We start from the raw sequence: 70,724 nt of genomic DNA on the forward strand, positions 1-70,724 counted from the left end.
TTGGTGTTGTCAGCAGATTTCTCGACAATCTAGGAAAACATCATTGGGAAGTTGTAAAGTGGATACTCAGATATCTGAGAGGAAGTTCAGATAAATATTTGTGTTTTGAAGGATCAAATCCAATCTTGAAGGGCTATACAGATGCTGATATGGCAGGTGACCTTGATAAAAGAAAATCCACTACTGGATATTTGTTTACTTTTTCAGGAGGAGCTATATTATGACAGTCGAAGTTACACAAGTGTGTTGCACTTTCTACAACTGAAGCTAAGTATATTGAAGCTACTGAAGCTGGCAAGGAGATGATATGGCTCAAACAATTTCTTCAAGAGCTTGGCTTGCATCAGAAGGAGTATGTCGTCTATTGTGACAGTCAAAGTGTAATAGAATTGAGCAAGAACTCTATGTACCATGCAAGGACAAAACACATAGACGTGAGATATCACTGAATTTGAGAAAAGATAGAAGACGAATCTATGCAGGTTGAAAAGATTTCTACAAATGATAATCTTGTAGATATGCCGACCAAAGTGGTAATAAGGGACAAGTTCGAATTGTGCAAAGAACTTGTTGGCATGAGCTCTCTCTGAGAATGAAGATACCTCATTCTAGTGAATGATATTGGAGGGGGAGATTTGTGAGGTCCATCCCATAGTTAACATTAGCTGCTAACAAATTTGTCAAAGCAGCAATTGTTGAATTGAGAACACCGCAGCCACTATTGACGGTGCAATTTACAAATTGCAAACTAACCAATCCTTTGATTGGTTCAACTTGCTGAAAATTTCTCTATAAGTAGAGAACATTTTCTTCATCAGATATACAACCAAGACAGAGAGAAAAATATTTGAGCTGTTAGGTTTTCATAGATTATATATAAGAAAATAGTTTGTGAAGAAAAATAGAGTGTAAGCGATATTTTTGTAAGGTGGTAAATCAAAAGAGTGTTATTCCTTTTGAGTGTGTGGTAATCTTTTTTGAGTGTTGTACTCGGTACTACCCAGTGTAAAATTTCCTACTATAGTGATATCAGTTGCTCCTCTTGGCCCGTGATTTTTCCCTTATTTAAAAGGGTTTCCACGTAAAATTCTTGGTGTCATTATTTTCCCATTTTATTTTATTATTTTGACCATATATATCTTTGTGTTAGTCCACATTTTTCCAACAATTTATAGATTTAATATCTCAAAATTAAGGTCATTCAACTTTAAAAATTTATCTAACAAAGTCACTAAACTTTATTTTGTATCAATAAAATTTATCTAGTCATGTAGATGATGATTACAATTAGACAACAGTTTTGGTGAATTTTACTTGATCGATTCGAACAATTGGCTTACAAGAACTTCCTGCAACTACCATACTCCACTTGCTGCATGTCCAGAGCAAGTTTTTAGTAAAACTATTATTGTAAGATAGTAAAAAATAATACTACAATAAATACAAGATTTGTTTAAATTAAAAACAATATATTATATTGACACAATAACTAAATTTAATATCGTTTTGACATATAATAATATTTCATTGTATCATATACAATTATACAAATATACAACGATGTTATATTTCACCTTATATATCTTTATAAATGATATTGGCGTATATATTTTTTGTACAGTTTTTTTGGTCTCTTGTGATCCACAATTCTGTCACCAATGATATATATCCAACTTGAAAGTCATCATATAGTTGTTTAGTTGAGAAATCAGAATCACAAATATCACCAAAAAAATCAATTAATGATTTTATCCACATAAATTTATTTTTAAAGAGTTAAAAAAATCGATCAAATTTCGCGTCACATTCGATACTTTATCAAACTATCACGTCATTTACTTTCAGATACACATTCAAGAATCCTAGTATAATCAATCCATATTTTAGAAATGAATATATTTAGAAATGAGTCAAACTATCACGTATGTAACTCTTTTTATATATGACATGTGTACTCTAGGTAGAGATTAAAACTCCTACATCTTACAATAAAGAGAGTTTTAACGGCTATAATTTTAATTAATTACAAAGTTATAAATATAATGATCATTATATTTGAAAAAAATAATAAATGACAATTTTGTCTATTATACATAGAATCTTTAATGAAGGACAAGAAGTTCTCAACTAATTGCACGTGATTCCTTGTCAATCATGATACTAAAAAATGTTAGATTAAGTTATTTGTAAATATTATTTTATGAGGTACAAAAGTATTATTAGTTCATATCAATAATACTTCTGTGAAATAATTTTTGGAGTCAGGTGTAATTTTTCAAGTTACAACTTTTACTAGAAATTTTAAAATCTATTTTTGGCGCTTGGTGAAGTTTTTTATGTTGCAATTTTGGTGAATGCGTTATCTCAACTTTATATGTTTGTACTTCTATTGCAATTTGTTATTCTTGTAAATCTTAATTAAAATTTTGGATTTACTCTCTTATCAATTGTGATTGCCATAAAATCTTAAAAGTTTAAATACTTAATCTAGTTTTGAACGACAACAGCATTAATTTCATTTATTAGAGAGGAAGTCATTGTTCTAGAGAGAAAAGATGTGGTTACAACATCGATTCTTCTTCACATATATTTAGGAGTCCTTTTCTAGTTCTTCTTTCCAAATTTAGGAGGTTACGTTAATTCTCCTAATATCTCTTCAAGGCTAAGTATAGCTGAATCGGAACCTTGTAACATTTAAAATTTATGTAAATTTTTTTTATATATATATATATCAGTTTGTGTTTGAAAAATAAATATAAGCAATATATTTTTTCCGTATCATATATTTTAGGATTCCTTAATTTTTCATGGTTTAAAAGTCTCAAGTTAATATTATAAAGATAATTACATGGCAATTTTGTCTTTTACGAACTTACGTTTTACGAATAGCAAAAGTTTCATTCTCCAATTCAATATAAAACATAAATAAAGAATTTAATATTACATTTACCATTATAAACAATTCTAACCGAATGATTATCCAAAGTCTGCCGGGGCCTTACATTATCCGAAGTCTTCTTTACTGTAAGACAAGATGAAAGCCATCAAAATCAGAAAGTAAGCTTGAAAAATTGTAGCATATATTTTATCACTTTTTTTGCGAAAAAAATAAGCACTGAAGGCTGAAAAAGAGAAGATAGTAGCTAAGAATATAAAGATAATATTGATATAACAATGCAAACTTAAAGAAAAATTAAAGATAGAGTACAATTTTTTTTGTTGAAGGAGAGGCGACCACTTTATAGTATGACTCTACATATGTATTTTGTTCCAATAATAATTCAAGTTTAACAACGTATTTCTCAAGGCAAAATCAGATTTAATTCATTTATAATTAGCTTACTGGTTACATTTTAGTATTATAGATTTTTGTCTTATGACTTATTTACATTATAACATAATAAATAATTAAAGGCATAGCTAATTTTAATTTTTTAAGTGAAAGAGATAATCTTTTATATATATATATATATATATATATATATATATATATTTCTCAAGTGGGAGTGGGCAACTTATTAGATGATGGATGTCTCTTTCTCAAGTGGGAGTGGCCAAGTTGCCCACTTGAGATTGTTATTGTTGCACTGCTTTCTCATCTTCTATAAATGCCGTCCTTGGCATTGAGAAGATAGACATAGAAACGAAAACAAGAAAATCAATTCTACTCTCTAAATTCTCTTACTCTCCTTTTCTTTATTAATTGTCGAGTTAATTTATAACACGTTATCAGCACGAAGCTCTAATTTTTCAGAAAATTAACTTCTATATCAGGTATATCTACTAAAGAAATTTAATTTTTAAGTTATCTTTGTTACTTTCAAATTAATTTTCATCATGTCAAACTTGTCAAAATTGGAATTTGTGGCACTTGATATTTCTGGTAAAAATTATTTGTCATGGGTACTTGATGCTGAAATTCACCTTACCGCTAAGGGTCTTGGTGATGCTATAATTGAAGGAAATACAGCATCAAGTCAGGATAAAGCAAAGGCTATGATTTTCCTTCGTCATCATCTAGATGAAAGCCTAAAAATGGAATACTTGACAGTGAAAGATCCACTTGAATTGTGGAAAGACTTAAAAGGGAGATATGACCACCTCAGGGCAACGGTATTGCCAAGGGCTCGTTATGAGTGGATGCACTTACGGTTTCAAGATTTTAAAACCGTAATTGAGTATAATTCTGCTGTATTTAGAATAACTTCCCAATTAAAATTATGTGGGGAAAATATAAATGATGAGGACATGTTAGAAAAAATACTAACTATTTTTCATGCCTCTAATGTAATATTACAGCAGCAATACCGTGAAAAGGGTTTTAAAAAATACTCTGAATTGATATCATGCCTTCTGGTGGCTGAACAACATAATGCCCTTTTAATGAAAAATCATGAAGCTCGTTCCACTGGAACTGCTCCATTATCGGAGGCAAATATGGTAAAAGCACATGGTCAGTCTGAAAGAAGACATAATAAATATCAAGGTCACAATAATGTGCGTGGGCGTGGCAATGGCAGAGGACGATATAATAATCGTTGTGGTGGTGGTCAACATAAAAGGGAGAACAATATCAGTTCTCAAAATGGCCCTTCAAAAAGTAACTGTCATCGTTGTGGCATGAAAGGCCACTGGAAAAATGAATGTCGGACGCCTGAGCATTTTGTAAGACTTTATCAAAATTCTTTTAAAAGAAAGGCAAATAGAGGTGGTGCCTCTTCTTCTAATGCTCGGATAGAGTCACACTTGGCGTTCGAAAATAATGTTGAGGCAAGACCTTTGAATAATGATAATATTGAAACAAATCTGGCCTTAAGGGATGATGATTTTAATGACCTCAATGATATTACTCATTTGGAGGTTGAAGATTTTTTTAAGGATCTTAATTGATGTTTAATTTCATGTTTTTTTTAATATGTTATCATGTACTTCGAATTATTGTGTTTTTACGTTTATGTATTTGAAGAAAAAAAAATAATCAAGGTCACATTTTTATGATAATTGTATATTGTTTATTACATTGTGCTATTTTACAATGTTGTAATTAACTACTATTAGTGTGCTATTATTTAATCTTAATATCATATTGTTACTAAAAATAATATTCGCCTTATTTAATGTCATTATACTAACTGTTTATTCTTGTTAATGTTTTAGACATTAATAATATATAATGATTGTATTATTTTTGTCAATAAACAAATTATCTATACATGATGAATAATATTATATTAGTGTTTTATAATATTTTATATTTAAATACTTGTGTATAATATTTATTTAAGGTTAATAAGTATATAATTCCATAAACTAAATTATTGTAACATTCATCATAATTGAATCATATAATTTTTTAAATTCTAAATTACCATAATTTAACTTTAAAAAAAATAATAATAATTAAAAAAAAAGGGACTTATGTTTTTCTAGCAAAATTGTTACTTATTTCTTACAATGCATTTTTATTTTATGAAGATAAATAAATTTATCAGTCTTCAATTGGATTCAAGATGAATAATGGAGATATGTGCATTTTGGATAGTGCCACAACTCATACGATATTAAAAGAAAAGAAATATTTTTGTCATTTGATTATGAAAAGGGCCTATGTCAATACAATATCTGGTAGTACAAAATTAATTGAAGGCTCTGGAAAAACAGCCTTATTACTACCTGGAGGAACGATATTGGTAATTGATAATGCATTATATTGTAGTAAGTTTCAAAGAAACTTGTTAAGTTTCAAAGAAACTTGTTAAGTTTCAAGGTTATTCGCCAAAATGGCTATCATATTGAGACTGCAAATGAAGGAAAGGTTGAATACCTTTATATTACTACAATAAATATGGAGAAGAAAATTGTGCACGAAAAATTACATGCACTTTCTTCTGGGTTGTACCATACAAATATTGGTACTGTTGAATCACATGCCATTGTAAACAAAAGGTTTACTGATTCTAATGATTTTATCATTTGGCATGACCGGTTGGGCCATCCCGGTTATAATATGATGCGCAGAATTATTGAGAATTCACATGGACACACTTTGAAGAATCAGAAAATTCTTCAATCTAAGGAATTCTCTTGTGTTGCTTGTTCCCAAGGAAAACTGATTATCAAACCATCAGCAACTAAGGTTGGGATTGAATCCCCTGTATTTCTGGAACGTATACAGGGTGATATATGTGGGCCAATTCACCCTTCATGTGGACCATTTAAATATTATATGGTCTTGATAGATGCATCTACAAGATGGTCACATGTGTGCTTATTATCAACTCGCAACATGGCTTTTGCGAGATTGTTAGCTCAAATTATAAGGTTAAGAGCACAATTTCCAGATTATGCAATAAAGACAATTCGTCTTGATAATGCTGGTGAATTCACATCTCAATCATTTAATGATTATTGTATGTCGATTGGAATAAAAGTTGAGCATCCGGTCGCTCATGTACATATTCAAAATGGTCTAGCAGAATCATTGATTAAACGCCTCCAATGGATAGCTAGACCATTGCTAATGAGGACAAAACTTCCTATTTCAGTATGGGGGCATGCTATTTTGCATGCAGCAGCACTTGTACGCGTAAGGCCAACAAATTATCATGAATTTCCCCATTACAGTTGGCGTTTGGAAGGGAGCCAAATATATCCCATCTTAGAATATTTGGGTGTGCGTTATATGTCCCAATTGCTCCACCGCACCGCACAAAGATGGGTCCCCAAAGAAGGTTGGGAATATATGTTGGGTATGAATCTCCTTCTATTATAAAATATATGGAACCTATGACTGGAGATTTATTTACGGCAAGATTCGCTGATTGTCATTTTGATGAATCAGTATACCCAACATTAGGGGGAGAACATAAGCAGTTGAAAAATGAGTGTAACACCCCTCAAAATTTTTCGCTAAGATTTGAACATTTCTTCACGTGTGGGTAGACTCGAACTGGAGGACTTGTAATTCTACACATGAGTTAGGATTAATTCCTAAGTATTTGAAGTGTGTTAGATGTGTTTAGGGGTCATAAGGGATCTCTAACACCAAGTCGAGTCCAAAGAACTCCAATTGATTAAGTTTTCGGACGAGTTAGTTTAAGGGTCAACTTCAAACGACCATATCTCCTATTATATAAAGAACTGGGTGGCCCACAACCTACCAAATTAAAGGTATTTGAGTCTTCTTTCCAACGCCACCAAGATTGCAATTTTTGGAGTTCGGAGTCAAACGTTATGGCCATTTTACTACGAGCTAGCACTGCAGGAATATTCAGGCCTGGGCGAAATATAGGCTTGGCGCCCCAGTGGCGCGACGTGCCACTATAGCGCCAGAAAACAGCCTCAGTAGTTTGATCCTTGGTGCGATGCGCCACTATTAGATGTGCAGGGTTTTAGGCCTATTTTGGCTTGGCGCTGCAGTGGCGCGACGCGCCACTATAGCGCCAGCAAGACTTTTGCCCAATTTTTCAGATTTTTGAAGTGGGGCAACTTGGACTTTTTCCCTAATTATATATACCTATCCTTGGACGTTTTGGGACCATATTTTCAGTCCCTCTCTCTCTCTAAAAGACCTAATATTTTCTCTCTTCTTCTTCTTCTTCTTCTTCCCCAAATCCATCTCCAACAAAGGGTGCCTTCAAGAGTTTCAAGGATTCAAGTCTTCCATTGAAGACCTAACATCAAGTTCCTTCAAAGTCTTCAAACAAGGTATGTAAGGCTAACCTAAAATATGGATTGAGTTCTTCCATATGCCCATATATGTGTTGGATAGAAGTTGTGAAAGAGTTGAACCTTCTAAGAAGGTTTTCTTGAAAGTTTTCCTAAACTATGAAAGGTTTTTAAGTACTATTAGTTGATTGATGTTTTTAATGACTTGAGTTACTAAATAGTTAATTTTCATATTATTGACTACAAATGTATCTTTGTAATGGATTTATAGGTATTGACGATTCTCTTGAGTTGAGTTTTGTTGAGAGTATGGGTTCATGTTTCATTCACACGAACCCAAGATGAAATTTCTTGTTATAAATGTCTTGAGGTTGAGATGGATAGTTGTGTGTATATATGTATTGATTGGAATGAAAAGAATGAATTGGTTAGTTAAGAATGTCCCTTTGCTTCTATAAAATGAACATAGGACAAAAAAATAAGGATTTTAGAGTAAATATTTGATGATGATGTAAACGATAATATATGAGGATGATGTGATGATGATGTTTTGATGACGATGTGAGGGATGACGTGAATGGTGCTTATTTAATATGTGTAGAATGATTGATGAAGAGGTATATTGATGAGGATGTTATGTGATGAAGTGGATTGGAGTCTAATGTGATTTTGTGGTATATGATGTGCATAATTTGAGTTGATTGGAGTCTTAGGAATATTTTAAAAATAAATTATCTCTTGAGGAGGAGCTTTAAATAAAGTATTTGTGAACCTTTTTGCATAACCTATTTATACACTATTATGAGTCTAAAGAATTATTAGTTTCATCTTTGATTTAGAAAGGAGTTTAAGTATGAGTTGAGTATGAAGAGCCTTTGAATGAGTTGAGTATCTTTACATTAAAGTATTTATTTTGAGTTTGAGTTGAGGAGTTGAAATTATATTTTGATGTACATAATATTTTCTACATTCATTGGGTCGAGATTGTATAAATTTTTAAAGAGAAGAGTTTGATGATTTGAAATGAGTCGATTTGAAAGAAGGTCCAATGAGACTTGTCATTATGAGTTAATTGAGTTGAAATGAGAACAGAGTTGATGAGGTGGCAATGTTCCACATGAAACTAGCCGTGAGGGATTGTTTGAGATGATTGAAGGAGTTTTATGAGCATGGAGTCATGGGAGGAGTATCGAGCACCGAATTGAGCAAGAGTACAGTCCATACTCGAACCCAATACCTGTGTTGCCAAACGTAGGGGGGATTGAATCGTTAAGTCGGATGCTTCCCCGAGAGATATGTCCTGACATTATAGGACTTGGTTGGATTGGATCCATGAGGTTCGTCGTTCATGCCCTGGCAAGGTATGAACGGGCGTGGCAACGACGTCGTTTTGTTGTACCTTCACTGGCTCATAAGTGTTGGTTGTCGGTTAAGAGAAACTCCCATTTAGGTCTTGATAGTGCTCTGAGTCAGTTGAGTTGAGTGAGTTGCTATATGCTTATGAGTTAGTCCTGTCTAAACTATTTCTTGTTAGACTTAGGACACTTGAGTGAGTTGTTACATATTTATTGAGTTGAGTCCTTTGAGTTGAATTGTAAAACGTCGCATAATTTAATTTGCATATTTACTGAGTTGAGTCTCTTGAGCTGATTGTTGAGTTGAATGTTAAGTTGATTGTATACGGTCGGATTGGAGTAGATGAATTGTGATTGGATTGAATAGGATGGTATGTGACTAGATTGGATTTGATTATTGAGTTGATTGTTGAGTTGAGTGTATATAATCGGATTGTACATGATTGAAAGGGATCGAATTGTAAATGATTTGATTTAACTGTATTATACATAATTGGATTGGATTGTATGGTATATGATTGGTCTCTGTCTAAACTGTATCCTTACTTTAGACTTATGATGCCTTGTTGAGTCTCTCTTATCTTTCAATTTGAGATATTTGGACCGCTGCTATTCTTCCTTGAGGTATGTTCCATTCTGCCATTTTACATACCAGTACATTCCATGTACTGACGCCATTTGGCCTGCATCGTTTCATGATGCAGAGACAGGTTTAAGAGATCGTCAATAGGAGCATCATTGGGGATCTATTCGCACTCAGCATAGTGGTGAGTCCTCCCCTACATTCGGAGGACACCGTCTGTGTATTCTTGCATCGAGTTAGCCCTTTTCATTTTGATTTGAGGTAGCCATGAACATGTCATTGGCACCAATTAGATAGTAGTGATAGAGGCTTCATAGACTAGATAGTGATGAGTCGACTGAGTTATTCTTGTCAAACTATTTTTAAATGACAAATATTTTAGTTGATCTGTCGGCCCATGGCCTTTATTCTTTGAATTGAATGGATGATTTGAGTTGCCCGCTAAATTATTCTTTACTTTTAAACTTTCCGTTGAATGAATGAATGAACGGATGTGTGATTAGGCTATGTGGTTCGCTTGGGAGCCAGAAATGGTTTCTGAGTGCCGGTTACGTCTAGGGTACCCTCCCGGGGCGTGACAATGAGATAGATTGAAATTCATTGTCACTATCTCATTTAGATCCTCGAACAAATCAATGTGAGCAAGAAGTTCAAAAGATGATTTATTTGCAGAATATTGCAAATCAACTGCCGGATGCATTTACTAACCTTCCACGGGTTACTAAATCGCATATCCCAGCTGCTAATGCTCAAGTTCGAGTTGATGTCCCGGTAGGACAACTTATTCAGGCAAATGAGTCTAGACCACGCTTAAAACGTGGAAGACCATTTGGTTCCAAAGATAAAAATCCTCGAAAAAGGAAAGGAATAAATGATCAAGATGATCATAATTTAGAGGCGAGTGCTCAAGAAGAGCCCAGAGACACAACAAATGGTGATACCACCGAGGAGGTCCAAGTACCTGAAAATAATGAGAATGAAGAAATCTCAATAAGTTATGTCTCGACAGGAAAACGGTGGAACCGAAATGATATTGTGGTCGATAATATTTTTGTTTATAATGTTGCCATTGAAATAATGCAACAAGATAAGGATCTTGAACCAAAATCTGTCGATGAATGCAGATAGAGAAATGATTGGCCAAGATGGAAGGATGCAATTCAAGCAGAGTTAACTTCACTTGAAAAAACGTGAAGTTTTCGGATCAATAGTTCGAACACCTGAAGGTGTCAAGCCAGTAGGGCACAAATGGATTTTTGTGCGTAAACGAAATGAAAAGGGTGAAGTCGTAAGATATAAAGCACGACTTGTAGCCCAAGATTTTTCGCAAAGATCTGGCATTGACTATATGGAAACATATTCCTCCGTGGTGGATGCAATTACTTTCAGGTATCTAATGAATTTGGCAGTTCATGAAAAGCTTGAAATGCACTTAATGGACGTGGTCACTGCCTATTTATATGGCTCATTGGACCACGACATTTTTATGAAAATTCCCGAAGGGTTCAAAGTACCTGAAGCATACAAGGATTCTCGAGAAAATTGTTCAATAAAGCTTCAGAAATCCTTGTACGGGTTGAAACAATCAGGGCGAATGTGGTACAATCGTCTTAGCGAATATTTGCTAAAAGAAGGATATAAAAATGATCCAATTTGCCCTTGTGTCTTTATGAGAAGGTCTGAATCTGAATTTGTCATAATAGCAGTATATGTTGATGATTTGAATATTATTGGAACTCTGGAAGAACTTTCAAAGGCAGTAAAATGCCTGAAAAAGGAGTTTGAAATGAAAGACCTTGGAAAGACAAAATTTTGTCTTGGTCTACAAATTGAACATTTTACAAATGGGATATTTGTCCATCAGTCAACATATACTGAAAATATTGTAAAGAGATTTTATATGGATAAAGCACACCCATTGAGTATTCCAATGATTGTGAGATCTCTTGATATTAATACAGATCCGTTTCGGCCTTATGAAAATGATGAAGAACTTATTGGTGCTGAAATACCATACCTTAGTGCAATTGGTGCATTAATGTATCTTGCCAACAATTCTAGACCAGATATAGCTTTCTCAGTAAACTTGTTAGCAAGATTTAGTTCTTCACCAACACGCAGACACTGGAATGGAATTAAGCATATATTCAGATACCTTCGAGGTACCATTGATATAGGATTGTTTTACTCAAATGATTCCATGTCACAATTGATCAGTTATGCAGATGCAGGATATTTATCTGATCCCCATAAAGGTCGATCGCAAACAGGCTATTTATTTACATGTGGTGGTACAGCTATATCATGGCGTTCAACAAAGCAAACTATGGTTGCCACTTCCTCAAATCATGCAGAGATAATAGCCATTCATGAAGCAAGTCGAGAATGTGTTTGGTTAAGATCAATAACTGAACACATTCAAGAAACATGTGGTCTTTCTTTGACAAAAGACGCTCCAACAATATTGTATGAAGACAATGTTGCATGTATAGCTCAACTGAAGGGAGGATACATCAAAGGAGACAGAACAAAACATATTTCACCAAAATTCTTTTTCACTCATGATCTTCAAAAGAAGGGTGAAATAGATGTCCAACAAATTCGTTCAAGTGACAATTTGGCGGATATGTTCACCAAAGCATTGCCAACTTCAACCTTTGAGAAAATGAGATACAAAATTGGAATGCGTCATCTTCGAGATATTAAGTGATATTTTCATCAGGGGGAGCAAAATACGCGCTGTACTCTTTTCCCTTAGTCAAGGTTTTGTCCCACTGGGTTTTCCTGATAAGGTTTTTAATGAGGCAGCACTCAAGGCGTATTATCAGATGTGTGTACTCTTTTTCCTTCATTAGGCTTTTTCCCACTTGGTTTTTCCTAATAAGGTTTTAACGAGGCACAACATCTATAAGATGTTCAAGATAACTATGTATAATTATTCTTTAACTAGAATATATGTATTTTTTTTGACATCCAAGGGGGAGTATTAGATGGTGGATGTTTCTTTCTCAAGTGGGAGTGGGCAACTTATTAGATGATGGATGTCTCTTTCTCAAGTGGGAGTGGCCAAGTTGCCCACTTGAGATTGTTATTGTTGCACTGCTTTCTCATCTTCTATAAATGCCGTCCTTGGCATTGAGAAGATAGACATAGAAACGAAAACAAGAAAATCAATTCTACTCTCTAAATTCTCTTACTCTCCTTTTCTTTATTAATTGTCGAGTTAATTTATAACATATATATATATATATATAAGAGATTATTAGACCCGCCTAAGATTAATGGTTGCAAATCTAAGTGGCAGTATTAGGATTCTCATTATTTTTTCTCAATTTTGTTGACTTTTTCATGTAATTAAGCCATTTAATTTATTGAAAGAACTTTTCGGCTTTTTGTCAAGTGACGTGACTTTTAGGTCCAACATTATTGGTTGCAAATCTTAAATAAAACCTTGTGTCAGTTTTTCTTTATATACAAATAATGGCATTGCTTTGTTTCATTTCTGAGAATCTAAATCGAACGTTTTCTGGCCTTTCAATGTAGAACCCTTCGCGGCCGACGATCATCCTCTTTCCCATCTTCTGCTACTCATTTTTCTTTTCAGTTTAAAGTGTCCAATTTATTGGAATCTTTTCTTATATATGATGCTTTAATTTGTTCTGCAATTAAGAGTCTGATACAAACGTGCATGGCTATGTGATTATGATAATCAATTTGGATATTGAGTTATTCGCATTGGTTGCTACTCAGAGTAGCAGTGAGATTCTTGGTAGAACATACGTTGTACTTCTTTTCTGTGCAGTCTTAGTGGACATTTCTTGATTAATTCTTTCTGCATTTGAAATCTGTTATCTTCTCGGTGAAACTTACTCTCTCCATGCAAATTATTGGATTAAACTGGGTGTTCTTATATAGACTGTTCAGTTCCCCGAGAAGCAGATAGTGATATGAGAAACAATTTTCTTAATACTGCAACTTCTCTAACTAGACAGACATCCAATTCTGATGATGTTGTAGGTGGTTCTGTATACGATCCTGCCTATTATTCCTCCTTGTTCAAAGAGGGCAAAGGCAAAACGTATTTTTACATGGACGACGGTGTTCCAAGTAGTCCCCAAAATGTTTGAACTTGGTTGTTTGCAAAATAGGAACGTTCATTCTCCATTTTTTATCTGGAGATTTAGTTTTTTTCACTTAATTCAACAGGTTTGTGTATGGAAGTGAGTTCTGTAAACTAACCAGATAGTAATATTCTTTTCCAAGATAACACAAATGATAAACCTTGTGTTTAGTTGTCCTGCAAAGATAATCGTGTAAGTTCACATGTTTGACAATGCAATTTTAATCTTTCAATTAAAAAATATAAATAATTGTAGCAACTAAAATTTATTTCCCAAAATCATAACTAATGCCTACGGCTGTAACAATCCTTCTTCCCCCTCCCTAATTTTTTAGTATCCAAATTTCATCATATATAAAACTCAACATTTTTGCTTGCATTCGGATTCACAAGACCTCCAATCCAGTGTTTTCAAGATCGCGTCTTTGGTGAAGCAATGGAAATTGCGCTTGGACGATTGCAGGGAAAGTATATCCCATAGGCATATTATATGTTACTGTAACTGCTTGGACATTTGTCAACGAGCACCTTGCATATCCACCCATAAATCCACACTAAGAAGTTTTTAAATTGGTGTTGAATCTTCAAGAAGAAGAAGAAGAGATGCACCAGTGCAAAAAAAAAAATATTTTGTATAAATATAAAGGAGAGTAAAAATTATGTTGAATTTTGTACTCCTTTTTTCTCATAGATTCATTAGCAGAGTTTTAAGAAATAAATTCTTCAAAATATTCAGCCTATATATATATTAGGCAGTAAATTGTGAAAGGTTCACTAATTCTAAAAGTGGGTTAACAAGGTGCCGAGCTTGTAGTCATGTTCCTTTTTTTTTATTTGTTATTTCTTCATTTTATAGGATTTTTTTTTATGTATACGTATGTCGATTATATCTATAAAACAATAATTTAGGTTATTATATTAACTTTATTCTCATCGCGGTCATTTTGACTAGTTAAATAATAATTGGAGAAAAATAGTAAAAATGTCATACGGTCTAAAAGAAAATCTCTTAATAAAAGCCAAAAAATTAATCAACATTTTAAAGAATATTCAAGCTTTTGATCAACATTTCTAAGACCATGTTTCATGTTTTGGAAATTAAATTACCTTAAATAGACAGCAAACATTTTTGTTTTTGGAGTGAAGCAGTGAGATTAATTTATTCCCAAACCTCTCCCCTTTCCCGCCAACAACCTGAGCCTGGAGATTGTTCTCCTTTTCTTCTTTGACGGAAGTACCCCTGCAATATCCCCAAAACTCAGCCAAATAACCAAAAGGTAGAACCATAAATATTCCCAAACAGAGTAACGGCGAGGGGTAGTCTTTCGTAACGAACTCTTCTGCGTATAACAAACTATAAACACAGCTCACGTTCCTCATTCTTCTTCATCAAATTTCCGATTCCGTTTTCTCTCTGAAGCAAAAAACATGAAGTTCTCAGAGATGAAACTCCAGGCCACAAATGCTGTGAGAGCTTACTTCATAAGGAATTGGACAAGAGAAGACCTGATGAATTCTGGAGAAATTCCCGAGAACGCTCACACAAGCTTGAAGAAGGTACATTCATTCTTACTGTTTCACTTTTTCTTTATATTTGATCACAAATGTAAGAATTATTTTTCTACTTGATTAAAATGTCGATTATGAAAAATATTGTAATCGAGAGATTGAGGAATCAAGATTTTTCTATTTCGTAATCTCGTTACTGATAGCTGTATCAGGAGATCTACTTGGAATCGGGTTTTTTATTTTAGTTTTACTTAATTCTTCAGGATTCGTGATGAGTTTCGATTTTTCTGAATATTTTACAAGTATTACCGTAATTTATTTTCTTCTTTTGTACTTGCTTATGGTGTTAGTGATGATATGACAAAGCGATTGGAGTAACATGCAACTTTTCTTTATCATTTCGAGTCAAGTTTGGTATTAAAACCTTGCTCCCTATTCAGTCTTGAAAGTTGTTATTGAATAGTTTAAATGAAATTGAATGGTGCCAAGTGCATTCAAGCTTTCCAAAATGAATTCATTTCATATAATTTTGAACGGAGGGATTAATTTGTTTCAAGCATATTCAGGTTTCAGTATCTTATGTTTGATCTTTTCTTTCTTTGCAAAACCTAGTTAGCTGGAAAGATGCATTCCCCTTTTTTCCTGTGATTGATTAGTTTGCTGAAAATATAGGTTTATCTTACTCTCTTCTTTGCCATGTGGAGCTATACTTTTGGATCCTTCTTGCACTTGATCTGGGAAGTGGGAGGGCGGTGCACAGTCATTTCTTCTGTAGCAAGTTTACTCTGTCTTTACTTTACATCACCATTGAGAGTGGTACGTGATCTGTGTCTTGTAGATTTTCTTCCAAGTTGTTGATTTATATTGAAATCGCTTCTTATATTGTAAATCTTCTGTCTATGCAGAGGACGAGGGTCTCACTCTTGATGTGTGCAGCCTGTAACTTGGGTGCTTCTTTTGACCTTTTTACCAAATATCTCTTCGAAATGAATCAATAGTAAGACTCAAAAGATGCTAAACATTGTTCAGATATCTGCTGTTGAAGTTTTATATGGTTGCTTTTACTGCTTTCTTGTCATATCAGATTATCAATATGATGACCAGATTGTGAAGGAGTTCTGCACTTGCACCACTAATTTCCTGAAGTGTTTGCTTGCTCTTTCAATTTCTACATTATATTGCATCTTAATGAATTCAATAGCAGTTACTTTTCTCCTTGTGTATGTGTAGTTGATTATCTATTGTTGTTCTGTGTTTCTTATTTGAAAAATATCTAACTTCAGAAAGCATTCCTTGCTTGCTCTCCAGCCTTGTTGTCAGCCTTTTGGTAGGTCCAACAGCTGCCATTGGAGCTGTCTGGCTTGAAGCCTTGTTCTCTAGGGAAAGGAGTGACGTCTACTTGGGCTGCCTGACATATTCTTGGGCTCTAATGTTCTCCACATTTGTTGCTAGTACTTCAGATTTAATTGACAGCTACGCAGCTCATTGGATGTTAAAGGTAAGCTGTTGTATGCATACAATGTGCTCACACACATCCTATAACACAGTTCCTGTGGTAATAAATCATTACCTGTGTCTAATGAATGAATAATATGACTGACTTGTTGATGACTACTGCTTGTTATAGGTATGCATTGTGTTTGCATTGTTCATGGGGTACCTTGTGGTATATAGCCAAGAGATCGTGTATGATGCTCACTTTGGAGAAATTAACTTTGTCAATCGCACACTCACCATCTTCTTCCATTTACCGGGTATAGTGGTCCATGCTGCAAGACTATGCTTGGGTGCAGAAATTGAGCAACACAGACAGAATTAATGCTGATACACTTGGAACTATAGAATAAATAGAGTAGAATGCAGATGGAGAACTGTAAATGATGAAAAGTATTGTGGCTACATTTTACTGATTGAAAGCCAAGTGCTTTGAATATTCCTTGGCAAATAATTTCCTTAAGATGGCAGGTTCCACCCTCCTCCTAGTGCTCCCAATTTTAGCTTGAAATCCCATTTTCTAGATATTTTTTGCTAGCTGAAAAGTTGTCCCACTTCTCAAAATTTTTTCAATTGGGCACCCCAATGTATAAACACTTTTGGTTAACTAAATACCTTTTTAGACATTTCAATCTTTAAACTGAAAAAAGTATTTATTGGCACCCAATGTATAAGCACTTTTGGTTAACCAAACACCTTTTAAGACATTTAAATCTTTTAACAGAAAAAAGTATTTATTGGTACCTTTTTAGCAAACACACAAACGATTTGTTATCTATTTCATTTTCTAGGAAAATATTTTCTCTATTTCCAAACACAATCAAAATATATGTCGACTTTCTTTACAATGAACTGGAAATCTTTATGGGTATATGCACGAGTCGAAAAGCATAATGATAGAATTAGAACTCACATTATATTATTATTGCTAATAAATAAAGAGAAAAAACCCCTTTTCAACATAATTCACCAAAAACTAGCCCTTCAAGCAAAGATCTTCTCACGCTCTCAATTTCACCGGCGCCCAATGGAGTAACACATGAAACCAATAGATTAGAGGAAATCTTCATCGCAACTGATAAGTTTAGATTAAGGGTGTGTTTGGTATGAAAGAAAATATTTTTCATGAAAAATGTTTTCTTGAAAAACAAGTTAGTTTGTAGTTTATTTACTCATGTTTGGTTGGTGAATGAAAAACATTCTTCGAAAAATATATTCCTTCACACCAAACATACCCTTGGTTTTAAAATTGTGAGACTTTGATTAGCGTGTTATTTTTTCGTTGTTTGTGATTTTTGAGGAGTAATCAAAGACTTTTTTTTTTTTATGAGAAATACAATTGTTCCACATGAGAAATTTAAAAAAAAAATGAGGAAAAGGAAAACCTTCCCGCCAACGACCTGAGTCTGGAGATTCTTCTTCAAATTTCTTGACGAAATTACCCTCATCTTATTCCCAAACTGTAAGGTAAAACCGTAAATATCTCAAATAGAGTAATGGCAAGGGCAGTCGTTGGTAATGAGCTCTTCTCTGCAAACCTATAAAAACAGCTCACTCTCCTCATTCTTCTTCATCACTTTCCCATTTCCATTTTCTTTCTGAAAAAAAAAAAGAGAAGAAGGATGAAGTTCTCAGAGATGAAACTCCAGGCGATGAATGCTGTGAAATCGTACTTCAATAGGAATTGGAGAAGAGAAGACCTGATGAATTCTGGAAGAGTTAACCGGCACGCTCACAGAAGATTGAAGGGGGTACATTCATCCTAAACCTAAGAATTAATGTTCTGGTCTAAATGTTGATTAAGAAAAATGTTGTAATTTAAGAAATTGTAATCGAGAGATTGAGATTTTAGTCATGTTAATAATAGCTGATCAGAAGATGATTCTAAATCCTCATTTCTTATATCTTCCCTATTGATAAATTCCGGTTCTCGGAATATTGAAGATAGTCATAGTCGGTTCGTTTTTTAACAGTAAGTGATAAGGCAACATTCTACTTGCTTTTCTTAAATCTTCAGGATTGATGAATTCCGATTCTCAGAAGATTTGAAAGTATTGCCGTATTTTGCTGTTCTTTTGCACTTGCTAATGCCGCTAGTGATAATCTGATAAAACAACCTTTTGTATCGAGTTTGTTATTGAAGCCTGGCTCCCAATTCAGTCTTAGAAGTTGTTTTGAATGAAAGTAGCATAGCAGTTGAATAGGACGGAGGGATTAATTTGTTTCATGCAATTTCAGATTTCAGCTTCTTGTGTTTGATCTCTTGAAAAACCTAATTAGCTGGAAAACATGCATTTTCAGATTTCCGATTCTGATTCCAACATTATAAAGGGCCCTTTTTCCTGTGATTGATTAGTTTTTACGGATAATATAGGTGTATCTTACTTTCTTCAATGTCATGTTGAGCTCTACTGTTGGATCCTACTTGCACTTGTTCTGGGAAGTGGGAGGGCTGTTCACAGTCCTTTGTTCTGTAGCAAGTTCACTCTGGCTTTACTTCACACCATCATGGAGAGTGGTATGTGATCAATGACTGGTAGATTTTCTTCCAAGTTGTGGAATTATTTTTGAAGTCACTTCTTATTTCGTAAATCTTCTGTCTATGCAGAATCAAAGGGTCTCACTATTGATGATTGCTGCCTTTTGCTTCGGTGCTTCTGTTGGCCTTTTAACTAAATATCTCTTCGAAATGCATCAAAAGTAAGATTCAAAAGATGCTAAACATTGATCTGCTGTTGAAGTTTTATATGGTTTCTTTTACTGCTTTCTTGTCATATCATATTACCAGGAACCTGATTTTTGTAGTCTTCAATTGTGTACAGAGAAAGGCTTGTTGCTGATTAGTTATATACTTTTGATAATAATCATCAGATCTGCTTGAAATCCTAACTGGAAAAATCGGTGTCCTTGTAGAAACTATTGTTTTTCATCTTCAACTAGAATGACTACTTTCTCAGTGAAAATTCTTTAGTTAGGACTTGTGAGAACAAGGGCATAGGAGTGGAGGAATTTGACATTTTGTATTATTCTTGCACGCAGTTAGATAAAAGTGGCTACTAGGATCACGTATGTTTTGGACAACATGGAATGTCTGAAAATTAATTTGTGCATTAATGGCATGATCGATTACCTAGGCTCTCAAAGTTCAGAATTCTCACGATGCTTAGCTTATGAATGAAAAACATTGAGCAATATAATGAGCATGGGGTGCTAGAATGTTGGTCGGTTGTTAGGTTACAAACTATTGTTTTGGACTTCTAAATTGATGGCTTGTAATTAAGATTCCTATACCCTGAAATTACCTGTATGATGTATCCTTCATGGATTTAGGGGACAGTTAGAAAAATGTATATCACAATTATTTGCTTCTTTGGAAACCTGAACAGTTTTAAAGTCTCTGCATTCTTGGCTACTAGTATATGTTCTAGCACATAGAGTTTCCAATTTTGAACTATGTTTAGCTTATGAATGGGAGAAGTTGAGCAATATGATGACCAGAATGTGAAAGAGTTCTGCATTTGCATCAAATTACGAAGAGTGCTCTTAGACAATTTACCCCTGATTTCTGAAGTCTGTTCTTATATGACAAAGACATTTTGCTTGCTCTGTTAATTTCTACATTATATTGCATCTTAATGAATTCAGTAGCAGTTACTCTGCTCCTTCTGTATGTGTAGTTGATTAGCCCTTGTTGTTCGTTCCTTAATTTGAACAATGTCTAATTAAGAAAGCATTCCATGCTTCCTCTCCAGCTTTGTTGCCAGCTTTTACGCAGGTTCAACAATCGGCATTGGAATTTTCTCGTTTGGAGCACTGATAACAAGGGAAAGGAGCGACATCTATCTCGGTTGCCTGCTTTATTGTTGTCTTCTAATGTTCTCAAATTTGTTTATGAATGTCTTTTTTATCCTTGACAGCTACACAGTCCAAGCGATGTTAAAGGTAAGCAGTTGTATGCATACAATGCGACCTCACTCATCCTATAACACAGCTCCCATGTTGATAAATCATTACTTTTGTCTCGAACTGAATATGTATGCATACAATATGATCAGTCATTTTAAACTCACTGACACTAGTTCTGAACTCGCCTCTGTCTAATGAATGAATAATATGACTGACTTGACGAATACTGCTTGTGGTAGGTAACCGCTGTACTGATATTGTTCATGGGGTACTTTGTGGTATATAGCCAAGAGATACTGTACGATGCTCGCTGTGGATATATCGACTTTGTCAATCGTGCACTCACTGTCTTCTTCAATTTACCGGGTATAGTGCTCCATGCTGCAAGACTATACCTTACCTTTGGTGCAAAAATTGAGAAAAGCGGACATAAGATTTCCTCGGGAGTAGAATAAATAGAGTATAGAATGCAGATGGGGAACTGTAAAATGTAAATGATGAAATGTATTCCTTTTCGGCTACATTTTACTCATTGAATTTGGAATAGTGCTTTGAATATTTCTTGGCAAATACTGATTGCTGATTACCTTACCACACATATATGCTTTGTGATTAAGAAAATCTTGAATAATAATACTAATTATTGATTACCTTACACATACTGTAATTGTTCTTTTTTTTCCCCAAGATGGTGCAATAAAAGACTATTTGGACTTTAAGATAAAATCAGTCCATCACTTAACTTAATATTGGGCATATTGAACTGTTACAGTTTCAAATTTTAGGGGTCTCATTAGATTCATATATAAGAGCTATTTGGTTTTATTTCACAAATGCTCACTCAACAATTTTACTTCATTACACCAAAATTATTAAACTATTTTTGGTATCGTAGGACATATCCTCTCTGTTTTCTCCTTGCACTTTCAATTAAATTTAGACAAACCAACACGAGTATACGACTATGTTTTTTCATTATTTTGATTAACAAATTGTGTTTAATTGATTTTTCTAAAATGATCTTTTAAAACGACAAATTCCAGAAAAAAAAAGTATCGAGATTTATTTTACACTTAACATTATCTCAGCAGAAATATAATATTTTAAATATCTTTTAAGTATTAAAGACTATGTTTAAATAAACATAAAAATAAAAAAAGATATGCTAGATTTTTTAATCAATATCAATATAATTAAATCAAAAAAATAATACCAAACATCTTATATAATTACTTATCTCCTACATGACTATTTGAATATGTCACTAACACATTTCTAAAACCTCTTCCCTTTCCCGCCAACGATCTGAACACGAGGATTCTCTCTTTTGTTTGACGAAAATACCCCTACAATATTCCCAAAACTCTGCCCCACAACTGAAAGGTAGAAGCGTAAATATCCCTCAAAAGAGTAACGGCGAAGGTAGTCGTTCGTAACGAACTCCTTGTCAGTATTAACAGAGCACAGCTCTCGTTCTTCACTTTTCTTTATCAGTTTTCCAATTCCGTTTTCTCTCTGCAAAAAATATGAAATTCTCAGTGATGAAAAATGCTGTGAAAGCTTACTTCAATAGGAACTGGAGAAGACAAGACATGATGGATTCTGGAAAAATGCCCGAACAGGCTTACACTAGCTTGAAGAAGGTACATTCATTCAATCTTACACTTCTAGTTTTTTTTTCTTTCCTTCTATTTAATCACAAACCTAAGAATTAGTGTTCTGATTAATAAAAATGTTGTAATTTAAGAAATTGTAATCGAGAGATTGGGGAATGGAGGTTTTTCTATTTATGTAATTGCGATGTATCAGGAGATCTACTTGTAATCGAGAGAATGCCGATAATGATTGTGATAATATGATAAAACGAATCGCGATGATAATATGATAATGGAGGTTTTTCTATTTACGTAATCGCGATGTATCAGGAGGTTTGTTTTATAATTTCTTGTAGTTCAGTCAGAAATAAGGCAACATTTTACTTAATTCTTCAGAATTGATGAATTTTAATTCGCAGAAGATTTTACAAGTATCACCGTAATTTTTACTGTTCTTTTGCACTTGATTATGCCGTTAGTGATAACATGATAAAACGATTGGAGTAGTATGCAGCTTTTCTTTAGCATTTTGAGTTGAATTTGGTATTGAAGCCTTGCTCCCTGTTCAGCATTGAAGAGGTTTCTGAATCAGATTTCAGTATCTTGTGTTTGATCTTTTCTTTTTTTGCAAAACCGTAGTTAGCTGGATTCCCTTTTTTTTTCTTGTGATTATAGGTATATCTTACTTTCTTCTGTGCCATGTTGAGCTTTACTTTTGGATCCTTCTTGCACTTCATCGGGGAAGCGGGAGGGCCATTCACAGTCCTTTTTTCTGTAACAAGTTTGTTCTGGCTTTACATTACTGATCCATGGAGAGTGGTACGTGATCTGTCTTGTAGATTTTCTTCCAAGTTGTTGAATTATTCTTCAAGCCGCTTCTTAAAACGTAGATCTTCAATCTCTGCAGAGGAAGAGGGTCCGACTCTTGATGTTTGCAGTCTTTAACTTGGGTGCTTCTTTTGGCCTTTTTACCCAATATCTCATCGACATTGATCAAGAGTAAGACTCAGAAGATGTTATACATTGTTCAGATATCTTCTGTTAAAGTTTTATATGGTTACTTTGGCTGCTTTCTTGTCATATCATATCACCAGGAACCTGATTTTGTAGTCTGCAATTGTATACAGAGAAAAGTTTGTTGCTGAATGGTGTATACTTGTAATCCCATTATCCTTAATAAATCATTAGATCTACTCGAAATCCTAACTGGAAAACATGGTACCCTTGTAGAAACTATTGTTTTCCATCTTCAATTAGACTGACTACTTTCTCTATGAATTTTTTTTCATAAGGACTTGTGAGAACATTGACATTGGAGCGGATGAATTTGACGTCTTGTGTCATTCTTGCACACAGTTAGTTAAAAGTGACTACTAGGATCATGTAGGTTTTGGACAACCTGGAATATCAGAAAAATTTGTGTATTAGTGGCATGATCAATCATCTAGGCTTTCACAGTTCAGAATTTGCATTATGCTTAGCATACATATGAATGAGAGCAATATGACTAGCATTGGGTGTTAGAATGTTGAACTGTTATAAACTGATGACTTATATTTAAGATCACTATACCCTGAAATTACTTGTATCCTTCATGGATTTAGGGGACTTGAATGGAATTATAGTTGGAAAATTGTATCTCACAATTATGTTCTGAAGTTTTAAAGTTTGTGCATTCTTGGCTAACAGTATGATGACCAGATTGTGAAAGAGTTTTGTATTTGCACCAAGTATTGCTAATGAATTAGTGAAATTAAGAAACATGACCCAATTAAGAAGAGTGCACTTAAATTCATACCTTATTTTGTATTTTACATTAGACAAAGTCATTGCAAGAAAGTCAAAAAGGGGGTGCACATGCACTGTCCAAGAAGAAAACACATATTTTACGCGTTTCAAAGGTTGTTGCCTCCTTTAGCAACTTTTGACAAGAAAACATGTATTTTACACGAAAATGCGCATTTTATGCGTTTCCAGTTTCCTATAAATAGAGGGCCTCTTGCCCTCATTTAGATCATCCCACAAAAATACAATCCAAAAGAGTAAGAACACAAAGAGAGTTATACATCAAGATAATTATTATAGTCTTGAGTATTCTCTTTAGTGAGTTATTCTTTTTACAAGAGAGAAGTGTTTATTCTTGTTTTCTCCTTGTATTTGAAAGCATTATACTCCCATTTTATCATAGTAAAATCCTTCTACCCAGTGGTTTTCCCCTCTATCTGTTTGAGAGGTTTCTGCGTAAAATTTTTGTGTCCAATTTATTTTCATTATTTATTATCATATCAAACTTTAGTTATGGTGCTTCCTTCCCCTAAAAGTGGTATCAGAGCCCTCGGTTATTCTGTCTGTTTTATGCAAAGGTACAATCTGTGAATAATATTTTTTTGTAAATAGTAAAATTTGATGAAAAATAATATTCACATGAATAGTAAATTTTGGTGACGGTACAGTTTGTCACGATTGTTTGCAAAAATATTTAGAAATAATCTAGAAAGGTGTGAAGCAAATAACAATGTCGAGTACAACAAAGTTTGACGTTGAGAAATTCAATGGGATTAATTTCTCATTGTGGAAATTAAAAATAAGAGAGATATTGAGAAAAGATAATTGTTTAGTTGCAATTGAAGGCATGCCAATAGATTTTACTGATGACAGCAAGTGGAACGACATAGACAACAACATAGTTTCTGATCTACACTTGACACTAGCTGATCAAGTGTTGTCTAATATGGCTGGAAAACGTACGACGAAGAAAATATGGGATACTCTTACGGGATTGTACGAGGCCAAGTCTTTGCATAATAAATTCTTCTTAAAAAAAAGATTGTATACTCTTCGAATGACAAAGTTCATGTCGGTTACTGAACACATCAATACTTTGAATACTTTATTTTTGCAACTTACAACAATGAGCTGTAAAATAGAGGGACTGAACGTGCAGAGCTTCTACTTCAAAGTCTTCCTAACTCATATGAACAACTCATCATCAGCCTGACGAATAATACAGACAGTCTAGTTTTTGATGAAGTTGCAGCCGCTGTCTTAGAAAAAGAAAATCGATTAAAAAATAAGGAAGATAGACAAGCAGCAAACCGAAGCTTTGAAGATGGTGAGAGAAGACCAACGGAACGTGGGCCTAGTGGGAGTCATAATCATGGTAGATCTAAATAAACAAGTAAGAAGAATATAAAGTGTCACAACTGTGGCAAGAAAGGGCACATCACGAAAGATTGTTGGTTCACGAAGAAGAGTGAACACCCTGAGTCATCAAATGCTCAAGGGAATGTTGCAAGTACCTTGGATGATGGTGATATTTTATATAGTGAAACAATATCAAATAATAAAGGCAAAAAATGTTTCACTGATGTCTGGATCTTGGACATAAGAGCAACATGGCACATGACTTCCTAGAAAGAATGGTTCCATCAATATAAACCTATCTCATGAGAATCTGTATTCATGGGAGACGATCATGCTTTGGATGTTATTGGTATGGATTCCATCAAAATAAAGATGTATGATGGCACAATACGCACCATCTAGGAGGTATGACATGTAAAAGATTTGAAGAAGAATCTATTATCTTTGGGATAATTAGATGATAATGGATGTTCATATAAAACTCATGATGAAATCATGAAAATATCAAAAGGAACGCTTGTAGTGATGAAAGAGGAAAATCTTGTTGCAAATCTATATGTGCTTAAATGTGAAACACACCAAGAAGGAGAAACATTAACTGCATCAACAAGTTCATTTAAAGATTCAACGATGATGTGGCATCATAAACTTGGTTATATGTCAGAACGAGGTTTGAAGATTCTTGCTGAGCAAAAGCTTCTTCCAAGGCTCAAAAAGGTTTCACTACCTTTACCAGTAAGCAACATAGACTAAAGTTTAACAGTTCCTCTCCTAAAAGCAAGGAAATATTAGATTTGGTCTACTCTGATGTCTGGAAGCACCGGTGAAGTCCCTAGAAAGAGCGAAATATTTTGTGTCATTTATCGACAATTAATCCAGGAGAAGTTGGGTGTATCCAATCAAGAGAAAAATAGATGTTTTTTTGATTTTCAAAGAGTTCAAAGTGCGGGTGAAACTTGAATCTGACAAAAAGATCAAGTGTTTAAGGACAAATAATGGAGGAGAATACACTGATGATGAATTTGATAACTTCTATAAACAAGAAGGTATTAAAAAGCAGTTCACAGTGGCATATACTCCACAACAAAATGGAGTAGCAGAGCGGATGAACAGAACCTTACTGGAATGAACAAGAGTTATGTTGGCAACTACAGGATTGGAAAAACTAGTCTAGGCAGAAGCAGTCAAAACCGCTTGTTATGTGATCAATCGGTCACCATCAGCAATAATTGATCTGAAAATACCAATGGAGATGTGGACAGGAAAACCAACTGATTATTCTTGCTTACATATATTCGAAAGTCCTACTTATGTTATGTACAACACCCAAGAAAAATCAAAATTGGATCTGAAATTTAGAGAATGTATTTTCTTAGGGTATGCTGATGGATTCAAGAGGTATCGCTTGTGGGATCCCACTGCCTGCAAGGTGATAATCAGCAGGAAAGTTGTATTTGTTGAAAACAAGATACAAGAAAAGGAGGTAGCACTTCAAAAGAAAAATTAGAAACTACTACGGTTGAAATTAAAGAAATAAAAGAAGTTCTAGTTTCTTCTAAAGCAGCACCAGAGCACGAAGAACAAGATCAAGCTGAGATCGAAACTCCACAAGTTCGACGGTCAACCAGGGAGAGAAGAGAACCAGCTTGGCACTCAGATTATTCTATGGAGGGCAATGTTGCATACTGTATATTAACAGAGAATGGAGAGCCTTCAACTTTTCACGAGGCTATGAAAGGCCAAGAATCATCTCTGTGGATGGAAGTAATGTGAGAAGAAATTGAAGCTCTTCATAAAAATAAAAAATGGGATCTTGTTCAATTACTACAAGGAAGGAAGGCCATTAGAGAACAAATGGGTCTACAAGATCAAACGTAATGGTAATGATCAAGTGGAGAAGTATCGTGCAAGATTGGTGGTAAAATGATTCACTTAGAAAGAAGGTATAGACTTCAATGAGATATTTTCTCTGGTGGTTCGACTCACAATAATTTGAGTGGTCCTGACAATGTGTGCTACATTTGACTTGTACTTGGAGCAGTTAGATGTCAAAACTACATTTCTTCATGGAGAGCTTGAAGAAGAAATTTACATGCTCCAACCAGAAGGTTTTGAAGAACAGGGAAAAGAGAAGTTGGTTTGCAGGTTGAACAAATCTTTATACGGTCTTAAACAGGCGCCGAGGTGTTGGTATAAGAGATTTGATTCCTTCATTATAAGCCTTGAATACAACAGACATAGTTCAGATCCTTATGTTTATTACAAGAGATTTGGTGATGACGATTTTATTATTTTTCTGTTGTATGTTGATGACATGTTGGTAGCAGGCCCCAACAAAGATCGTCTCACAAATTTAAAGGCACAGTTGGCTAGGGAGTTTGAAATGAAGGACTTGGGATCAGCAAACAAGATTCTAGGAATGCAAATTCTCCAAGACTGAAATAATAGGAAGATTTGGCTTTCTCAAGAGAACAACTTAAAGAAAATCTTGCGACACTTCAAGATGCAAGACTGTAAATCAATTTCTACCCCACTTTCTATTAATTTCAAGTTATCCTCAAGTATGAGTCCTAGCAAATAATCAGAGAGGATGGAGATGTCTTGAGTACCGTATGCATCAACAGTGGGAAGTTTAGTGTTCGCCATGGTATGTACAAGACCTGACATTGCACAAGCAGTGGTAGTGGTTAGTCAATACATGGCTAATCCTGGTAGAGAGTATTGGAATACTGTTAAGAGGATCCTGAGATATATCAAGGGTACCTCAGATTTTGCAATATGTTATGGAGGATCAGACTTTACTGTTAAATGTTATGTTGATTCTGATTATGCAGGTGATCTTGATAAAAGCAAGTCCACCACAGGTTATGTGTTTACTCTTGCTGGAGAAGCTGTAAGTTGGATTTCAAAACTACAGCCTATAGTGGCTACATCTACGACGGAAACAAAATTTGTAGCAGCTAAGTGGGAGAATGCAAGAAAGTCAAAAAGGGGGTGCACATGCACCATCCAAGAAGAAAACGCGTATTTTACGCGTTTCAAACGTTGTTGCATCCTTTAGCAACTTTTGAAAAGAAAACGTGTATTTTACGCTTTTTCAGTTTTCTATAAATAGAGGGCTTATTGCCCTCATTTAGATCATCCCACAAAAATACAATCCAAAAGAGTAAGAACATAAAGAGAGTTATACATCAAGATAAATATTGTACTTGTCCTTTTTAGTGAGTTATTTCTTTTACAAGAGAGAAGTGTTTATTGTTGTTTTCTCCTTGTATTTGAGAGCAGTGTACTCTCATATTATCATAGTAAAATCCTTCTACCCCATGGTTTTTCCCCTCTATCTGTTTGAGGGGTTTCCAAATAAAATTCTCGTGTCCAATTTATTTTCATTATTTATTATCATATCAAAATTTAGTTGTGGTGCTTCCTCCCCCTAACAATCATTGGCTTGCTCTGTCAGTTCCTACATTATATTGCATATTTATGAATTCAATAGTAGTTACTCTGCTCCTTCAGTGTGTAGGTAATTAGCCCTTGTTGCTCTCTGTTCCTTATTTGAAGAATAATTTGAACAATATATAACTTCAGAAAGCATCCCTTGCTTTCTTTCCAGCCTTGCTCTCAGCCTTTTGGCAGGCTCAACAATTGGCATTGGAACTTTATCGTTTGTAGCCTTGTTCACGAGGGAAAGGAGAGAAATCTACATGGGTTGCCTGCTTTATTCTGGTGCTCTAATGTTCTTCAGCATTTCTGTTTATGCTCTAGATATCCTTGACAGCCACACAGCTCATTGGATGTTAAAGGTAAGCAGTTGTATGCATACAATGTGATCACACTCATCATATAACACAGTTTCCACGTTAATAAATCATTACTTCTGTCTAATGAATGAATAATATGACTGACTTGATGATGAGTACTGCTTGTGGTAGGTATACACTGCGCATGCCTTGTTCTTGGGGTACCTTGTGGTATATAGCCAAGAGATCCTGTATGATGCTCGCTTAGGAGAAATTGACTGTGTCAATTGCACACTCACCGTCTTCTTCCATTTACCGGCTATAGTGGTCCATGCTGCAAGGCTATACCTGGGTGCAGAAGTTGAGCAACACAGACAGAATTAATGCTGATACACTTGGGGAAAAAATAGAGAGTTGATAGCAGACGGGGAACTGTAAATGGTGAACTAAATAGAGAGTTGATAGCAGATGGGGAACTGTAAATGATGAAAAAGTAATACTTTGTGGCTACGTTTTACTCATTGAATTTGAAATTCGTTAGTCTGAAGAGAAGTGCTTTTAATATTTCTTAGCCAATATTACTTTGTGATTAAGAAAATCTTGTGTAGAACTAGAAGTGGCAAACGAGCGGATCGAGTCAAATATGAGCTGATAAAAACAAGTTAAACAAAAATGGATAAAATATTTGACTCGACCTATATTTTAAACGGATAAAAAATGAGTTACTCAATGGATAAATATGGATACACATGGATCTTCACAAAATTTAGTGAACTCAACGTTAGCTTCAAAACAACAATTACAGCCAATTTCTTCATAAGCTCTCCATAAAATAGTCACTTTTCCAAATGTACATAACATACTATTGCACTCAACAACAGCGAAACTCCACAATTAACTTGAAACATTCAGAAATATGGAACAATCCTTGTCCAACACCTTATAAAAGAACTAGAATCACAACTTCTTGTACAGAGAGAACTTGCTCAGCAGCATGTTGAGTCTAAAATTGCCGAACAGGTTCAGCAACAATATTTGAGATAACAAATTGAGGAAGATGCTGCATCTACGAGGCCACCACTTGCCAACAAAATTCCTGCTTAAAAGACTAGTGATGAAAATAAGTATTCATATATTACTCGACCGCTTGCTGAGAACAATTCCCACAAACTCTATGTAGTTTCTGCTATTGTGGATTGTCCTTTGAAGTACAATGACCTGACAGAAAAAGAAAACAAGGAAAACAAGACAGTAAGAATGCAGGTATTTACTACAACAGGGCACCAAGACGATAAAAAAGGATCTGTTTGCGATGATAATCAAGACATAAAACTTAGTGTTTGATGATGCTATATACATTTTAGAATTACTGCATAGTTGGTGCATACATGGAAGGACTATATACATACACTCCAACGAAATTGGTGAAAGGTCATGCAATAGACCAAGTCAACTTATTTCAAAATCCAGATCTCTCTCCAATGAAAAATTAGCTTTGTACATTTTCGAGCAATCAGTAATTCAAACAATTGCTTTTCAAACATGTATACTGTTAAAGATTTATTGCTTTAGGATACAAACATTATAACAATTGACAATAAAGGACTAGGTGCAATGCACGTATCCAAAAAATTAGTATAATAAGAAGGAGAAACGCTTACAAGAACTACAAGCAAATATGATGTATAGATTCATATATATTCAATGTTTAGGCACGTTATCAGGAAAAAGAAAAACATATTCAATGTCTTGTCCTATTTTTGACAGAAAAAGAAGTGCAAAAAGAGCATACAGCTAGACTAAGCAGAATTCTTACCAGATATCATCAGGGGATTAACAATGCTTTCTGCGTATATTTCTGGAGGATTACATCCCTCAACATTAATAGTGTGCTCTAGTCTTTTGGTTGAACCATCAAATATCATGATAAATCCCGGATGTGAGAGTAAAATGTCACCCTTGTTTGACCGTCGAAGATGCATAGAGAATGTTAAAATGGGTGGAGAAAAAATATATAGCCCAGCATTTTGAGGATATTCAATGGTGAACAATTTTGTCCAAACTCTGCAATCCTTCAATATCCAGACATCAGAAGTAGTATCACCTAGACGACAAGTATAAAGTAGAGAAAGGTCACTTCCCACAACTCCCAATTTGAAATTAGAATTGACTTCTCCACAAATGGGAAGCTCCAAGCTACCCCATTTCTCGTCTGCTACATCATAAGAAATGATGTTGCGCACATTGTGATCACGAATACCACTAGATGCAACCCAATAAAGCTTCCCGTGAACAAATTTAGCATAAAGATTTACTAGATAGATGCCCTGAAGCTGGTCATGTAATGTTGTCCATGAATCAGTCCTCAAACTGTAAACATTGACCAGAGTCCTCATGTTGGACATATCATCATCATGATAAGAACTACGACAATAATCAACAAATACAGCTTTATAATCATCACACAAGTCATCGTATCCAAAACCATATTTGGTATAGAAAGAGGTACCCCATTTCGAATTAAGTAATTCCTTCGACTTCCTAATGGTAGGATTCCATATATACGTCTCCCCTGCGTGATTGCACAGACAAATCAGCCCATTCGCAGAACCCACAACGAAAGCGGATGAAGTGGGAGGATACATGTGAACAGTGACTTGTTGTTGTTGTTTGTTAAAGAGGGGATTGATAGAAAAAAACTTGAATGCTCCATTAATGCCTGGAAATAGAACTCTATGATAATTTCTGTTTAATTTGAGATGGGTGTTCACAAAATGAGGGCTAGAGATTAGTTGATGCCATGATTTCGAAACGCAGGTACATTTCAAGAGAGATTTGTTGGGAAGCCTTAAGAGAATATCTGTTATGATTTCATTTGGGAGTATCGAATCATCAGTTGTTGTAGAAATTGGAGTGAAAATTAAAGCATTCCATGAGAAGAATTTCAGTTGAATGATCTGTATAGCCCCATGAATCCAAGCCGGAAAACCAAGAAACGAATACATCGCCGTCCGCCGGAAGTTTTGAGCAGAGCTGAATTGCCGGATTTGGGTCTAAAATAAAATTCTCTTTGACTGATTTATTTATGTTCAGTGGCCGCCGCAATTTCCTAATATTGAGTGGATATTTAGACCTGCCAGAAAAAAGAAAATTAATCATGTATAAATATACTTCCTGTCCCAAATATTTTATTAAAAATAATTATCTCATATTACTTGATCACCTGATTTTAATTAAAAGAAATTTATTTTACCCCTATAATTAACGTGTACCATTTTCAATACTAGTTATTTCTATACTCTATATTTTTTTGAAAAAATATCAAAAATGCCGTTCAACTATGTGATATAAATAAAAATGTGAATATTGTGATTTTCTCAACTCAACTATAAACAACAGAGATAACAAACTAATATGCTTTGATTCATACGTAAGGGAGCAATTACAATATGAAGAACACGATAGTAACAGTAAGATAAAGGAGAAGGAGATGAGGGAACTAAGAGAGAATTGGGGATGAGAAGCAGAGTCTTTGCCTAAGCATAATCACAATCTGCATATCCCTCTATTTTGCTCTCATAAGTCCCTATTTATCAACCCAGATCCCACACATAGACACTTAATCCGGTGTTGGGTTGCTTTGCCAATAGTGGCCTAGGCCCATTCATAACAATACCTACGGCTCCAATAAGAACATTGTCCTCAAGGTTTGAGTAGTACAAAATTGATATCATCGTGACGATTCTGATTGGAGCTATGAGGGACGTTATACCAACTAACAACAACAGGTTGGAAGCAAGAGTAGGCAACTTTCTTATAACTTTACCAATGAGCATTACAGTGCTCCAAATTCTACTTAAAGCAGGGAGGCGCCAACCTTCAGATTTTAGGAGATAAAGTGACTCAAAGAACACAATCTCAACATTGCAGAGATGTGATATAAACTCACTAGCAACTTTGTATGCCCTTTTGGTGCAATATAGTCCTTTGTTACCATGTACTCCTTGTTAGCTATAGGAACCAGAAAGCTGGTTTTATCCCTACGAAGAGATATGTCAAACACCCAATCAATGCAAAGAGCAAAACAATGAGTGTCTTTCTCCAAGGAAATACACTCGCCCTTGCTGTCAACTCTATTCGAGCAGTGGACTTGGAACATATTTTGGGATCCCAATTAGATGCCTCAGGTTGCAATGTAGAAACTTGGAGGGATCCACCAGTGATTGTAATGAATAGATTCACACCGGGATCAAATGGGAATTGAGGTAAAATACATTGAGCATTGGACGTGGAGTCGATATGACATGGGAATATTCTAATGATTTCCTTGAAATCATTCATAACCATGAGTGAATAATATCTTGCAGTACCAAGAAATATGGTAAGCAAACTAGAACCAGGATCAAATGGAAATTTAAACCCGAATCGATCAGGTGGAAATCGATACAACGATAATGGGAGTTTAGCATGATCGAATTCTCTGAAATGATCAAATATCCATCTTCCCATAAGGTGGGCGAGACTACAAGCCGAAAGCAAACAAGGTAATGCAAGGCTATTATTACCAAACCTGATAGGTCACTGTGCTCTCCCTTAACTTCAGAAACTGTTTGAAACATTTCATCAAACATATGGGATGCGGGATTTGCTAAATCATTTTATCACTGGATGTTTGACTTCCATGTCAGTTTTCTTATCGGGCATTTCAGCAAACACCTTGCAGGCATAGCTTATTGGGTCGTCCTTCAAGTCATTTTTGGAGTCCAACATGGGACCCAAAGTCTCGAAAAGGAATAGAGGTTGAAGAACTACCCGTTGAATTTAACAGCTCAGGAAGTACCTTTGAATTTGCCAGATGAGGTTTTAACATCATATGAGGGACCTCTGAATTCTCTGTAGTGTTTAAGTTGTCCTCGTTCAAAGCAGAAATAATTCCCTGTTCAGCGACATCTTCTATGTCACACTTATCGACCACAGAAGCAGTCAAATCTGGACGTGCTTGAGCGTTAGAGAACTTGTGGGAGCAAGCCGATAGAGTATTCTGAATGCTATCGCATACAAGCGAGATTCTCATCCATTTGTAGCAATAAATCAGTAACGGGAGCCAATCCAAGTTCCGTAACAGTTTGTCCGCGGTAATGGCAAGCCAATTTATCTGTGAAGTGGTTCCAGTCATACAACTGCTTATTGCGAGACAACCAATTAAACCAAGCGACGGCTTCTCCGTCAAAATAAAGGTAAGGAAGAGATAGCCACATATCTTTAGAAAAGCTTGAACTCCAATCCACAACAAGAAAAAATTAAAAATTTAGAATCAAATTTTTGTGAGTTTGACATTATAGGATAATCACAGGGATGGCGACAGAAATCAAAATATTCTTACAAGACAAATAACATACATTCCAGCACATTCTCAGGGAAGGAAATCAACGAGCAGATTACTTAGCAAATATTGCAATCGATAAAGGAGGTTGCAACTATCAAGATTTCAGCAGTTTGGAAGTAGCAAGAAGAAAGATCATTAATAGTGATAAATTAAAATGTCCCTATTTGAGAGTAACTCTAGCAAAGGGATAGAGGGACAGAGAGGTTCAAAGTGTTAGGTGTTGTTTTTGGTTATTTGTTTATTTCTTTCCTAGTAGATTGGGTCATGTAGGAAATGAATTTTGCCCAAAGTGGTGTAAGGAGGTATTTATACTCATTACTTTATTAATAAAATACCAAAATTTAACCAAAAATAAATAAATCATATGGTTGGGTCAGAAACACCGCTGAAGCGATATAGCACAATTGCAGCTGGGGTATGGAAATGAAATTTGAGGTACCCGTCAGCCATGGAGTGTAGAGAAATAGCAGAAGAAAATTATAATAGGAGAGACCTTCTACTAGCCCAAGATCATTAACTAAGATCGAAAGATTCAACTAAAGAAGAGGAAGTTAGAAAGGAGAATGTATTTTGATAAGACAGTTTTGTTCTGAAAGAAGACACTTTTATTTTTGTTGTTTTGGATTTTTTACAAATGCATAATGCCACCCCAATTTATAGTTGCGTAGGAATAATTCTAGATACTAAAAATCTAGAAAGGAGAATGTATTTTGATAAGACAACTTTGTTCGGAAAGAAGACACTTTTATTTTTGTTGTTTTGGATTTTTTACAAATGCATAATGCCACCCCAATTTATAATTGCGTAGGGATAATTCTAGATACTAAGAATTTAGAGTATTCTAACCCTTCTACAAATATTTAATACTCTATACAATCTAGATTTTTCCTAAGAACAAATATCTGATTCTCTAAAATATCTACATTTTTCTTAGATACAACAAATACTAAAGAAATTACTCCACAAAATTTTAAAAAATTCCACTAAATATCTAGGATTGTTTTTACCTCCAATAAATCATCTTTATTTTTCACATGGAGGACGAGCAATGAAAGCACCAATGTAACAATCACTAATATGCTTTGATTCATACGTAAAGGAGCAATTACAATATGAAGAACACGACAGTAACAGTAAGATAAAGGAGAAGGAGATGAGGGAACTAAGAGGGAATTGGGGATGAGAAGCAGTCTTTGCCTAAGCATAATCACAATCTGCATATCCCTCTATTTTGCTCTCACAAGTCCCTATTTATCAATCCGAATTCCACACATAGACACTTAATCCGGTGTTGGGCTGCTTTGCCAATACTGGCCTAGGCCCATTCATAACAGGTGCCATTGGAATTGAGAGAGTGAGAAGATCTTTGCTTGAAGTGTTAGTTTTTTTGTGAATTATGATGAAACAATGGTTTTTCTCTCTTTCTTTAGTTATTAGCAATACTAATATATTTAAGTTCTAATTCTATTGGTATTCTTTTCAACTCGTGAATATACCCATAATGAATTCCAGTTCATTTTAAAGAAAGTCGACGTGCATTTTGGATGTGCTTGAATGGAGAAAATATTTTCCTAGAAAATGAAATAGATAACAAACCATTCGTATGTTCACTAAAAAGGTGCATATTTTTTCTGTTAAAACGATTGAAATGTCTTAACAAGTATTTGTTTAACCAAAGTGCTTATATATTGTGGGTGACCAACAGAAGCAAAATAGAGCAAACCGAAAAAAAATAATTGAAAAGTGGTTTTCGAAAATTGATATCAAGAGAAAAGCTTACCGGATTTCTGGCTAAAATTGTGTGCAAAAATTGGGAACACTAGGAGGGTGGAACCTCCCATCTTATGGAACAAATATTTGCCAAGGAACATACAAAGCACTTGGCTTCAGACTAACGAATTTCAAATTCAATCAGTAAAATGTAGCCAACAATGGAATACTTTTCATCATTTACAGTTCCACATCTGCTATCAACGCTCTGTTCTGTAGTACCAAAGTGTATCAGCATTAATTCTGTCTGTGTTGCTCAATTTCCTCAGTCAGGTAAAGTACCCCATGAACAATGCTTGCACAATATTTACCTACCACAAGCAGTATTCATCAGGTCAGTCATATTATTCATTCATTAGACAGAAGTAATGATTTATTAACACGGGAACTGTGTATAGGATGAGTGAGATCACACCGTATGCATACAACTGCTTACCTTTAACACCCAATGAGCTGTGTGGCTGTCAAGGATATGTAAAGCATTAACAACAAAGCTGGAGAGCATAAGAAAAACTCAGGCAACCCGTGTAGATTACTCTCCTTTCCCTTGTTAACGAGGATCCAAACCAGACAATTCCAATGCCAAGTGTTGAACCTTCCAAAAGGCTGAGAATAAGACTGGAGAGCAAGCAAGGAATGCTTTCTGAAGTTAGATATTTTTCAAACTATCAGAATATTCTTCAATAAGGAACACAAAACAACCAGAGATAATCAACTACGCATGCAGAAGGATCAAAGTAACTGCTATTGAATTCATTAAGATGCAATATAATGTAGGAAATGAAAGAGCAACCAATTTTCTTTTATCATATTAGAAAAGACTTCAGGAATCAGTGTAAATTATTTAAGTGCACTCTTCATAATTTGGTGATGTTTCTTAATTTCACTCATTCATGAGCCATCTCAAACTTTAACAGAAGATATCTGAACAATGTCTAGCATCTTTTGGGTCTTACACTGGATCAATTTCGAAGAGATATTTGGTAAAAAGGCCAAAAGAAGCACCCAAGGTACAGGCTGCATACATCAAGAGTGAGACCCTCTGCCACTGCATAGACAGAAGATTTACAACATAAGAAGCGACTTCAATAACAATTCAACAACTTGGAAGAAAATCTACAAGACACAGATCACGTACCACTCTCAATGGTGATGTAAAGTAAAGCCAGAATAAACTTGCTACAGAAGAAAGGACTGTGAACGGCCTTCCAACTTCCCAGATCAAATGCAAGAAGGATCCAAAAGTAAAGCTCAAGATGGCACAGAAGAGAGTAAGATACACCTATATTTTCAGAAAACCAATCAATCACAGGAAAAAGGGGGAATCCAATCGTTTTATTAGATTATCACTAACGGCATAATCAAGTACAAAAGAAGAGAAAAATTATGGTAATACATGTAAAATATTCAGAAAAATCAAAATTCATCATGAATCCTGAAGAATTAAGTAAAGCAAGTAGAATATTGCCTTATTCCTTACTTGAACTAGAAGAAACTGTAAAACAAATCGATTCCTAGTAGATCTCCTGATACAGCTATCAGTAACGAGATTACGAAATAGAGAAATCTCGATTCTTCATTCTCTCGATTACAATATTTTTCATACTCAACATTTTAATCAGAAAAATAATACTTGCATTTGTGATCAAATAGTAAGAAAAAATGCAACAGTAAGGATGAATGTACCGTCTTCAAGCTTGTGTAAGCGTTCTCGGGAATTTCTCCATAATTTATCATGTCTTCTCTTGTCCAATTCCTGTTGAAGTAAGCTTTCACAGCATTCGTGGCCTGGCTCTGTTTGGGAATATTTACGGTTCTACCTTTCAGTTTTTGGCTGAGTTTTGGGGATATGCAGGGGCACTTTGGTCAAAGAAGGAAAGGAGAAGAATCTCCAGGCTCAGGTCGTTGGCGGGAAAGGCTAGAGGTTTGGGAATAATTTTTCTGGGGAATTTATTTGAAGTAATTTAATTTCCAAAACTTGAAACTTATATATATCATGTTTACTTACGATATATCTCATCTTTCTTATCTCCTGTGTTAAAGTTAGTAAACAAAAACAATTAAGATGGAAAGACAAAAAAGTATCCGAGTCCACAAAATACACTGTGTGTCCTTAAGGAATTTAATCCATTCACTGTACCCGAGGTTATGAATTATTTCCTCCCAGGATAAAATAGATATAACATTAAAAAAGTAGCATTACCTCAAAAAAATTTAATTCCAGCGAACTCAAAAATAGCAACGTAATCACACAAAGACACAATTTATTTGTAAGAAAATATATACAGGAGAGGGAGAGATTTACGATGATCAAAACTGAGAGGAGACCTCTATATTTAAAGCCAACAAGGTTTCTTTTGGGAAAGGAAGTGTATGTCCGGAAGGAACAGGTCCTTTCTGAATCTGCGAAGGGAAATATCTATTCGAAAGGAACAGGTCCCTTCAGAATCTGCAAATTTCAAATTTCGTTTATTAGTTAATTTGATAATTTTAATTCTGCAAATTTAATTAATTCAATTAATCCGCAAAATAATTAATTATTTAACTAACAATTCTGAATTAATACTGAATTAGTAGTAAGAAAAAGGAAATCAATTAATGAGATTAATAAATAAATTTTTTCTAAAAAAATTATCAATCAATCACATCATTTGCCGAAGCCGAGCGAGCGACGACGACGATGGCGCGAGGGGCACCCTCTACTTAACTCTTTATGAGTTAAAAAAAGTCTTTCATAATATAAGGACAAGACTTTTCCTTTCTTCTACTAATGAGGAGAAATGACTTTTCATTTTCCCTTCATTTTGTTCCTCCACATTTCTTAATTCTTTTTCCCCATTCTTTCCCATTAACACTCCACTTAAACCCAACAATGTCCTACATGAATGGGGAATGGCTATTGTTTAAAACATATGCATGAAAAAACTGTGTGATTCGTAAATAAGAATTAATTGCATTTGGATAAGCAGGTTTCCCTTTGAACTTTCCATAGTGAACATATATCGGATATACTTCGTTAATTAGTAGATTTGATATCTTTGAACTGTCGAGCTTTGGTGTATACCTAGACAACATAAGTCACACAATTAACCCTTTAACTATTTTTGGTTCTCATTGTTTTGTTCGTTTCAGCCATGAACACTTCCTGGTTCATAAATGCGTAGAGAACTGGCCTTACTAGATTCTTCTTGAAGCGGCTTACACTTCACACTTATATAGGTGATATCTAAATGTGTTATTCTGTAAAAACACCATTTGATATGTCTTGTATCAAACTTAAATATCATTAAAAGGTCATAATGTCTTATCCTTGTTACTAAACATTATCGCATCATGAGAATGAATAATAAAATTTATTTTGACAATGTTGAACCGTCATCAATGACTTTGTTTGATCTCCTTGAACCTAGATCTTGGGATGTCCAGTCTTCTAGGTAGAGTTACCGTCACGATGATTTGTCCTCGGCCATAATCTCACTCCCTTTGATGATCGCTCAACTCCTTCCCTAGTTAGGCCTTTTATAAGTAGATCTGCCACATTATCCTTTGACTTTACATAGTAATTGTGATAATTCCACTAGAGAGTAGTTGTCTAACAGTATTATGTCTTCGTCATATGTGACGAGACTTACCCGTTATACATAACGCTCCAAGCTCTTCCTATTGCAGTTTGACTATCACAATGTATGCATATATGAGCCATTGGTTTGGACCAAAATGGAATATCTTCTAAGAAATTCTGGAGTCATTCTGCTTTTTCACTGGCCTTGTCTAAGGCTATGAACTCAGACTCCATTGTAAAGCGAGCTATACATGTTTGTTTGGATGATTTCCAAGATATCGCTCCTCCACCAATGGTGAAAACGTATCCACTTGTGGATTTAATTTCATTTGTCCCAGTAATCCAATTTGCATCACTATATCCTTCAACAACTTTTGGATACTTATTATAATGCGAAGCAAAGTTTAGAGTGTGTTCTAAATACCTCAAAACTCGTTTCATTGTCATCCAATAATTTTAGTTGGGATTACTTGTGTATTGACTTAATTTACTTATAGCACAAGCTATATTTGGTCGGGTACAGTTCATGATGTACAACAAACTTTCCAACACTCTTGCATAATCCAATTGAGCCTGACTTTCACATTTATTCTTAGCAAGATCAAGGTTCACATCAATTGGTGTTTTTGCACTTTTGAAGTTTAAGTACTTGTATTTTTGAAGTACCTTTTGGATATAATGAGTTTGAGACATTGCTAGACCTTGAGGAGTTTTGTGAATCTTAATTCCCAATATCAAATTGGCAACTCGTAGATCTTTCATATCAAACTTACTAGAAAGCATACACTTAGTAGCATTTATGTTTGCAATGTCGTTACTCATTATTAGCATATCATCCACATATAAACAAATAATGACAACTTTGTTTGGAGTGTATTTAACGTAAACACATTAATCTTAAATCTATTTGGCAACATAGTTTGGTCAAAATTTGCATGCCATTGTTTGGGTGCTTATTTTAGTCCATAAAGTGACTTAACAAGTTTGCACATTTTTATTTTCTTACCAGGAACCACAAAACCATTGGGTTGTTTCAAGTAAATTTTTCCTCTAATTCTCCATTTAAGAAAGCTGTTTTTACATCTATTTGATGGATTTCAAGGTCATACACTGTAACTAGTGCAATTAACATCTGAATGGATGTAATCCTTATTACAGGTGAGTATGTATCAAACTAATCAAGACCTCCATGCTGTCTAAATCCTTTGACAACAAGCCTTGCCTTTTATTTGTCGATAGTTCCATCAACTTTTATTTTTCTTTTGAAAATTCATTTTGAACCCAAAGGTTTGTTTCGGAAATAAGATCAACCAATTCCCAAGTATGATTGCTCAAAATTGAATCAATCTTACTATTGACAACCCCTTTTCAAAAGAATGAGTCCACAGCAGACATAGCTTCTTTGAATGTTTGAGGCTCATGTTCAAGAAGAAATGTTACAAAATTATATCCAAATGAAGTAGATGTCATTTGACGTTTTTTACGCCTTGAACTCTCTTTATGTCACGCCCCGGGAGGGTACCCTAGATGTGGCCAGCACTCGAAGACCATTACTGGTCCCCAAGCGAACCACTTGATCCAATAACACATCCATTCATTCAATCAATTAGTGGAAGGATTAAATAAAGAAATAATTAGATGGACAATCCCAATCAACAACCTAACTCAAGAAAAAAAGGCCATGGTCCAATAAATCAATCTCCAATCTAAGTCATTAAATAATTTGACAAGAATAATTCAAGGAATTAAACTACTCAATTGACCCATCACTATCTAGTCTATGAAGCCTCTATCACTTCTATCTAATTAGTGCCAATGACAGGTTCATGGCTACCTCAAATCAGAAAGAAAAAGACTAAACTCAACACAAGAATAACATAAGTGGTATTCTCCAAATGTAGGGGAGGACTCACCAATAAGCTGAGTGTGAATAGATCCTCAATGGTGCGCCTATTGATGATCTCTTAAACTGTCTCTGCATCATGAAACGATGCGGGTCCAAATGAACGTCAGTACGTGGAATGTACGAGTATGTAATATGGTAGAATAAAATAATACCGGTTTAAATATCTTAAGTCATAAAGATAAGAGATACTCAATCAAGGTGTCATAAGTCTAAAGTAAGAATACAGTTTAGATAGAGATCAATCATATACCATCCAATCAAATCCAATCATGTACAATATAGTTCAATCAAATCATTTACAATTCGATTTTGTCACGCCTCGGGAGGGTACCCTAGACATAACCGACACTCAGAAACCATTTCTGGATTCCAAGCGGACCATATAGCCTGATCAGACATCCATTCATCCATTCAATCAACGGAAGACTTAAAATAAAGAGAATAGTCGGTGGGCAACTCAAAACATCAATCTAACTCAAAGAATAAAGGCCATGGGCCAACAAATCAACTCTAATATTTGTCATAAAAAATAATAGTTTGACAAGAATAATTCTAGGAAAGAAATACTCAATCGACCCAAATGACATATTCATGGCTACCTCAAATCAAAATGAAAAGGGCTAAACTCAATGCAAGAATACATAAGCGGTCTCTTCTGAATGTAGGGGATGACTCACCAATATGCTGAGCGTGAAATAGATCCTCAATGGTGCTCCTATTGACGATCTCTTAAACCTGTCTCTGCATCATAAAATGATGCAAGTCTAAATAGATGTCAGTACATGGAATGTACGAGTATGTAATATGGCAGAATAAAACATACATCAAGGAGGAATAACATCGGTACAAATATCTCAACTCAGAGGGATAAGAGAGACTCAAATAAGGCGTCATAAGTCTAAAGTAAGAATATATTTTTAGACAAAGACCAATCACACATCATACAATCCAATCCATTCGTACACAATACAATCACATATCCTTCAATTCAATCTATCACGCATCACCTAATCCGATCCAATCATACACAATCCAATCATATGTCATCCAATCCAATTCAATCATATACAATCAACTCAACAAACAACTCAACAATCAAGTCAAAGGACTCAACTCAATAATCAAGTCAAAGGACTCAAATCAATAAACATACAACTTAGAACTTAGTAATGTTATATAATCCAACCCAATCATCAAAAAAAAAATCTCAATCAAACCAATCATATCATGCACAATCCACTCAATTTGGGAGTTTCTCTAATCGACAACAATCCCACCACCTATATATAGGTGATGTACAATGAGTCACGTCGTTGCTCCGTCCATTCATACTTGCTAAGGTATGAACGACTCAAACCAATAATGGATCCGTCAATCCATCAAGTCCTATCATTTTAGGACAATGAAATAGGAAAACATCCGATACGGTATAATCCCTTCCTACGTTGGCGGCGTAGTGTATGGGATTCGAGTATGGACTATACTCTTACCCAATTCGGTGTTCAATACTCCTCCCAAGACTCAATACGTGCATAGCTATTAAGTGAGTAAAATATTTAAAATACTCATTTAGCCTCATCGGACTCTTTCAAATCAACTCATTTAGTCTCATTGGACTCTTTTCAAAACTCAATCAAATCTGGCCTCATTGGACCCTCTTTCAAATCGACTCATCTCCAATCATCAAACTCTTCTCTTTAAAAATCTATACAAATCTCAAAATTGACATTTTAAAGAAAAATAATGCTCAACTCATTTATACTCCAAATACTCATGTTCAAAAATAATTAAAAGACTTCTCAAACTCAACTCATGCTTAAACTCTTTTTAAATCGTAGATAAAAATAATCATCCTTTAAAACTCAAAATAGTGTGTAAATAGTTTATGCAAAAATATTCACAAAATATTTATTTAAAACTCTTTCTCAAAAGATTATTTATTTTTAAAATATTCATAAAACTCCAATCAATCAAATTATACAAATCACATAATCACATTAGACTCCAATCTACTTTATCACACAACCTCCTCATTAACATAATCTGTTCATCAATCATTCTACATATATTAAATAATCACCATTCGCATCATCATCAACATCATTATCCACATCATTATCAATTATTATCACCACCTCATTGTCAAATATCATCATCACATCAATATCAAACGTCTACTCCACAATCTTCATTTTAGTCCTATATTCAATTTATAAAAGCAAAAGGACATTCTTAACTATTCAATTCATTCTTTTCATTCCAATCAATACACATATACACAAAACCATCCATCTCGACCTCAAGACATTTATGACAAGAAATCTCATCTTGGTTCATGTGAATGAAACATGAATCTATACTCTCAACAAAACTCAACTCAAGAATATCATCAATACCTATAAATCTATATACAAAGATACACTTGTAGTCAATAATATGAAAGATAACTATTTAGTAACTCAAGTCATTAAAATCATCAATCAACCAATAGTATCTAAAAACATTCTATAGTTTAGGAAAACTTTCAAGAAAACCTTCTTAGAAGGTTCAACTCTTTCACTACTCCTATCCAACACATCTATGGGCATATGGAATAACTCAATCCATATTTTAGGTTAGCCTTACATACCTTGTGAAGACTTTGAAGTGACCTTGATATTAGGCCTTCAATGGGAGGCTTGAATCCTTGAAACTCTTGAAGGCACCCTTTGTTGGAGATAGATTTGGAGAAGAAGAAGAAGAAGAAGAAGAAAGGAAAAATTTCTAAGGATTTTTAGAGAGAGAGGGAGGACTGAAAATGGTCCAAAAACATCCCAAGGATGGTGTATATATAATTTGGGAAAATACCCAAATTGCCCTTTCTCAAAAATCTGGAAAATAGGCTAAAACGCTCATGGCACGATAGTGGCGCGTCGCGCCACTGCGGTGCTAAGTCAAATTTAGGCTTAAAACCTGTACATCTGATAGTGGCGCATCGCACCAAGGACCAAACTACTGAGGCTGTTTGATGGCGCGATAGTGGCGTATCGCGCCCTTACAACGCCAAGCCTAAGTTTTCTGAGTTCTAGGAAATAGGCTTAAAAACCCTGCACATATCCTAGTGGCGCACCGTGCCAGGGACCAAACTACTGAGGTTTGTTCCTAGTGCGATAGTGGCGCGTCGCGCCACTGCGGCGCCAAGCCCAGGTTTCCAGCAGTTGCCACCCAGGCCTGAAATTCCTGCAGTACTAGTCCATCTTAGGATCGTCATATCTTTTGACTCCGAACTCCAAAAATTACACTCTTGGTGGAGTTGGAAAGAAGACTCAACGACCTTTAATTTAATAGGTCATGGGCCACCCAGATCGTCATATTTCAAATGATATAATCATTAGAAGTCGACCCTTATACAAACTCCTTCGACAACTTACCCAAGACGAATTCTTTTGGACTTAGCTTGGTTCTAAGGATCCCTTATGACCCCACATCACCTCTAACACTCTTTAATTACTTAGGAACTCATCCTAACTCATGCACACACTTCATAATAATTGAGTTCGACCCTACACGAATACAAGAAAGGTTTGAATCTTAGGGAAAAATTTTGGGGGGTGTTACAGATCTGATCCAATCCAATCATATATCATCCGATCTAATCCAATCATATACAATCGGTTTAATCCAATCATATACAATCTGATCCAATCTAATCATATATAATCCGATCTAATCCAATCATATACCATACAATTCAATCCAATCATATATCATCTAATCCAATCCAATCACATATTATCTAATTCAATCCAATCACATATCATCTAATCCAATCCAATCACATATCATCTAATCAAATCCAATCACATATCATCTAATCCAATCCAATCACATATCATCTAATCCAATCCAATCATATACAATCAACTCAACAATTAAGTCGAAGGACTCAACTCAATAGATATGCAAATTAGAATTTAACAATGTTTTACGTTTCGACTCAATCATCTACAATCACAATCAAACTAATCATATCATGCACAATCCACTCAATTTGGGAGTTTTTCTAACCGACAACCATCATCATATGAGCAAGTGATAGTACAACAAACCAACATTGTTGCCACGTCCGTTCATACCTTGCCAGGGTAAGAACGAATCAACAATCATGGATCCATAACCAATCAAGTCCTATCATGTCAGGATAGTAATTTAGAAAGCATTCGACTTTAACAGTCCAATCCTCTCCTACATTTGGCGACGTAGTATACTCTTACCCAATTCGGTGCTCGATACTCCTCCCAAGACTCAATATGCTCATATTTATCAAGTGAGTAAAATACTCAAAATACTCATTTAGTCTCTTAGGACTTAATTTCAAATCAACTCATTTAGTCTCATTGGACTTTTTTCAAAACTCATTCAATATGGTCTCATTGGACCTTCATTCACAATTAACTCATCTCAATCATCAAACTCTTTTTTTTGAATTTGATACCATCTCAACTCAATGAATGCAGAAAATATTAGATGCATTTAAAACATAATTTTAACTCCTCAACTCAAACTTAAAATAGACATTTTAATGTAAAAATGTTCAACTCTTTTATACTCATGTTCAAAAATGATAATTTAGAGACTTCTCAAACACAACTCATGCTTAAACTCTTTTTAAATCTAAGATGAAAATAATCATTCTTTAAACTCAAAATAGTGTATAAATAGTTTATGCAAAAATGCTCACAAATCATTTATTTAAAACTTCTTCTCAAACAATAATTTATACTCATATGACTCCAATCAAATCAAATTATGCAAATCACATATCATGTAGTCACATTAGACTCCAATTCATTTCACCTCAAACATCATCATCAACATACCTCTTCATCAATCATTCTACCCATGTTAAATAACTACCATTCACATCATCATCAAATATCATCATTCACATCATCATCAAAAAATCATCATTCACATCATCATCAAACATCATCATTCATATTATTATCAAACATCTTGCTTCAAAATTCTTATTTAATTCTGTATTCCATTTATAGAAATAAAAATGTCATTCTAGCTCTACCAATATTTCATTTCTTTTTATGCCATTCACATTCATAACTATCCCAAATCATTCTTTTCATTCCAATCAATATATATACACAAAAACCATCCATCTCAACCTCAAGATAAATTATGACCAAAAAGGAAATCTCATCTTGGTTTTCATGTGAATGAAACATGAATCTATACTCTCAATAAAACTCCACTCAAGAACATCATCAATACATATGAATTTATATAAAAGAATTCATTTGTAGTAAATAATATAAAAGAAAACTATTTAGTAATTCAAGTCATGAAAATCATCAATCAATTAATAGTATATAAAAAAGTATTCTATAATTTAGGAAAAAATCAAGAAAACCTTCATAGAAGGTTCAAGCCTTTCACAATCTTAATCCAACACATCTATGGGGCATATGGAAGAACTCAATCCATATTTTAGGTTAGTCTTACATACCTGACTTGAAGAACAACTCAAAGATTTGATGGCCTTACTTGAAGAACTTGAACTCTAGCCCTCCTTCTCTTCTCCAATTCTTTCCCTCAAGTTCTTGGGTGTTTTTGGAGAGAAACCCTTAGAAATTGATGTGGGGGGGGGGGGGAAATGGTGATAGCTAGGGTAGTATTTTAGATATAGAATGGGTGGAAAAGGTCCATAATGCCCTTTTCTCTAAAAAAAATCTGCAAAACAGGTCCAAAAACCTGCAAGTGCAATAGTGACGCGTCGCGCCAAGAGCCAAACTACTGAGGCTAGTTTTGAACGCTATAGTGGCGCCGGACGCCACTGGAGCCCCAGGCCTGAAATTCCTGTAGTGATATTTTGTAGTAAAATGGTCATAACTTTTGACTCCGAACTCCAAAAAAATGCAATCTTAGTGGTGTTGGAAAAAAGACTCAAAGACCTTTAATTTGACAGGTGATGAGCCACCCAATTCATTATATTCTAAGAGATACGGTCGATTGAAGTTGACCCTTATACGAACTCATTCGTAAACTTAGCCGATAGAAATTCTTTGGACTCGGCTAGGTGTTAGAGATCCCTTATGATCCTAAAACACATCTAATACACTTAAAATACTTAAGAATTGATCCTAACTCATATATGAAATTACAAGTCATCGAATTCGATCCTACACGCACAAGAAGAACGGTTCGAGTTTTGGCGGGAAAAAAAAATCTGGGGTGTTACACTTTATTAGGTAAATTCTCCTTTGATTCTTCTCAAGGTCGTTTAGACCCTTCACTAGACAATTCAAGTCTAGTTTTCTATGGATAAATATGTTCAAAAAATACACCATTATCTGATTCTATTACCGTTTATCATAAATATCTGGATGTTCAGACTTATGAACCAAAAATCGACATACTTTACTATTTGTAGCATATCCAATGAAAATACAGTCCACATTCTTAGGTCCTATTGTGACCCTCTTAGGTTTAGGAACTTGGACTTTGGCTAGATACCCACACACTTTGAAATATTTCAAATATGGTTTTCTTCCTTTCCATTTCTCATATGGAATAGACAGTGTTTTGTTGTGGGGAACTCTATTGAGTATTGGCTTCCCCCACAAGTTTTGTGGTAAACTTGAACTTATAAGTAAGACATTCATTGTTTCCTTTAAAGTTTAATTTTTTCTTTCTGCAATTCCGTTTGATTGAGGTGAGTAAGGGACATTAGTTTGATGGATGATTCCATTTTCCAAACATATTTCTGCAAAAGGAGATTCATACTCTCCATCTCCATCACTTCTTATCATTTTTATCTTTTTATCCAATTGAGTTTCAACTTCAGTTTTGTATTGTCTAAATACTTCTGTTGCTTTATTCTTACTATTCAACAAATAGACATAACAATATCTGATGCAATCGTCAATAAAAGTTATAAAATACTTTTTTTCTCCACAAGTTGGTGTTGACTTCATATCACAAATGTCTGTGTGAATCAATTCTAAGGAACTGAAATTCCTTTCAACAAATTTATAAGGATGCTTAGCATACTTAGATTTAACACATACTTGACATTTAAATTGATCAATTTTTGCAAGGTTTTATAATTAACATATCATAAGCATGAATGCCATAAATTATTTGACTCAAGTAAGTAAGAAGAAGCTTGAACTTTATTATTATCAACAACCATTATATTCAGTTTGAAAAGGCCCTTATTGAGTTAGCCTTTTTTCCTAAATACATTTCATTCTTACTAACTACTACTTTGTCTGAAACCATAACTCACTTGAATCTATTTTTGATAAGAAGACCGGCAGAAACCAAGTTCTTTCTCATTTCTGGAACATGATAAATTTTGTTCAGTGTCACCACTTTGCCGAATGTCATTTTCAAGAATACTCTACCATATACTTTAACCTTAGCCGTTGTAGAATTTCCCATATAGATAGTCTCATCAGGTGTAGCAGGGGAATAAGTAGCGAAGGCTTCTCGAACCACACAAACATGTGACGTGGCTCTTGAATCAAGACACCATTCTTTGGGATTTTCTACCAGGTTACATTTGGTGAACATTGCACATAAGTTTTCAATATCCCCATTTGTAAGTCAATCCAAACTAAGACTTAAAACAATTTGATACTCCCTCCGTTTCCATATTTCTAACTCCCCTTCCCGCCAACAACCTGAGCCAATAGATCTTTTTGTTTTTCTTATTTGATGAAAGTAACCCTACCTTACCCATAACAGAAAGGTAAAACCGTAAATACCGTAAAGGGCAGTCCGTTGGTAACGAACTCTTCTCTGCAAAACTATAAACAGAGGTCACGCTCCTCATTCTTCTTCATCACTTCCCCCATTTCCACTTGCAAAAAGAAACGAAATAATGGCTTTCTTAGTGAATGCTGTGAAATTGTACTTCAATAGGAATTGGAGAAGACAAGACATGATGAGTTCAGCACCAATTCCGGAGCACGCTCGCACAAGATTGAACAGGGTAAACTTCTACTCTTTTTTTTCTATTTGATCACAAACGTTGTAATTGAGATTTTACAGTTTCTTGTAGTTCAGTAAGAAATAAGGATGAATTTCGATTCTCAGAAGATTTTGAAGTTTGACGTTTTATTAGTAAAAAACGATTGGAGATTTAGAGTAACATGCAACTTTTTTTTAGCATTTCGAATGGAATTTGCTATTGAAGCCTTGCTCCATATTCCGTCTTGAAAGTTGTTTTTGAGTTGAATTTTACACACTTCTGACTTGGTTTACATGAGAGTATTAGACGGACTGGAAATTAAGATATTAAATTCACTTAGTACATATTATGATAATGGAAGAAAACATCAAGTTATAGTTAAAATTTTAAACAGTTTGATAGTGGTAAGCATTTTCAAACTTTCCAAATGGTGTTTAGCATTTTCATATTAGATTTTGCTGAAACTACAGGTGTATCTTACTCTCTTCTGTGCCACATCGGCCGCTGCTTATGGATCACACTTGGAAGCAGGGGGGCTGTTCACAGTCCTTTGTTCTGAAGCAAGTTTACTCTGGCTTTACTTCACACCACCATGGAGAGTGGTATGTGATCAATGACTCGATCGTAGATTTTCTTCCAAGTTGTTGAATTACTCTTCAAGTCGCTTCTTATATCGTAAATCTTCTGTCTATGCAGTGGAAGAGGGTTTTGCTCTTGATAGTTGCTGCCTTTTGCTTCGGTGCTTCTGTTGGCACTTCTACCAAGTGTTTCTTTGAAATCGATCAACTGTAAGACTCTAAAGATGCTAAACATTGTTCCGATATTGGTTGTTTTTACTGCTTTCGTGTCATATCATATTTACCAGAGAGAGGCTTCTTGTTGATTGGTATATATACTTGTGACCACTTTATCTTTGATAATCATTAGATTTACTGGAAATCCTACATGGAAAAATCGGTATGCTTAACAGCTGCTGTAGAAGCTATTTGTTTCAATTTTAAAATCCGAATCTCCTAAATTTAGACCACTATTCTCTCAGAAAATTCTGAAATAAGGACTTATGAGATATCCCTACCTGAGTGTGTTGGTCTCTTTCACAAGCAAGGGCATTGGATTAGATGAATTGACATAAACATAGTCATTCTACGTTGTGGTCTGTATTATTCTTGCGTGCAGTTAGCTAAAAGTGGCTACTAGGATTACGTAGGTTTGGAGTCTGAACAACCCCCGTAGTATTTGAAAATTTTGCAGTAATAACTCTTTTACATGATCTATTAGGCTGCATATTAGAGAATTTGCATAATGCATAGATTATGAATGAGAAAATTTGAGAATTATGACTAGCATTGAGTTTTACAATGTTTGTCTGATATTAGCATTGAGTGTTAGCATTGAGCTAAATTGATGACTTGTAACTAAGATTCATGGATTTAGGGGGCTGGAATGGAACTATATTGGCTTTAATTCTTTAGAAACCGGAAATAGTTTTGAACTATATTGTGGCTTATGAATGAGAGAAGTTGAGCAATATGGCCACCAAACTGTGAAGAGTACTGCATTAGCACTTTGTTGTTCTGTGTTCCTTATTTGAAGAATATTCTGATAATTTGAACAGTATCTAACATCAGAAAGCATTCCATGCTTTCTGTCCAGCGTTGTCGTTAGATTTTTGCAAGGTGCAGCAATTGTCTTTGGATGTTTCTGGTTTGCAGCCCGGACATGTAGGGAAAGGAGCCAAATCTACACCACTGTCCTGATTGAAACTTGTACTCTAATGCTAATGTTGTTTGACATTACTCAGTGGATGTTAAAGGTAAGAAATTAACAGTGATTTTTAACTACTTGACTCAAGTTTTGAACTCGACTCTGTCTAATGAATGAATGAATGAATAATATGACTGACTTGAATAATGCTTGTGACAGGTATACGTTCTGCTGGCATTGTTCATGGGGTACCTTGTTCTATATAGCCAAGAGATACTGTACGATGCTCACTTTGGAGAAATTGACTTTGTTAACTGCGCATTCACTGTCTTCTTCTGTTTACCAGCTATTATGGTCCATGCTGTAAGACTTTGCCTGGATGCAAACATTGAGCAACACGGACAGAATTAATACAGATACACTTGGAACTATAGAACAATAGAAAGTAGAATACAGATGGGGAACAATGATGAACAAATATGCCTTTGTGATGACTACATTTTACGGATTGAATGAGGAATTCATAGTCTGAAGCCAAGTGGTTTGAATATTTCTTGGCAAATACTGATATACTTTGTGATTAAGAAAATTTTGAATAGAATATACTACTGCATAATTGTTCTTTCTTTTTTCATTATCAACATTTTAATCAGAACAATAATTCTTATATCTGTGATCAAATAGAAAGAAAAAATGAAACAGTAAGGATGAATGTACCGTCTTCAAGCTTGTGTAAGCGTTCTCGGGAATTTCTCCATAATTTATCATGTCTTCTCTTGTCCAATTCCTGTTGAAGTAAGCTTTCACAGCATTCGTGGCCTGGCTCTGTTTGGGAATATTTACGGTTCTACCTTTCAGTTTTTGGCTGAATTTTGGGGATATGCAGGGATACTTTCGTCAAAGAAGAAAAGGAGAAGAATCTCCAGGCTCAGGTCGTTGGCTGGAAAGGGGAGAGGTTTGGGAATAAGTTTTCTGGGGAATTTATTTGAAGTAATTTAATTTCCAAACCATGAAACTTATATATATCATCTTCTGATCAGCTATTTGTTGGCTCGTATGAATCCACCAAGCGTCAAGGGACCAGGTCCTTGACTGAGAACAATTAAGAACAATCTACACTGCAAAAAGTAGAGGAACACAAGATGTTTAATTGAAAATCTTCTTGCTCAAGGAATGAAAAATGTTTATTTGCATCTTTTTACCAAACACACGGAAGGTTCATTATCGCAATTCACATTCATTCTAGGAAAATATTTTTTTCAATTCCAAACACAACAAAAATTCACTTCAATTTTCTTGACAATGAACTGGAATTCATTATCGATACATTCATGAGTCAGAAAAGGGCATGTAAAAAAACTGAGAAAGAATGACAATATAATTTGAACTTATATTATTATTAATGTGTCTTTCCAATTAGTCCCTCCATTTCATATAACTTGGCCTATGTTGACATGACATATTCTTTAAGAAAACTTTAATTGGAGGTGTATTTTACTAAATTAGTTTTATTAATAATGTTTTAGTACTTTAATTGAAATTAGTCCGTCTAACGAGTTGGAGAATAAGTGTCATCATGTATAATGTGGCCTTTGTTTGTTAAAGATTTGGAAGCCACAAATGTTGAAATTTGACAATTATATTTGGCAAAGATTTGGTACACTTGATAAGGTTCGTATTTGGCAACCATATTTGTCAAAGATTTGGTATACTTGATAAGGTTCACATTTGGCAACCATAAATGTCAAAGATTTGATAGCCACAATATTTGATATACTCACACTAAGATGTTGAATTTTTGTATCTTCAAATGATATCATCAATGACATCAAGCAACCCATTTTCCCCTATAAATAGGGAAGTTGACCATTAGTTGAAACACAAGCATATGAAAAGATTTCATTGCTTTCTTTCTTTGTATTTTATTAAGAGTTATTTTGTAAGAGAGTTAGTGTTGAGACACACTTGTGTGACCCTTTCTTTGGAGTGATCTTGTAAGGTTATTCTCTTGGTGTATTTGGGATTAATTAAAGTATTTACTCTAATTTTGTACTATCTTTTACACTCTTGTTGATATAGTAAAATCCTGCTCTCCGCCTTGTGGACTAGGTCATACCAACCGAACCACGTAAAATTTGTGTCTTCTTTATTTGCTTTTACTTTCGTTATTACCAACTTACTATTATTTTTGCTATTGTCATTATAATATTATTTGGCTAAATTCCACATTACCCGAGTTCTCGATCGATCCTAACATCATGACTTGGGTAAATTATATTGTACTAGACAAGAATTTTGAAACTTTATGATAGAAAATCCGAAAAATTAATGGTCAGTAAAACAAGCTCGACCATAATATTTAGGCACAAACACACAAATGTACCATGGTATGTTTATTCTATAATTTGTCAATTTTATCAATCTTATTTCTATTATCTCTGCTAATGCTACCATAGAAAAACAATTTATGGTAAAAGTTGTAATTTATGGTAAACATGATGTTCGGATATCAAAATAGTTTTTAAATATTTATTATGGTTATTGGAGGAGAAGGGGAGCCTTGGAGTAACTGGTAAAGTTACTGCCATGTGACCAGGAGGTCACGGGTTCAAGCCTTGGAAACAGCCTCTGGCAGAAATGCAAGGTAAGGCTGCGTACAACAGACCCTTGTGGTCGGGCCCTTCCCCGGACCCTGCGCATAGCGGGAGCTTAAGTGCACCGGGCTGCCCTTTTATTATGGTTATTGGAGGAAAGGATTTTCCCTATATTTAGACGATAATTTCAGATTATTTTGAATACTACGCAGTGGATAAAGAGGGATGAGAAGAAGAAAAAAATTACAACAAGGAGCAAAAATAAATAAAAGGGAAAGGGGGGCAAAGATACTTTTTCAATTTTATGATTTAGAACAAATATACTTTTCGTTAAAAATGCATATATAGAGTTGTAGTTTAACGAAGGGAAAATTACGCGAAATGGATGATTATTATGTACTAATACAATTTAATTAATTTTTCTATTTAATTTATATAATTTGGTTACTAATTGTATAAATCAGGAATTTATATATGCTTACCCTAGCTATTTGTATATGATTTGTTGATACATTTGATTTGTAGAAGTTCTGAAAAATTCTTACATGTTAAACACATAATTTGTATATACTTACCATGTTTGTATATTGGCATGCGAAATATACAAACAAAATTTTTAAAAAATTCCTAAATGTATAAATACAAAATTGTATATATTTACCTTGTTTGTATATTGGCAAACGAAAATACTCATAGCAAATGAAACTATAGTGATGGAGCGTAATTAGGCAAATTATAACTTAGCAACATAATTAAGATACTTATATCAGTTATTTGTGAAATTTCATCTTCAAAATTTGGTATATGTATACTCTCGTCATTTAAATGGTGCATATTTACCCTTTTCGTTAATAGAATGAATTAAAAATAATATATTTTTAAAATTTTAAAAATACCATGGGGCTTTTAAAAATCATCTCACCCATTTTTTACCCTGTAGACCTGACCCAACGAAAAAATAATGAAAATTTTTCGCAAATAACCACTATAATAAATTTAGTTAGGCTCATTAGTTATAGTTTGCATAATTATGGATTGAAACTATAGTTTAAATTAGCTCGTTTATATAATTCACAGGTTTGTATATTTCGCAGGTACGTTTGTATAATTGAGTTATTTTTATATAAACTTGAAATAACAAATTTATACAAACACAAACATCTGAACTTTAAACAGTTATACAAAATTACTTTATACAAAAGTTATACAAATTTTGAATTATACAAACGTGTGAATTATACAAACTCGAACCATAATTAACGTTAAATGTTAGTGGCGAATTGTAAATTAGTTAAACTATAGTTATGTTAATTAATTAACTAATATATGTTTGTTTATTCACGTAATTTTTCCAATAATAATCTCTCTTTTATTCAAACCCAATCCAAACCCCATGATTGGTAGAAGAGGAATTGAGCTTTTTCTTAATTTAGGTCGGGTTTGGAGGGGCAAAAAAAAAAGGTTATTCGATAAAAATGATATATATAAAAATAAGAATAGTGTCGCTTGATAAATGATAATAAAAATGAAATCTCGATTCAAGCCATTTGAGAATAGAAAATATATATTGGGAGGATCATTTCCAAAAATTTACCTAATATATGGAGTAAAGGAGTATATATATTTCTAAAACCTCTTCCCCTTGCCGCCAACAACCTGAGTCTGGAGATCCTTCTTTTTTTTTTATTTGACGAAAGTAGCCCTGCCTTATAACCCATAACTGAAAGGTAAAACCGTAAATATCCCAAAAAGAATAACGGCAAGGGGCAGTCGTTGGTAACGAACTCTTCTCTGAAAAACTATAAAGAGAGGTCAGGCTCCTCATTCTTCTTCATCACTTCCCCATCTCGAATTTCTCTGCAAAAACGAAAAGAAAAAATGGATTTCTTAGTGAATGCTGTGAAAGCGTACTTCAACAGGAATTGGAGAAGACAAGACATGATGAGTTCTGCAACAATTCCCGAGCACGCTCGCACAAGCTTGAAGATGGTACATTTATCCTTACACTTTGTAATTTAAGATGATGCTAAATCCCCAATTCTTAAGAATTGATGAATTTCGGTTCTCCGAATATTTTTGATAATCATAGTCGATGTTTTTTTTTACAGTTTCTGCTAGTTCAGTAAGAAATAAGAATTTCGACTCTAAGAAGATTTTGAAGTTTGACGTTTTATTAGTGATAATGTGATAAAAAAAATCGATTGGAGATTTGGAGTAACATACAACTTTTTATTAGCATTTCGATCGAGTTTTCCATATTCGTTCTTGAAAGTTTTTTTTTAAGTAAAATTTTACTCCCTTTTCTTGGTTTATATGAGAGTATTCGAGCACACTGGAAATTAAGATATTAAATTCACTTAGTATATATTATGATAATGGAAGAAAACATCAAAGTTATAGTTAAAATTGTGAACAGTTTAATGAACTTAATTCTTGAAAGTGTGAAGTTTGCATAGAAAGTGAATGGTTTTAAGCATTTTCATATTAGTATTGATTAGTTTTGGCTGAAACTATAGGTGTATCTTAGTCTCTTCTGTGCCATGTCGGCCGCTGCTTATGGATCCCACTTGCACCTGATCTGGGGAGCAGAGTGGCTGTTACCAATCCTTTCTTCTGCAGCAAGTTTACTCTGGCTTTACTTTACACCACCATGGAGAGTGGTACGTCATCAATGACTCGATCGTAGATCTTCTTCCAAGTTGTTGAATTATTCTTCAAGTCGCTTCTTATATCGTAAATCTTCTGTCTATGCAGAAGACGAGGGTCGTGCTCTTGATGGATGCTGCTTTTTGCTTCGGTGCTTCTGTTGGTCCTTTTACCAAGTATTTTTTTGAAATTGATCAACGGTAAGACTCGAAAGATGCTAAATATGGTTGTTTTTACTGCTTTCTTGTCATATCATTTTTACCAGAGAGAGGCTTCTTGTTGATTGGTGTATATACTTGTGATCACTTTATCTTTGATAATCATAAGATTTACTGGAAATCCTACATGGAAAAATTGGTATGCTTAACAGCTGCAGTAGAAGCTATTTGTTTCAATTTTTAAAATCCGAATCTCCTAAATGTAGACTACTACTCTCTCTTAGAAAACTCTGAAATAAGGACTTATGGAGATATCCCTACCTGTGTGTGTGTTGGTCTCTTTCACAAGAAAGGGCATTAGATTGGATGAATTGACATAAACATTGTCATTCTATGTTGTTTTCTGTATTATTCTTGCGTGCAGTTAGCTAAAAGTGGCTACTAGGATTATGTAGGTATGGAGTCTGAACAACCCTGTAGTATTCAAAAAGTTTTGCAGTAATGTCTCTTATACATGATCCGTTAGGCTTCATTTTGGAGAATTTGCATAATGCATAGCTATGAATGAGAAAATTTGAGAGTTATGACTAGCATTGAGTTTTAGAATAATGGTCTGATATTAGCATTGAGTGTTAGCATTGAGCTAAATTGATGACTTGTAACTAAGATTCTTGGATTTAAGGGACTGGAATGGAATTACAGCTACCAAATTGTATCTCAATTATATTGGCTTTAATTCATTAGAAACTGGAAACAGTTTTGAACTATATTGTCTTATGAATGAGAGAAGTTGAGCAATATGGCCACCAGACTGTGAAGAGTACTGCATTAGCACTTTGTTGTTCTGTGTTCCTTGTTAGAAGAGAATATTCTGATAATTTGACAAATATCTAACTTGAGAAAGCATTCCATGCTTTATCTCCAGCTTTGTTGTTAGATTTTTGCAAGGTGCAGCAATTGTATTTGGATGTTTCTGGTTTGCAGCCAGGACAAGTAGGGAAAGGCGCCAAATCTACATCACCGGCCTGATTGAAACTTGTACTGTAATGCAAATGTGGTTTGACATTACTCAGTGGATGTTAAAGGTAAGAAGTATGCATACAATGTGTTCACACGCATCCTATAACACAGTTCCCTTGTTCATAAATCAATTATTTTGCCTCAAACTTAATATGTGACTAATTACAGTGATTTTAAACTACTTGACTCTAGTTTTGAACTCTCCTCTGTCTAATGAACGAATGAATAATATGACTGACTTGAATAATACTTGTACCAGGTATACGTACTGCTGGCATTGTTCATGGGGTACCTTGTGCTATATAGCCAAGAGATACTGTACGATGCTCGCTTTGGAGATATTGACTATGTCAACTGCGCATTCACTGTCTTCTTCTGTTTACCAGCTATTGTGGTCCATGCTGTAAGACTCTGCCTGGGTGCAAACATTGAGCAACATAGACAGAATTAATGCTGATACACTTGGAACTATAGAATAATAGAAAGTAGAATACAGAAGGGGAACTGTAAAGGATGAACAAATATGCCTTTGTGATGACTACATTTTACTGATTGAATGAGGAATCCATAGTCTGAAGCCAAGTGCTTTGAATATTTCTTGGAAAATACTGATATACTTTGTGATTAAGAAAATTTTGAATAGAATATACTACTGCATAATTGCTCTTTCTTTTTTCAAGACGTTGATCATTCCAATACCTGCTTAAGAGCCCGTTTGAATGGGCTTAAAAAAAGAAACTTTTATGTATGAAGTGTTTTTAGAATTTTGAAGTGCTGAAAGTTATTTTTATAAATAAGCAGTTGAGTGTTTGGATAAAAGTGCTTATGATGTGGAAAATTATGTGAATTTTAGGGTTAAAATAATAAAAAGGGTAGTTTGGGAATTTAGTTAAAATATAAGGGATATAAAAGTAATTTTCTGTCACGCCCCGGGAGGGTACCCTAGACGTAACCGGCACTCAGAAACCATTTCTGGCTCCCAAGCGAACCACATAGCCTGATCACACATCCGTTCATTCATTCATTCAGCGGAAAATTTAAAAATAAAGAATAATTTAGCGGGCAACTCAAATCACCCATCCAACTCAAAGAATAAAGGCCATGGGCCGACAGATCAACTAAAATATTTGTCATTTAAAAATAGTTTGACAAGAATAACTCAATCGACTCATCACTATCTAGTCTATGAAGCCTCTATCACTACTATCTAATTGGTGCCAATGACATGTTCATGGCTACCTCAAATCAAAATGAAAAGGGCTAACTCAATGCAAGAATACACAGACGGTGTCCTACGAATGTAGGGGAGGACTCACCAACACGCTGAGTGCGAATAGATCCCCAACGATGCTCCTAATGACGATCTCTTAAACCTGTCTCTGCATCATGAAACGATGCAGGTCCAAATGGACGTCAGTACGTGGAATGTACTGGTATGTAATATGGCAGAATGAAGCATACCTCAAGGAAGAATAGCAGCGTTTCAAATATCTCAAATTGAAAAGATGAGAGAGACTCAACAAGGCATCATAAGTCTAAAGTAATAATACATTTTTAGACAAAGACCAATCATATACCATACGGTCCAATCCAATCATACACAATACAGTTCAATCAAATCATTTACAATTCGATCCCTTTCAATCATGTACACTCCGATTATATACACTCAACTCAACAATCAACTCAAAGGACTCAACTCGGTAAATATGCAAATTAAATTATGCAACGTTTTACAATTCAACTCAAAGGACTCAACTCAATAAATATGTAGCAACTCACTCAAGTGTCCTAAGTCTATTAAGAAATAGTTTAGATAGGACTAACTCATAAGCATAGAACAACTCACTCAACTCAACTGACTCAGAGTACCATCAAGACCTAAATGGGAGTTTCTCTTAACCGACAACCAACACTTATGAGCCAGTAAAGGTACAACGAAACGACGTCGTTGCCACGCCCGTTCATACCTTTCCAGGGCATGAACGACGAACACTCATGGATCCAATCCAACCAGGTCCTATAATGTCAGGACAAAAGCTCTCGGGGAAGCATCCGACTTTAACGGTTCAATCCCCCCTACGTTTGGCAACACAGGTATTGGGTTCGAGTATGGACTATACTCTTGCCCAATTCGGTGCTCAATACTCCTCCCATGACTCCATGCTCATAAAACTCCTCCAATCATCTCAAACAAGCCCTCACGGCTAGTTTCATGTAGAACATTGCCACCTCATCAACTCTGTTCTCATTTCAACTCAATTAACTCATAATGACGAGTCTAATTGGACCTTCTTTCAAATCGACTCCTCTCAAATCATCAAACTCTTCTCTTTAAAAATTTATACAATCTCAACTCAATGATTGCAGAAAATATTATGTACATAAAAATATAATTTCAACTCCTCAACTCAAACTCAAAATAGATACTTTAATGTAAAAATACTCAACTCATTTAAAGGCTCCTCATACTCAACTCATACTTAAACTCTTTTATAAATCAAAGATAAAACTAATAATTCTTTAGACTCAAAATAGTGTATAAGTAGTTTATGCAAAAAGGTTCACAATTAATTTATTTAAAGCTCATCCTCAAAAGATCATTTATTTTCAAAACATTCCTAAGACTCCAATCAACTCAAATTATGCACATCACATACCCCAAACTCACATTAGACTCCAATCCACTTCATCACATAACATCCTCATCAATATACCTCTTCGTCAACCATTCTACATATATTAAATAAGCACCATTCACATCATCACTCACATCATCACTCACATCATCACCAAAACATCATCATCACATCATCATCATATATTATCGTTTACATCATCATCAAACATTATCATCACATCATTGTCAAGTATCATCATCACATCAATCATCAAACATCTACTCCAAAATCCTTATTTTTGTCCTATGTTCATTTTATAGAAGCGAAAGGGACATTCTTAACTAATCAATTCATTCTTTTCATTCCAATCAATACATATATATACACACAACTATCCATCTCAACCTCAAGACATTTATGACAAGAAATCTCATCTTGAGTTCATGTGAATGAAACATGGACCCATACTCTCAACAAAACTCAACTCAAGAATATCGTCAATACCTATAAATCTATATACAAAGATACATTTGTAGCCAAAAATATGAAATATAACTATTTAGTAACTCAAGTCATTAAAAACATCAATCAACTAATAGTACTTAAAAACATTTCATAGTTTAGGAAAACTTTCAAGAAAACCTTCTTAGAAGGTTCAACTCTTTCACAACTTCTATCCAACACATATATGGGCATATGGAAGAACTAAATCCATATTTTAGGTTAGCCTTACATACCTTGTTTGAAGACTTTGAAGGAACTTGATGTTGGGTATTCAATGGAAGACTTGAATCCTTGAAACTCTTGAAGGCATCCTTTGTTGGAGATGGATTTGGAGAAGAAGAAGAAGAAGAGAGGGAAAATATTTAGGGCTTTTTAGAGAGAGAGAGGAGCTGAAAATAATGGTCCAAAATGCTCAAGGATGGTGTATATATAATTTGGAAAAAGTCCAAGTTGCCCCTCTTCCAAAAATCTAGAAATTTGGGCAAAAGTCTTGCTGGCGCTATAGTGGCGCATCGCGCCACTGCAGCGCCAAGCCAAAATAGGCTTAAAAACCTGCACATCTAATAGTGGCGCGTCGCGCCAAGCCCCAAACTATTGAGGCTGTTTTCTGACGCTATAGTGGCGTGGGGCACCACTGGAGCGCCAAGCCTGAATCTCGCCCAGGCCTGAATATTCCTACAGTACTAGTCCGTAGTAAAATGGCCATAACGTTTGACTCCAAACTCCAAAAATTGCAATATTGATGGCGTTGGAAAGAAGACTCAAAGACCTTTAATTTGGTAGGTCGTGGTCCACCCAGTTCTTTATATCCTAGGAGATATGGTCGTTTAATTTGACCCTTATACTAACTCGTCCGAAAACTTAATCGATTGGAGTTCTTTGGACTCGACTTGGTGTTAGAGATCCCTTATGACCCCTAAACACTTCTAACATACTTCAAATACTTAGGAATTAATCCTAACTCACATGTAGAATTACAAGTCCTCCGGCCCGAGTCTACCCACACGTGAAGAAATGTTTGATTCTTTGCGAAAAGTTTTCCGGGGTGTCACATTTTCATGGTCAAAGAAAATGGCTTTAAGAACTTAGAAAAAAAACATAGGAATCCTGACTTTTCATTTTTGCTGACTTTAAGAACTTTATGGCTTAAAGTTAGCATTAGACAAACATCACAATAAGCTAAAAGGGGCTTATAAGTTGGTTTGACCAACTTATAAGCCCATCCAAACGGGCTCTAAGTCGAAAATGAGCAGATTGAAATGTTAAGAGTTTTAAATTTGGGGTCTCACATATCTTAACCCTTCGCCTCAAAGTCGAGGCGTTTCGACCAGGCCACTAAAGCACTCGCTTAGGGCCCTAATTTTTTTGGAGCTTCTATTTTATCTCAAAAATATATGTATATGTATACAGTATGTATATTGTTAAAAAAATCTCATGTACTGATAAATTTGAAAAGAATTTTTTGGGTATAAAATAAAATAATATTTTACCTCATTTAATATAGGAATCATTGTAATAATTGAGAAATGAAATAGTGTTTAGTTAATTGTAGCATTCTTTCTTATGTGACTATATTTTTTGTTGCCTCATTTATATTCTGACGATTATCATGAACCAACATTATTATTCTTATATTTACTTTTTTGTTCCCCTTTCACTATTTTTATTCTCTCATTATTGAATATTCTAAAGTCTCTCAAACGTCAAACCTTTTACATTATGCAAAATCTATTATTGTGTGTTTATAAAAAGATCAAATTTATTTTCTGGTGTCTTCTTCAAATTTTAAGCACTAAAACTAATCAACAATTCAACATTGTTTTAATATCATTATACCAACTTATCAAATTCAATGCAACGCTAATTCAATATTTATATAAACTTTTAAAATTTTTTGGTCAGTTTTTATTATTTTAATTTTATATTATATATTTTTCATTGAAACTTTACATTGTTTACAGTCTTACTACAGAATGTCCGTGTATATCCTACCTCTTCAGACCTTATTTGTAGGATTACATTGAGTATGTTATAATTATTCAATTTATATATATGTCAACTAAAAAATATAAGGCCTCTAAGTAAAATTTGGATTTAGGCCTCCAAACTTGTTGAGACGATCCTGCTCAAAGTTACTGATATAAATCATAAAAAAATATCTCCTTTGTTTCCTCCTAGCACTTTCTATTATGTTTAGGCAAACTAACATGACTCCTTTAGTTTAGGAAAAGTTAAGAGGGTGTTTGGCTAAGCACATTTCTGGCTTGTTTTCGCCTTTAAACGCAAAAATGATTTATAAGCTAAAATTAACTAAAAGTCATAAGTTGGTCACTCCTAACTTACAATTTTACTATATTTTATAAGTATTTTTGGTCAAACCAAGAGTTTTACAATTTTATCACGAATATCTTATGTTGGTGTATATATTACAATTACAATAAATTACCACGCCAACAGCTTATGTAATCTTTAAAATGCTTTTCCTAAAATATACTCTAATTTTTAATTCTCTCTCTATTCTGTTTACCTCATTTCATTTGTCCCTTTTTAATTGTAAAATTACTTTAAATTTATATTTTTTGTAAAATACCTATAAAGACATTTTAATCATTTTAACAGAAAAAACAAAACAAACGAACAATTTATGACAACATTTAACAGTTATATATTAAGCACGCAATTGGTTACTCATAAAATCAATGGAAAATGGTCAAAATTACTCTAGGACTATTCAAAATAGCTCAAATATATCCTTTAACTATTTTTAGGATCAAATATATCCGCGCCGTTATGAAAAGAGACCAAAAATACACTTCCACTTAACGGTTGGTCGTTAAAGCTGACATGACAATGCCACATGAAAAAATATCCACATGGAGTGTTGTGGGGTTGTGGAGGGAGGGGTATGTGGTAGTGTAGGAAATTATAGAAAAAAAATTAAAATTATAAAAAATGGGTCAAAAATACCCTTGAACTAAAGAGGAAGAGGGAGAGAGACTGGCGTGGCTGTCCATGTGGATTTTTTTTCCATGTTGCACTGTCATGTCATCTTTAACGGTTCAATCGTTAAGTGAAAGGGTATTTGTGATCTCTTTTTATTACGGCGAGAATATATTTGATCCCAAAAATAGTTGAAGGGTATGTTTGAGCTATTTCTAATAGTTCGATGGTATATTTGATCCCAAAAATAATTAAAGGGTATATTTGAGCTATTTCGAATAGTTCGAAAATAACTTTGACCCTTTTCCCGTAAAATCAATACCAACACCTACATGTGATTTTTCGGCATGCTATATTTGTCAACTTTTTCTAAATTAGTTAATCCAAATATACTCTTAATTATTTTCATGATACTTAAGTAAAGAAAATTAACTTTTTAGTTTACACAATAGTTTAATGTTTCAGTGTGATAATGTCATGAATATTTACATGTGTATTTTGTCTGTGAAAAATAAAAAATTAGAGTTTAAAACAATTCGACACTTCAGCAAATGAAATTATGATTATTACCTAAAACTTTTCAAACAACTCTTTCCCGCCAACGATCTGAACACGAGGATTCTTTTTCTTTGCTTATTTGACAAAACTACCCCTGCAATATTCCCAAACTCTGCGATAATTGAAAGGTAGAAGCGTAAATATTCCCTAAAAGAGAAACGGGGAGGGTAGTCATTGGTAACGAACTCTCTTTCAGTATAAATATAGCACAGCTCTCGTTCTTCACTTTTCTTCATCAGTTTTCCCATTCCGTTTTCTCTCTGCAAAGAGGAAAAAAATGAAATTTTCAAATATGAAAAATGCTGTGAAAGCTTACTTCGAAAGGAACTGGAACAGAGAAGACATGGTGAATCCTGATGAAATTCCCATGCACGCTCACGAAAGCTTGAAGAAGGTACATTCATCCTTACAGCTTCATTTTCATTTTCATCTATTTGATAAAAAATGTAACAATTAGTCTAAAAAATGCTGATTATAATTTGAGAATTCATAATTGAGAGATCGAGAAATCTGAGATTTATTTACTTATAGCAGATCAGAAGATGAAGCTAAATTCTTAAATCATCAATAATGATGAATTTCGATTCACAGAAGAATTTTAGGTATTGCCGTAATGATAGTTGGTTTGTTTTTAACAGCTCGGTAAGAAACACGGCAGCATTTTACTTGCTTATCTTAAATTTTCAGGATTTATGAATTTCAGTTCTCAGAAGTTTTTGAAGTAATTTTTAATTGCTTATCTTAAATCTCAAATATTCTTTTGCATTTGTTTAAGACGTTATTGATAATCTGATATAACAATTGGAGTTGCAAATGCAAATACGTTAGCATTTCCTGTGATTGATTAGTTTTTGTTGAAAATGTAGGTGTATCTTACTCTCTTCTGTGCCATGTTGACTGCTACTTTTGGATCCTTCTTGCACTTGATCTGGGAAGCGGGAGGTCTTTTCACAGTCCTTTCTTCTGTAGCAAGTTTACTCTGTCTTTACTTAACATCACCATGGAGCGTGGTACGTGATCAATGACTCATAGATTTTCTTCCAAGTTGTTGAACTATTCTTGAGGTAACTTCTTATATTGTAAATCTTCTGTCTATGCAGAAGACGAGGGTCTTAATGCTGATGATTTCTACCTTTTCCTTCGGTGCTTCTGTTGGCATTTTTACCAAATATTTCTTTGAAATAGATCAAGAGTAAGACTAGAAAGATGGCAAACATTGTGCAGATTTCTGTGGTTGATGCTCTGTATGGTTGCTTTTTGCTTTTTGCTTCCATCTTGTCATGTCATATTATCATAACCTGATTTTTGTAGTCTTCAATTATGTGTAGAGAGAGGCCTTCTGTTGATTGGATACTTTCGATCTCATTATACTTAATGACAATAACCATTAGAGTTACTCTAAATCCTAAATGAAAAAATGCTAATCTCTTAAATGTTGATTACTCTCTCTGTGAAAATTCTGAAATAAGGACTTAGGAGGTATCCCTACCTGAGTGTGTTGGTCTCTTTCACAAGACAAGGGCATTGGACTGTATTATTCTTGCCAGTTAGCTAAAAGTTGCTAGAATTACATCTAATTTGATCACTTATAATTAAGATTCCCATCCACCGGAATTACATCTGTCTTTCATGGATTTAGGAAACTACAGCTAGCAAAATGTATCTCATAAAAGGTTTTAAACAATTTTAAAGTTTGTCCATTCTTGTGTAGTTAAATATGTTTTAGCACATAGAGTTTCAAATTTTGAATTATGTTGGCTTATAAATGAGAGAAGTTGATCAATAGGGCCAGACTGTGAAAAGTACTGCATTTGCACTAAGTGAGTGAAATTATGAAACATGACCAAATTACGAAGAATGTACTTAGATAAATTTACCCCTGATTCCTGAAGTGTGTTCCAATATGGCAAAGACATTTTATATTGCATCTTGATGATGTCAATAGCAGTTACTTGCTGTTTCAATATGTGTAATTGATTAGTCCTTGTCGTTCTCTATTCTCTGTCTGTAGAGTGTTACTAATCATGGGAGGAATGTCTAACTTCAGAAAGCATTCTATGCTTGTTCTCCAGCTTTGTTGTCAGTCTTTTGGCAGGTGCAGCAATTGGCTTTGGAACTTTCTGGTTTGGAGCCTTGTTATCAAGGATAAGGATCATCCTCTACATTGGTTGCCTGCTTCATTCGTATGTTTTCATGTTCTCATGGTTTGTCATTGCTTCTGATATGATCTTTATCGGCCACGCAGCTCAATGGACTCTAAAGGTAAGCAGTTATAGACTCTTCTAGCTCCCATGCTAATAAATCATTACTTTCTGCTCAAATTTAAGATGTGTGCATACAACTTGACCGCACTCATTCTTAACTTGCTGACTCTAGTTTTGAATTCATCTCTGTCTAATGAAATGAATAATATGACATACTTGAATACTGTTTGTGATAGGTATTTGCTGTGCTGTCATTGTTCATGGGGTACTTTGTGATATATAGCCAAGAGATACTGTTTAATGCCCTCTCTGAAGATGTTAACTTTGTCAACTGCACATTCACCGTCTTCTTCAATTTACCCGCTATAGTGGTCCATGTTGCCCGATTAGAGCTGATTGAAGTAACTGAGCACTACAGACAGAGTTAAAGCTGACACGGTAAAAGTTACAATCTCGAGTTGGTACTATAGAATAAGTAGAGATTGGAATGCGCTGGGGAAACTGTAAATGATCAAGCATATAGTTCGTTATAACTACATTTTACTGATTGAATTTGGAATTCTTTAGTCTGAAGCCAAGTTCTGTGAATATTTCTTGGCAAATACTGATTGTTGATTGATTACCTTATCCCATACTTGAGAAAATTTTGAATAGAATATACGTAATTGTTCTTTCTTTTCCAAAGCAAAGGAAATAAGAATATTTGGTATTTAAGATGTTCAATCCATTTACCTACTTAACTCAATCAAAATGAGCAAATTGAACTCTTAATAGTTTCAAATTTAGGGGACTCGTAAGAACCATATGAACAATTGTACAAGCTATCTAGGGTTAATTTCACGGATGCCACTCAACTTTACTTTATTGCACCATGTAACTAATTTATTTATTTTAATTTTTACAATGGTGAAATCATTCAGCTTCATTTAAGTCCGTGGATCCTTCTTCTTTTTTTTAATTGCCGAAAGTAGCCCTGCCTTATACCCGTATAACTGAAAGGTAAAACCGTAAATATCCCAAAAAGAATAACGGCAAGGGGTAGTCGTTGGTAACGAACTCTTCTCTGCAAAACTATAAAGAGAGGTCAGGCTCCTCATTCTTCTTCATCACTTAACCCATTTCCAATTTCTCTCCAAAAAGAAAAGAAAAAAATGGATTTCTTAGAGATGGAGGTGAATGCTGTGAAATTGTACTTCAATAGGAATTGGAGAAGACAAGACATGATGAGTTCTGCACCAATTCCAGAGTACGCTCACACAAGCTTGAAGACGGTACATTTATCCTCTCTTTCCTTCTATATTATCATAAACATTCTGATTAAAATGCTGATTAAGACAATTTACTATTGAGATTTTTCGTTATTGTAGTCTTGTTACTAGAAGATGATGCTAAAATCCCCGATTCTTAAGAATTGATGAATTTCGGTTCTCCGAACATGGATAATCATGGTTTGTTTTTACAGTTTCTTGTATTTCAGTAAGAAATAAGGCAGCATTCTACTTCCGAGGATGAATTTCGATTTTCTGAAGATTTTGAAGTTTGCCGTTTTATTAGTAAAAAAACGATTGGAGATTTCGAGTAACATACAAGTTTTTTTTAGCATTTTGGATCGAGTTCTCTATTGAAGACTTGCTCCCTATTCAGTCTTGAATGTTGTTTTTGAGTTGAATTTTACACACTTTTGACTTGGTTTATATGAGCATATTCGACGAACGGGAAATTAAGATATTAAATTCACTTAGTATATATTATGATAATGCATGGAAGAAAACATCAAAGTTATAGTTAAAATTCTGTAACAGTTTAATGAACTTAATTCTTGAAAGTATGAAGTTAGCATAGAAATTGAATGGTGTTAAGAATTTTCAAACTTCCCAAAATGGTGTTAAACATTTTCATATAAGTATTGATTAGTTTTTGCTGAAAATATAGGTGTATCTTACTCTCTTCTGTGCCATGTCGGTCGCTGCTTTTGGATCCCACTTGCACTTGATCCGGGAAGCAGGGGGGGCTCTCACAGTCCTAGGTTCTGTAGCAAGTTTACACTGGCTTTACTTTACACCACCATGGAGAGTGGTACGTCATCAATGACACGTGCATTTTCTTCCAAGTTGTTAAATTACTCTTCAAGTTGCTTCTTATATCGTAAATCTTCTGTCTATGCAGAGGAAGAGAGTCTTGATCTTGATGGTTTCTGCCTTTTGCTTCGGTGCTTCTGTTGGCCTTTTTACCAAGTATTTCCTTGAAATCGATCAAAGGTAAGACGCGAAAGATGCTAAACATTGTTCAGATATGGTAGTTTTTACTGCTTTCTTGTCATAATATATTACCAAGAACCTGATTTTTGTAGTCTTCAATTGTGTACAGAGAGAGGCTTGTTGTTGATTGGTATATATACTTGTGATAACTTTATCTTTAATAATCATTAGATTTACTGGAAATCCTACATGGAAAAATTGGTATGCTTAACAGCTGCAGTAGAAGCTATTCATTTCAATTTTAAAATCCGGATCTCCTAAATGTAGACCACTACTCTCTCTGAGAAAATTCTGAAATAAGGACTTAAAAATATCCCTACCTGAGTATGTTGGTCTCTTTCACAAGCAAGGGCATTGGATTGGATGAATTGACATAAACATAGTCATTCTACGTTGTGTTCTGTATTATTCTTGCGTGCAGTTAGCTAGAAGTGGCTACTAGGAGGATTATGTAGGTTTGGAGTCTGAACAAGTCCGTAGTATTCAAATTTTTTTTTGCAGTGATGTCTCTTGTATATGATCTGCTAGGCTTCATATTGGAGAATTTGCATAATGCATAGCTTATGAATGAGAAAATTTGAGAATTATGACTAGCATTGAGTTTTAGAATGATAGTCTAATATTAGCATTGAGTGTTAGCATTGAGCTAAATTGATGACTTGTAACTAAGATTCTTGGATTTAGGGGACTGAAATGGAATTACAGCTACCAAATTGTACCTTGTTGTTCTGGAAGAGTACTGCATTAGCACTTTGTTGTTGTGTGTTCCTTATTTGAAGAATATTCTGATAATTTGAACAATATCTAACTTCAAAAAGCATTCCATGCTTTCTCTCCAGCGTTGTCATTAGATTATTGCAAGGTGCAGCAATTGTCTTTGGATGTTTCTGGTTTGGAGCCTGGACAAATAGGGAGAGGAGCCAAATCTACATCAGTGCCCTGACAGAAACTTATATTCTATTGCAAATGTGGTTTGACATAGTGGATGTTAAAGGTAAGAAGTTGTATGCATACAATGTGTTCACACGCATCCTATAACACAGTTCCCTTTTTCATAAATCATTGAACTACTTGACTCTAATTTTGAACTCGCCTCAGTATAATGAATGAATGAATGATATGACTGACTTGAATAATGCTTATGACAGTTATACGTTCTGCTGGCATTGTTCATGGGGTACCTAGTGGTATATAGCCAAGAGATACTGTACGATGCTCGCTTTGGAGAAATTGACTTTGTCAGCTGCACATTCACTGTCTTCTTCTGTTTACCAGCTATTGTGGTCCATGTTGTAAGACTCTGCCTGGGTGCAAAGATTTAGTAACACAGACAGATGATACACTTGGAACTATAGAGAGTAGAATACAGGCGGGGAACTGAAAATGATGAACAAATATGCTTTTGTGATGACTACATTTTACTGATTGAATGAAGAATTCATAGTCTGAAGCCAAGTGGTTTGAATATTTCTTGGCAAATACTGATATACTTTGTGATTAAGAAAATTTTGAATAGAATATACTACTGCATAATTGTTCTTTCTTTTTTCAAGACAGCGATCAGTCCATTATCTACTTAACTCAAAATGAGCAGATTGAAATGTTTTATATAGGGGGTCTCTCTCACTAGAAAAATATGTAAGATCTGTATGGGGTAATTATTTAGTTTAAAATGTTACAGTTTTCTATTATGTTTGGGCAAACTAACATGATTCTTTTAGTTTAAAAAGTAGTTTAGAGGGTGTTTGGCTAAGCACATTTTGGCTTATTTACGTGTTTGAATTTCGAAACACAAAAATTGTTTATA

At 34.5% G+C, this 70,724-nt stretch overlaps 7 protein-coding genes and 1 pseudogene across 10 annotated transcripts; 7 read left to right on the forward strand and 1 right to left on the reverse strand.

The window, feature by feature from the left end:
• Nucleotides 1-14,937: 14,937 nt before the first annotated feature.
• LOC129886766 (bax inhibitor 1-like) lies at nt 14,938-17,355 on the forward strand. 2 transcript variants are annotated; one of them, XM_055961605.1, is made up of 5 exons: nt 14,938-15,283; nt 15,908-16,051; nt 16,141-16,232; nt 16,544-16,733; nt 16,863-17,355. In XM_055961605.1, exons 1-5 carry the CDS (start codon nt 15,155-15,157, stop codon nt 17,052-17,054), a joined length of 747 nt encoding a protein of 248 aa, XP_055817580.1. In that variant the 5' UTR covers nt 14,938-15,154; the 3' UTR covers nt 17,055-17,355. The 2 variants fall into 2 exon arrangements, with proteins under 2 accessions (XP_055817580.1, XP_055817581.1); XM_055961606.1 differs by lacking the exon at nt 15,908-16,051 and having other exon boundaries at nt 14,943-15,283.
• Nucleotides 17,356-18,292: 937 nt separating this feature from the next.
• On the forward strand, nt 18,293-21,235 carry LOC129886765 (bax inhibitor 1-like). Its single transcript, XM_055961604.1, has 5 exons — nt 18,293-18,480; nt 19,104-19,247; nt 19,338-19,429; nt 20,482-20,671; nt 20,875-21,235. The coding sequence occupies exons 1-5, from the start codon at nt 18,352-18,354 to the stop codon at nt 21,088-21,090; spliced, it is 771 nt and encodes a 256-aa protein (XP_055817579.1). The 5' UTR covers nt 18,293-18,351; the 3' UTR covers nt 21,091-21,235.
• Nucleotides 21,236-22,025: 790 nt separating this feature from the next.
• LOC129886768 (bax inhibitor 1-like) lies at nt 22,026-29,678 on the forward strand. Its single transcript, XM_055961608.1, has 5 exons — nt 22,026-22,278; nt 22,906-23,049; nt 23,138-23,229; nt 28,988-29,177; nt 29,307-29,678. Exons 1-5 carry the CDS (start codon nt 22,162-22,164, stop codon nt 29,496-29,498), a joined length of 735 nt encoding a protein of 244 aa, XP_055817583.1. The 5' UTR covers nt 22,026-22,161; the 3' UTR covers nt 29,499-29,678.
• Nucleotides 29,679-29,941: 263 nt separating this feature from the next.
• On the reverse strand, nt 29,942-34,408 carry LOC129886764 (F-box protein CPR1-like). Of its 3 annotated transcripts, none has more exons than XM_055961603.1 (3): nt 33,955-34,408; nt 30,931-32,247; nt 29,942-30,332 (listed from the first exon to the last, which is right to left on the reverse strand). In XM_055961603.1, exons 2-3 carry the CDS (start codon nt 32,117-32,119, stop codon nt 30,301-30,303), a joined length of 1,221 nt encoding a protein of 406 aa, XP_055817578.1. In that variant the 5' UTR covers nt 32,120-32,247; nt 33,955-34,408; the 3' UTR covers nt 29,942-30,300. The 3 variants fall into 3 exon arrangements, with proteins under 3 accessions (XP_055817578.1, XP_055817577.1, XP_055817576.1); XM_055961602.1 differs by having other exon boundaries at nt 33,064-34,408; XM_055961601.1 differs by having other exon boundaries at nt 30,931-34,408.
• Nucleotides 34,409-49,494: 15,086 nt separating this feature from the next.
• Nucleotides 49,495-52,030, forward strand: LOC129886771 (bax inhibitor 1-like). The gene is made up of 5 exons (XM_055961611.1): nt 49,495-49,731; nt 50,181-50,312; nt 50,407-50,498; nt 51,364-51,523; nt 51,634-52,030. The coding sequence occupies exons 1-5, from the start codon at nt 49,621-49,623 to the stop codon at nt 51,823-51,825; spliced, it is 687 nt and encodes a 228-aa protein (XP_055817586.1). The 5' UTR covers nt 49,495-49,620; the 3' UTR covers nt 51,826-52,030.
• Nucleotides 52,031-55,737: 3,707 nt separating this feature from the next.
• LOC129886770 (bax inhibitor 1-like) lies at nt 55,738-58,492 on the forward strand. Its single transcript, XM_055961610.1, has 5 exons — nt 55,738-55,997; nt 56,525-56,668; nt 56,763-56,854; nt 57,738-57,897; nt 58,092-58,492. Exons 1-5 carry the CDS (start codon nt 55,887-55,889, stop codon nt 58,281-58,283), a joined length of 699 nt encoding a protein of 232 aa, XP_055817585.1. The 5' UTR covers nt 55,738-55,886; the 3' UTR covers nt 58,284-58,492.
• Nucleotides 58,493-64,633: 6,141 nt separating this feature from the next.
• Nucleotides 64,634-67,333, forward strand: LOC129886769 (bax inhibitor 1-like). The gene is made up of 5 exons (XM_055961609.1): nt 64,634-64,849; nt 65,322-65,465; nt 65,556-65,647; nt 66,528-66,717; nt 66,896-67,333. The coding sequence occupies exons 1-5, from the start codon at nt 64,733-64,735 to the stop codon at nt 67,085-67,087; spliced, it is 735 nt and encodes a 244-aa protein (XP_055817584.1). The 5' UTR covers nt 64,634-64,732; the 3' UTR covers nt 67,088-67,333.
• Nucleotides 67,334-67,754: 421 nt separating this feature from the next.
• Nucleotides 67,755-70,450, forward strand: LOC129886773 (bax inhibitor 1-like; annotated as a pseudogene).
• The last annotated feature ends 274 nt before the right edge of the window (nt 70,451-70,724 follow it).

Source organism: Solanum dulcamara, chromosome 4, assembly GCF_947179165.1.
Source record: "Solanum dulcamara chromosome 4, daSolDulc1.2, whole genome shotgun sequence".
Taxonomy (NCBI): Eukaryota; Viridiplantae; Streptophyta; class Magnoliopsida; order Solanales; family Solanaceae; genus Solanum; species Solanum dulcamara.

What these genes read in the sequence shown, in the direction of transcription:
- LOC129886766 (XM_055961605.1), top strand. Translation starts at nt 15,155, where the DNA reads ATGAAGTTCTCAGAGATGAAACTCCAGGCCACAAATGCTGTGAGAGCT. An exon ending in TTACATCACCATTGAGAGTG is followed by an intron (nt 16,052 to 16,140) that starts GTACGTGATCTG and finishes CTGTCTATGCAG; the next exon opens with AGGACGAGGGTCTCACTCTT. An exon ending in CTCTTCGAAATGAATCAATA is followed by an intron (nt 16,233 to 16,543) that starts GTAAGACTCAAA and finishes CTTGCTCTCCAG; the next exon opens with CCTTGTTGTCAGCCTTTTGG.
- LOC129886765 (XM_055961604.1), top strand. Translation starts at nt 18,352, where the DNA reads ATGAAGTTCTCAGAGATGAAACTCCAGGCGATGAATGCTGTGAAATCG. An exon ending in CTCACAGAAGATTGAAGGGG is followed by an intron (nt 18,481 to 19,103) that starts GTACATTCATCC and finishes CGGATAATATAG; the next exon opens with GTGTATCTTACTTTCTTCAA. An exon ending in CAGTCCAAGCGATGTTAAAG is followed by an intron (nt 20,672 to 20,874) that starts GTAAGCAGTTGT and finishes TGCTTGTGGTAG; the next exon opens with GTAACCGCTGTACTGATATT.
- LOC129886768 (XM_055961608.1), top strand. Translation starts at nt 22,162, where the DNA reads ATGAAATTCTCAGTGATGAAAAATGCTGTGAAAGCTTACTTCAATAGG. An exon ending in CTTACACTAGCTTGAAGAAG is followed by an intron (nt 22,279 to 22,905) that starts GTACATTCATTC and finishes TTGTGATTATAG; the next exon opens with GTATATCTTACTTTCTTCTG. An exon ending in CTCATCGACATTGATCAAGA is followed by an intron (nt 23,230 to 28,987) that starts GTAAGACTCAGA and finishes CTTTCTTTCCAG; the next exon opens with CCTTGCTCTCAGCCTTTTGG.
- LOC129886764 (XM_055961603.1), bottom strand. Translation starts at nt 32,119, where the DNA reads ATGTATTCGTTTCTTGGTTTTCCGGCTTGGATTCATGGGGCTATACAG. An exon ending in TAATCCCCTGATGATATCTG is followed by an intron (nt 30,333 to 30,930) that starts GTAAGAATTCTG and finishes TTTTTCTGTCAG; the next exon opens with GTCATTGTACTTCAAAGGAC.
- LOC129886771 (XM_055961611.1), top strand. Translation starts at nt 49,621, where the DNA reads ATGGCTTTCTTAGTGAATGCTGTGAAATTGTACTTCAATAGGAATTGG. An exon ending in CTCGCACAAGATTGAACAGG is followed by an intron (nt 49,732 to 50,180) that starts GTAAACTTCTAC and finishes CTGAAACTACAG; the next exon opens with GTGTATCTTACTCTCTTCTG. An exon ending in TCACACCACCATGGAGAGTG is followed by an intron (nt 50,313 to 50,406) that starts GTATGTGATCAA and finishes CTGTCTATGCAG; the next exon opens with TGGAAGAGGGTTTTGCTCTT.
- LOC129886770 (XM_055961610.1), top strand. Translation starts at nt 55,887, where the DNA reads ATGGATTTCTTAGTGAATGCTGTGAAAGCGTACTTCAACAGGAATTGG. An exon ending in TTACACCACCATGGAGAGTG is followed by an intron (nt 56,669 to 56,762) that starts GTACGTCATCAA and finishes CTGTCTATGCAG; the next exon opens with AAGACGAGGGTCGTGCTCTT. An exon ending in TTACTCAGTGGATGTTAAAG is followed by an intron (nt 57,898 to 58,091) that starts GTAAGAAGTATG and finishes TACTTGTACCAG; the next exon opens with GTATACGTACTGCTGGCATT.
- LOC129886769 (XM_055961609.1), top strand. Translation starts at nt 64,733, where the DNA reads ATGAAATTTTCAAATATGAAAAATGCTGTGAAAGCTTACTTCGAAAGG. An exon ending in CTCACGAAAGCTTGAAGAAG is followed by an intron (nt 64,850 to 65,321) that starts GTACATTCATCC and finishes TTGAAAATGTAG; the next exon opens with GTGTATCTTACTCTCTTCTG. An exon ending in CAGCTCAATGGACTCTAAAG is followed by an intron (nt 66,718 to 66,895) that starts GTAAGCAGTTAT and finishes TGTTTGTGATAG; the next exon opens with GTATTTGCTGTGCTGTCATT.